At 37.7% G+C, this 60,948-nt stretch overlaps 3 protein-coding genes, 2 long non-coding RNA genes and 1 pseudogene across 15 annotated transcripts; 3 read left to right on the forward strand and 3 right to left on the reverse strand.

Moving 5' to 3' along the window:
- Nucleotides 1-10,995: 10,995 nt before the first annotated feature.
- Nucleotides 10,996-11,502, reverse strand: LOC113329846. The gene has a single exon (XM_026576669.1). The coding sequence runs from the start codon at nucleotides 11,500-11,502 to the stop codon at nucleotides 10,996-10,998; it is 507 nt and encodes a 168-aa protein (XP_026432454.1).
- Nucleotides 11,503-12,408: 906 nt separating this feature from the next.
- On the forward strand, nucleotides 12,409-19,217 carry LOC113330016. 11 transcript variants are annotated; one of them, XR_003350072.1, is made up of 8 exons: nucleotides 12,409-13,357; nucleotides 13,432-13,545; nucleotides 14,085-14,356; nucleotides 14,780-17,291; nucleotides 17,390-17,467; nucleotides 18,018-18,129; nucleotides 18,220-18,278; nucleotides 18,663-19,217. It is a non-coding gene; the product is annotated as an uncharacterized LOC113330016 (long non-coding RNA). The 11 variants fall into 11 exon arrangements; XR_003350067.1 differs by having other exon boundaries at nucleotides 18,676-19,217; XR_003350071.1 differs by having other exon boundaries at nucleotides 18,227-18,278.
- Nucleotides 19,218-20,978: 1,761 nt separating this feature from the next.
- LOC113329847 (L10-interacting MYB domain-containing protein-like) lies at nucleotides 20,979-22,210 on the reverse strand. Its single transcript, XM_026576671.1, has 2 exons — nucleotides 21,878-22,210; nucleotides 20,979-21,524 (listed from the first exon to the last, which is right to left on the reverse strand). The coding sequence occupies exons 1-2, from the start codon at nucleotides 22,208-22,210 to the stop codon at nucleotides 20,979-20,981; spliced, it is 879 nt and encodes a 292-aa protein (XP_026432456.1).
- Nucleotides 22,211-36,506: 14,296 nt separating this feature from the next.
- LOC113329573 lies at nucleotides 36,507-39,460 on the forward strand. The gene is made up of 3 exons (XR_003349940.1): nucleotides 36,507-36,686; nucleotides 38,547-38,631; nucleotides 39,337-39,460. It is a non-coding gene; the product is annotated as an uncharacterized LOC113329573 (long non-coding RNA).
- A 7,616-nt stretch (nucleotides 39,461-47,076) lies between these two features.
- LOC113329953 lies at nucleotides 47,077-48,174 on the forward strand (annotated as a pseudogene).
- A 219-nt stretch (nucleotides 48,175-48,393) lies between these two features.
- On the reverse strand, nucleotides 48,394-54,319 carry LOC113329952 (acetolactate synthase small subunit 2, chloroplastic-like). Its single transcript, XM_026576804.1, has 12 exons — nucleotides 54,030-54,319; nucleotides 52,092-52,305; nucleotides 51,731-51,814; nucleotides 51,328-51,396; nucleotides 50,820-50,903; nucleotides 50,562-50,714; nucleotides 50,240-50,326; nucleotides 50,043-50,147; nucleotides 49,821-49,943; nucleotides 49,550-49,702; nucleotides 49,123-49,188; nucleotides 48,394-48,777 (listed from the first exon to the last, which is right to left on the reverse strand). Exons 1-12 carry the CDS (start codon nucleotides 54,251-54,253, stop codon nucleotides 48,682-48,684), a joined length of 1,458 nt encoding a protein of 485 aa, XP_026432589.1. The 5' UTR covers nucleotides 54,254-54,319; the 3' UTR covers nucleotides 48,394-48,681.
- Nucleotides 54,320-60,948: the final 6,629 nt, after the last annotated feature.

Here is a 60,948-nt window from a genome sequence, read left to right on the forward strand (position 1 = left end):
TGATCATAAAAAAAAAAAAAACTCATATATCCTTGAGGAAGGAATCCATGTCTTCAAACTCATTTCCATCATTCTTGAAATTAGAAATATCAAGATGGGCAATATCCATTTGTATGTCATATTGGAAAAAATCGGTTTCATACTTCTTTTCCTTTTCTTTAATAGATGCCTGATAAAGATCAACAAGGTGCCTTGCAGTACGGAAAACATTTACCCAGTGCGCTGGTGAACCATAACGGTGACAGGAAGATTCATGGTGCTTTGAACGACCTTGCGAGCTTTTGCTTTTGTGTCTTGGGAACACATTCTTCTTCCCCTTATGATGATGGGGATTATTACCATCCTTCTTCTTGTTGTTGGGATTTTTAGGACCCAACCAATGTCCATGTCCTCACCCACGGATTTCGTTAGCATTGCCTCGACTTTCTGTAGCGTTCATCTCTAGAGCATCTATTGAACTTGTTGGGTAACTTTGATGGTTCTTGAGTAATAACTCATTATTCTGCTCAGCTACTGGAAGGCAAGAGATAAGCTCGGAGCATTTCTTAAACTGCCTTTCACGATATCCTAATTGAATCACATGTTGTGAGTCATCCTAAGACTTCTGATCCCAGTGTTTTTAAACTTTGGCATGACCATTCGGGTCATCCGATATCAACTATGATGCATCGAGTTATTGAAAACTCATATGACATCCTCTAAATAGACTAAAAATCTTATCATTTAATGATTGTCCATGCATCGCTTGTTAACAAGGAGCTTTTCTTATTCCTAAGCATCTTGGTAAATTTTGGTGGAGTGAAACTTTAGACCCAAAAGACAGGAAATTACACCTGCTTGGTTGGGATATTTTATGTTCCCCCAAGGCTGAAGGTGGCTTAGGTGTTAGAAAGGCTGAGTTAAATAATTTGGCAATGCTGGTCAGGAATGCCTGGAGGATTTTAGAAAATCCTGACTGCTTGCTAGCTACTGTTATTAAGGCTAAATACTTTCCTAGAACTGATTTCTTGAATGCTAAGTGTACTAGTAAGTGCTCTTGGATTTGGAAGTGTTTGCATGCCATAAAAGAACTAATTAAGCCTTTCATTTCTTGGATATAGTAGGGGATGGTCAATTTATTGACCCATGGTGTGATAAAGGATACCCACTCTGGGATATGCTACACCCAACCCTCTAGTCCCCCCTGATCCTAGTATTAAAGTGTCTTATTTTATTGATTCACAAACCAGAAGTTGGGATGTGTCTAGACTTAACACCCACTTTGATAATGCTTCTGTTCAGAAGATTATCACCATTCCCTAAATCTGCCTACTTCAGGCTCAAAGGCCTTAGGCCCTCCCCTTGTAAAAACCTTTGGAAGCGTATATTTGGAAAGTCAGAGTTCCTTACAGAATCCAAGTTTTTGTCTAGAGAGCAGCTAGAAATGCTCTGCCTGCCAGAACTATTCTTCATAATAGAATGCCCATGCATAGTGTGGACTGTCCTAGGTGTACTAATCCTTATGAATATATAATGAATTCTTTGGCCCTTTGCCCCTTTGCTAGCAGAATCTGGTTTATCTCTAATTTCAATATAAATACCCAGTTTTTTCAAAACAAGACTTTCATTGACTGGCTTCTTTTTTGGTTAACTGACCTCTTACTAAACTTTGTGATGAAGATCAAAGCCTATTTGTTGTTATCCTATGGTCTATTTGGACTAGTAGAAATAATTTTATTTTCCAAAACATTACTGAAAATCATACCATTGTCCTAGATAGAGCTAGAGCTATGCTCCTTACTAGGAAAACTAGTTTTACAGTTTCTACTACCATCTCTGTCAGTATTTGTGATAAATGGATGCCCCTCTCTTTTGGTTGGATTAAATGCAATACTAATGGTGCCTTTGATGTTACTTCTGGAGCAAATGGAGCAGGGTATGTGATGCGTGATTTCTCAAGAAAAGCAACCTTTTATGCCTCCTTAGTCTTTGAAGTTCATTCTGCTGAGGAAGCTGAATCCAGAGCCATCTGGGCAGTCTTGAAGAAATCTCTGGAGAAGCAGTTTACTAATATCATTGTTGAAAGTGATGCGGAAGCCCTCATTGACCAATTTTCAGCTGGCAATTTCGAAGAAAACTCGCGTACGGATGCTATATTTAAGGATATTCAACTTTTTTCTTCTAAGTTAGTTGCTTGTATTTTTAGTTTTCAATCTCGGATTTGTAACTCTGTAGCTCATGAGCTAGCTTTATGGGCTAAGAAAAACAATTCTTCTATGTACTGGTCTGCCCCTCCTGTTTGGCTCTTTCCAACAGTTGAGGAGGATCATTAGCCTTGTTGAAGTCCTCTGATTATAAACAAAAGAAAAAAAACAAGGAAAATTAATTATTGCCATCATTGATGAAAGTTGGCATCGAATCACCTAATTTTCTGCAACGACTTCAAGGTGATATATGTGGACCAATTCACCCTTCGTGCGGACCATTTCGTTATTTTATGGTTCTTATTAATGCTTCAACACGATGGTCACATGTTTGATTACTTTTGACTCGTACTGTTGTATTTGCAAGAATTATTAAGCTACGAGCTCAGTTTCCAGATTTTCCTATTAAAACTATTTGTCTTGATGATGCTGGTGAATTTACCTCTAAAATATTTAATGAATATTGCATGTCAATTGGTAGGCGTTTAGTTTCTTCTTCTAATCCGTCAACGGAAAAACAAGAAGAAGTTGAGGTGTTGAAAATGAAATTCAAATCCTAAATTCAACAAAGTGAAGAATCGACTCTTGAAATGAATAATAATAGATATTTTCTGTAACATGTTTCTTATTTTATTGTTTTTGATTGATAGAATAGGTTTAACCATAAAAAAAAACCTTTTTTTTTTGTGACTACGAAGTGAAATTAGGATTAAGTTGGTACGAATTAGCAGTACTCACGAACAGTTCGAATTATATGTTTATTTCAATTATCACCCGAACCTTGTTTAATATATTTAGAGAACTGCAAGTTCGGCTGATTAGATAATATGAAAATAGGGTCGAACCATACAGTAAGGTAAAAGATATTTATGGATATTTAAGTTTTTTATCCGATACGAAAATTGGATTTACTAGTCGAAACTTATGACTAATTTCTCAGGGTGTTTATGTATGTAAGGTTCGGCCGATAATTAAGTTTATAAGCCGAACTCATTATTTTAAAATGGTTCGGATGATTCTTTATTTAGTTTATATGTTTCACTTGTATTTTTTTCTCATGATAGAAGTTCGACCAATAAGTATTACTTTTCGAATCAGCCGAACTATTTAGTTTTGCTATCTCAAGTTTGTTGTCAATATTAGGTGACCAAAACTATGTCTTGATTTCTAATTTACTAATTCAAGTTTCGGATAACTTAGAATAGTAGTTGAGTATCAGAGATCACCTTTGAAGATTGAAGATTGATGAAGACATTTGAAGAACTTCTACGTCAGGTATCTGAAGACTAAACCATTCTATTTTACTTACCGTACCATTTTTCTATCTATTTATAATATTTCGTATGACTTATATATAATACATTAACAAAGAAGATGTTTTGATTCAAGCTTGTCTTGTAAAAATATTGAAATATGATTTAGTGATTGGATGTTCAAAGGTCCTTAACAATATTAGTTCTATAAATTAGTTTGTGGATCAATTGAAAATTTCCCATGAAAATGATTATATCACTTCGGAATGTTTCAAACATCGAAAGAGAGCAATATATGGACTTACTGAATTTCTACTCAGGGTAGATTGGCGAACTTAGTTTGCAAACCACGGATATATGAGATTCACAAATACATAAAAGTTCTTGAACCTGTTCGCAAACCACAAGTTCAGTTTGGAACAGCTCACGAACCCGGTTGGCAAACCGTGGTGAACTGAATTTTATAGGTTGGATTAATTAGCTAGCAATTGACCAAACCGATTCAAGAACCGAGGTCAACTGAGTTCGGTAGTATATTAGGGTTGGCTATCCTGGTTGGAGAAACATATCACCCTGACTCGTGAGCAATCCTTACGGTTGGCGAAACGTTGTACCAACTGTCTCGACAATGTTTAACAGATGCTCGAAGACTTATTATTTTAATATGCTTAGCATTTCTAGAACTCTCTTAAAAACTTCTAAGACTTCGTTGATTTATTAAACACATATGTGTTTGAATCATGATTAATTTATTAGGTGTTTAAATGAACATCAAGTAGCTTTTAGTGCATTTAGTTCTTTCTTTAAATTTCTCTTCATTTTAGACTTTGTGATTCATCAAGATAGATATCTAAAGACTGATCTTAGTTGAACTTTCGACGATTTTTCTTGAGAGGTGGTTAAAAATCTAGAATGCTCTCTGGGAGTTGTAAGTTTCGTATTTGTGAGGTTTGCTAGCTTGTTATTGCAAACATATTTTTACACCTTGATCTTTGATCTAAATGGAAATCAAATAAGATTATCAGTTAGAGGAAGATTGGTATACCAAAAGTCTTCACTTCGGCTGAAGTAACTTTTAGGATGTAAAGGACGTTAGATGAAGGAGTCAAGTGCGTAGAAACTTTGCGAGGTTCAAGAGACCTAAGGAGCTCAACTGTAACTGAATCGATTGGATGGTGGATTCGGTCTCAACTACATTCTATTTTGAAGTCTGATAGTAGGCTAGTGACTGTAACAGCTTAATACAGTGTGGTTTTCAACATGGACGAGGTCCCATGGTTTTTCTGTTATTGCGGTTTCCTCGTTAGCAAAATTTTTGGTGTCTTGTATTTTTCCTTTTTAACATTATATTGTTTATCTTTATAATTGGATTTACACAGGGTAGATACATCCTCTTAATTGTAATCGATTACGAGATTAGTTTCTTTTAGAATTTGTATCTTGAAAGATCGGTGATAAGTTTAATCACATGGAAATTCCTATTAAATTATTTGGATACGACTAGATTGATCTTGGATATTGACTTTTGGGATCATCCAAGTACTCTGCTTAACAATCAGGTTCACGAACCTTGTGTCTATATATATACTAATTGAGTAGATGTTGAGATATTAAGTCTATACATATTTTCAAGAATTATTAAGTTGGTATATTTGCAATTGTGTTAGGTTTTACATATACAGGTTGTCGAACGAAAAATTTGATGTATTTGGTATCCCCTGCGTTTTCAGTTTTGATTATAATTTTAATAAAATTATGTTCCTATTTTCATTTTATTCTACATCCTGAATAAAAAATACTCGGAATGATTTAACCATAGTTCATTTAATTTCAAAATTCCAAACCCGAAATGAATCAGTTATTATAAAACTTTATAGTACAAAAAGGTCGTATCGGACATGTTTTTAGGGCAGCTGAATTAGTCGAGGATGCCTCCAGTCCAAGCTGTCCGACATTGACCCAGTTTACACCTCATATGGGACTATTCTTGAATCTTATCCAAAGGGTATGATTTGTTTGATGTCTATGATGTTTATACTTTACGCCATTATTAGGATGAACGAAAGGAATCCCTGCTATACTTACATTAGGGGAGCCAAAATGTAGTTCTTTGTGACGGTTTATTTTGACTTTTCATTGATAAAATTGAAAGAAAATTGATGTTTTTTCTCGGAAATTGGGTCGAAAATTGGAAAGTCATCATTCTCGACAACGGTTTGGCGCAATCAAAAGGATCGAAAGTCGAACCGATTGCCGGTAATCACGGCATGAAATGCAAAAAACAAACGTCACCTATACTTTCAATTTTAGTCTTGACCGTTGATTACCAACATAATTCAGCCATCCAATCTGATTCTGTTACCAAAAAGTGTTATAAAAATGTTACAAAATTGTTCCAAACAGGTGTGCCTGCCCGCAAAGAGGTTGCCTTGGGTTTTTTTTCCCGACGATGACAGGGACTTACGCCCTACAAATATCCTTGTTCTTAATTGGGTGAATGGCCAAGATATTTGTATGGATGTCACAAACGTCTCACCCTTCAACGGTGAAGGTACTCGTGCTTTTATCCCAGGAAAAGCCATTCCCAATGTTGTTTCGAGTAAACATACCAAGTATTTTGACAAATGTGTATCTCATGGCTATGGTTTGGGCGTTCTAGCTTTTTCTATTTTTGGAGAGCTTGGTGAGGATACTTTGTGTTTTTTTAAGCGTTTGAAAAATTGTCTGGGTAGTAATGATGCTAGTATTGGTTAAGGTAGTTTTATTTTCCATAGATTAGACATTGCTATCAAAAAAAAAGGAGTTAGGGTCCAGCTTGTTGCTAGGTTACCAACCAAAGCTATGTATGAATCATAACTTTTACCAAAATTGGATGTGACAATATCAATTCAGTCACTCTTGTTACAAATTAAATATTACAGAAATGTTACGCTTACAAATGTTATTGAATTGGTGTTACATAAAAATTGCAAAAACTATTACAAATTGCGTCACAAAAGAAAACCACATACAGTTCCCTAATGTGCACCCAAACTTGGGTCGTCCGTACACTACTGAAGCAGTAGCATGATGTTAACTTTGTAAGTTGTATTTTTTTGTTCCAAGAGAAGACAGGCCTCGTACATTACAATTCATTGATACATGAACGGAAGCGATTATAGGACTGATTCGAAAGTTTCCGATAGTTATGAAGATTTAATATATAGATAACATTCGTAATCAAAGTACTTAACAACATTGAAATCGATAGCGATTACAATTCACTGATTCACTCATCTTAAACATGTGCATGTACATTTTTTTAACAAATTTCACATTTTGATGACATTTTTAAAATTAGGATGCAGATTTGAAGTTACCATAAATTATAGACTACCACAAAATAAATATGTCACCTAACAAAAGTTTGGAACACGATGGTGCATACCTCGAGTCCAGAGAGTACATTTTAGGTTATTGGGAGAAAATTCACGGTGGCACAGGCTGATGCTGCGCGTAGAACCCATGTGGGGGCTAATTCCGTGCCTTTGTCTCGTCTCATGGGCCATTTAGCGCTTGTATAAGGCTTAGGGTTCCGTGAGATTTCCTTACTCATAAAAAAACTCTCCTTACACATATTATTCAATGAGAATATTCTGGGTCCTATAAATATCGCAAAATATAATCTATTACACCCCCCTTAGTCTTAGCGGGAGAGGAACAAACGCTTAGACTAGTACGAAAACGAATAAATAATTGTCTAGGAAGACCTTTTGTAAAAATATCAGCATACTGATTTTCAGATGGAATGTGCAACACTCGAATATCTCCAATACGTACGCGTTCACGAACAAAATGAATGTCGATTTCCACATGTTTTGTGCGTTGATGTTGAACAGGATCACCAGACATGTAAACAACACTCACGTTGTCACAATACACGATAGTAGCGCGTCGTAGTGGTATATGTAGCTCAAGAAGTAAATTCCGGAGCCAAGTTGTCTCGGCCACAACATTGGCCACGCCCCGATATTCAGCTTCAGCACTAGAGCGAGAAACAGTTGCCTGACGTTTGGAAGACCAAGAAACAAGGTTGTCACCCAGAAAGATGCAAAAACCAGAGGTTGATCGCCGTGAATCAGGACTGCCCGCCCAATCAGCATCGGAGTGTGCATGGATGCCAGAAATGGTGGATACAGATAAAAACAATCCATGATTGATAGTGCCCTGGAGGTACCGAAGTATACGCCGAAGCGCCTGCATGTGAGGTTCTCTAGGGTCGTGCATGAATAAACATACCTGTTGAACCGCGTAAGATATATCTGGTCGAGTAAAAGTAAGATACTGTAATTCCCCGACCAAACTTCAGTATAAGGTAAGCTTGGAGTTGGAGTTGGTGTCGACCGGAGTGGCTACTGGGTTGCAGGCAGTCATGGATGCACGAGAGATGATGTCCTTCGTATAGAGTGACTGAGATAAAAACATCCCGGAAGATGACCGAGTAGCAGTAATGCCCAAAAAATGATTTAATGAGCCAAGATCAGTCATACAGAACTCTCGTTTCATCATGTCAATAAAACGGGTGAGAAGAACATCAGTTTTGGCAGTGAGTATGATATCATCAACATAAAGTAATAAGTATGCGGTGTCGTGTCCTGACCGATAAATAAATAGAGATGGATCACATACACTACCCTGGAAACCACAGCTAATGATGAAAGTCGCAAACCGCTGAAACCACGCCCGAGGCGCCTGTTTTAGACCATAAAGAGATCTACGAAGGCGTCAAACATGATCCGGGCGAGTAGGATCAACAAATCCCGGAGGTTGATGCATATAAACTGTCTCAGCTAGATCCCCATGGAGAAAAGCATTCTTGACGTCCAATTGGTGAATGTGCCAATATTTGGAGGTAGCAATGGTGAGGACTGTGCGGATAGTTGCGGCATTGACGACCGGACTAAACGTCTCAAAGCAATCAACTGCAACTTGTTGTGATTTACCGTTGGCGACAAGACGGGCTTTGTGACGTTCCAAGGTACCATTTGCATGAAACTTGTGATAAAATAGCCACATGGAGCGAATGACTTGAGCACCAAGAGGTCTCGGCACTAGATCCCAAGTGTGAGTTTTCAACATTGCAATGTATTCATCTATCATGGCTTTCTTCCAGTTTGGGTCCCTAAGGGCATATAGGTGAGACTTTGGGAGCTTGGAAATTTGTTTTTGGATTTGAACATGGATATTTAGCTTGTGAGAGGGACGGAAAATCCCATGGGACGCCCGAGTGGCAGGGAGAGAAGGAGCAACAGGATTGTTGCTCGGACTGGAACTGTTGGAAGACATAGAAGGTACAGTGGGACCTGGAGTGGAGTTGTGTGATGGGGGGATCTGTTGTGCTGGAGTGGATGAAGACGTGGGTGGAGTTGGTTGAGAAGGACCTGGAGTGGTATTTGGGGTGTAGGAAAACTCGGTGTGTTGTGCTTTACGGGACCGGGAAAGAGAATTGGAGGAGCTGGAGGGAATGTCTGTGTCCATGAGCGACGGACAGGGAGAGGGAACATGAGAGTGGAAGTGGGGAGACAGCGGAAGGAGGTGGCCGTTGACGACGATGAGGTGGGGTATAGAGTTGGTGAGAGATAGGAGAGGACGGCTGTGTAGTAGGAGGATATGGGTATACCAGTGGAAGTTGGAACATAGGAGAAATGGATTGGGGAGAGAGATCGATATTTTGAGAGTGATTGTTGGAAGGAGTGCGGAAGGGGAAAACGTTTTCATCAAACGTTACATGTCGAGATAAAATAATTTTGTTAGTGGCTAGGTCGAGACAACGATAGCCACGATGATGGGAAGAAAAACCAAGGAAAACACATCTAGAGGACCGAGGGGAAAGTTTGTGTGGGGTGGTGGCGGAAAGATTAGGATAACAAAGGCAACCAAACGTACATAGGTGATCATACGTCGGTTGGCGTTGGTAAAGAATTGACACAGGTGAGGCGAAGTGAAGAACGGTTGAGGGGAGGATGTTATGGTGATAGACGGCCATATGGAGTGAATCGGCCCAATATTTGTATGGGATAGAAGCATGGGACATGAGAGTGCGGGTGATGTCGTTAACACGACGAATCATACGCTCCGCTTTCCCATTTTGAGATGAAGTGTGAGGACAGGAGAAACGAAAGACTAAACCAGCGGTTTGAGAGAAATTGTGAAAAGAAGAGTTATCGAATTCACGTCCCATGTCGGACTGAAAGCATTTAAAATCACGCTCAAATAGAGTTTTGACAAAAGACCGAAACTCCAAGAATTTGGAGTAGACTTGAGATTTGAGTTTCAAGGGATATACCCATAGATAATTAGTATAGTCATCCAACAATATAATATAATAGCGAAAACCAGTATCAATATGTGAAGGACAAGTCCATATCACTATGAATAATATCAAAAGGAGAAAAAGTGAAAGAATTTGAGTCATAGAAAGGTAGACGAACATGTTTACTAACTTGACAATAATGACAAAGTTTGGTAGAATGTTTCTTATTACATTGAATTAAAGAGTGGGAACGTAAATTATCTAAAATAGCTTGTCCAGGATGGCCAAGACGGCTGTGCCAGACATCAAATGAGCAGGCGGTAAGAGACAGGGGAGGAGACTGGGATGGTTTTGAAGTGGGCACGGCAGAAGCTGTGAGAGGATAAAGTTCCCCAGAGCTATCACAACGAAGAAGGATCATCCTCGAATTTAAATCCTTCACAGAAAAACCATATGGATCAAATTCAACAGACACATGATTATCAGTAGTGAGTTTACGAACGGAAATAAGGTTTTTGATAATATCAGGAACAACGAGAGTATCTTTGAGGTGAAGAGTTCGGGAAGATAGATTTATAGAGTGGGTACCACTGGTCGTAACTGGGATAGAGTTGTCGTTGCCAACTAAGATGGATTTAACATTGCGAGTGTTGAAAAAAGTGTGTAATGTACCTGGATCCGCAGTAATATATGAGGTTGCACCAGTGTCCATATAGAACGTGTCGTCCGGTGACTGCAGACTCATGGAGCTGTAAGCTTCCGCAATGTCCGAAGGATGCAACATCTCTGTGGAAGGAATGTCATATGCTTGGTCCTGGCCATAGGCAGCAGCTCGTGGACGCTGTTGGGTCTGGCGGGAGCGAGGTGGAGAAGGCCCGCGGAGAGGAGCAGTGGGCTGCCAGTGGGGGACGGTAGGGTATGGGCTTGGAGGTGCAGCCCAGTAAGGCATATAGGGTGTTGGGTATGCTGGGTTTGGGTAGACTGCAGCTCGTGGGTTATTGGGCTGACGGAACTGGGCCGGGGTTGGAAGAAGTGGGGGTTCTGTTGAAAGCTGTTGGGTTTGAGGGCGTTGATGGTGTTGATTCCGCTTGCTGTAGCCGGAGCGCTGAGGACGCTGTCCTGTGGAGGAACCGGTGGCTGCTAGGGATGATGAAGACGCCATGGAGGTTTTTTGCGTACGACGAATTTCTTCGGTGCGCAGTTGTGAACGGGCAGCATCAAACGTTGGCATAGACTGTTGAATGAAGGACGCAATAGTGTTGTATTCCTACGGAAGACCATCGACAAGTTGGATAACCAACCGTTTGTCATTCATGGGGAAGTCAAGATCAGTCAATCGATCCGACAATGACTTAAGCTTGTCACAGTAGTCATCAATGCTAGCACAATCAACAAACTTTAGATTGACAAATTTACTTTCAAGGGTTGCAGCACGATTACCTTTGTTATCTTGAAAAAGCTTTTGAAGATGATCCCAAAGTTCTCTAGCGGTTTTTCCGGATTTCAAAACCGTGAGCATCAAGTCCTTGGCCATGATGGAGAACATCCATTGACGGCACAAAGCGTCGAGTTGAGTCAAGATATTTTTTTCAATCTCCGTTGGTGGTGCGGATCCATCAATGAGGAATAGAAGACCGTGAGCTTGAAGATGTAGTTCAAAGAGAAAAACCCATGAAGAATATTCATCCTGTTTGATATCAAGGAGAATAGGGATTAGGGTTTTTATGTTTGTCACAGGAAAGGCTGGATGCAGGGATTTTTTATCACCTGCCATTGATTTTCTAGGGTCCTAGGGAAGAAGAAGAAGGAGAAGAAGGATCGGTTTTAGGATCGTGATACCATCTTGGATTATGGTAAAACTCTCGCCCCCTTCCTTGAGGGAGAAGGGGCAATGTATTATTATTATTATTATTATTCAATGAGAATATTCTGGGTCCTATAAATATGACAAAATATAATCTATTATTAACTATACTTTGGCCTTTGCAGAGAAAACAAAGTTCTGTTGTTGTATAAAGGAAACAAACCTTTGGATGACCATGCTGCTAGTTTCCAAGATTTTCAAGCAATTCCATATGCGAAAAACAATGATTATTTGAAGGCTTTAGGGAGACGATAGCTAGGTATGGTTTGAAGTCGTTGAAATAGTTTATTCCTTTGGGGGTTTGCATGTAAGATGTTATAATGGAGCATTACTAGCACATAACTTGCCTTGCACAACATTTTGTGAGTTTTCTTTACTTGGCAATGGTAAAAGTTAACCTACTGTTTTGTTTCGAGTTTGATGAGATTGTTTATTGGTCTCTATGCATGAAATGAAGTTCTTATGGTCTATGGTTTTATGTAGAAAACTTCTAGCTTAGGGAAGCAAACTGGTGTGAAGGGGTAACTTACATTGTGGATTTGCAGTTAATTTGAAACAATGAGAAGCTCAGTTGTGGTTGGGCAGGTCCTAGTCAAACGAGCTAAGTTGTGGGTGAGGAAGCTGGGGCCATTATGGGGAATCTTATCAAGATGATGGAGATTCGAGCAAAGCTTTTATCTGCCACAAACGAGAAATTGCAAATGCAAGTGGAAAATTTCATAAGGTCCACCATCTTTGTTGCTTTTGATGAAAGTTGGATAAAACATCTCAAAACAGCTTTGGTAATCTCAACCATATATCATTCATCATGTCAGAAAGTCGTCAAGTGAACTAGAAATAGTCATATATAATAACTCAGGTATACCTATGTTCATACCAGGTAGCTTTTCTTTACGGGCATACTTACTCATGACTCAACCTCTAGTCTGCCAATAAGTCTCATTCAGGCCTGGTGAGAAAGTGCATCATGTTTACTTGAGTCGACAATAATGTGGAAGATCAGAACAGGCACGCACTCATGATAGCTGAATTTTCTTATACTGTACTTCGGCTTATATGGTACCTTAAAACGTCATATCTATCTGATCAGGGAATTTTTCGCTTGACCATAGTCATTGTCTTTCTGCTTTTGTGAACATATGGTATTCCGATTGAGGGGTAACCTACAATTGTGCAAAGCACTGACTACATCACTTACTTCGCAATACTTCATTGTTAGTCCTCTCCTCTTCAGATTCTTCATACTGACTTCTCTAACAAAGCATGTCTACATCTTGCAGAAAAGCTGGCCTTCTTTGTTCTCTTCTCGATCGCCAATGAACGACTGTGGGCACGGGTGATGCTGCCTGCGCCTAAAGCCCATGTGGGGCTAATTCCGTGCTTCATCTCGTTTCATGGGCCATTTATTGCTCTAATAAGGCTTTTAGGGTTCAGACGTTCAGTAAGATTTCATAAAAACAACTCTCAAATCTGAGCTACGGCGGCGCATAGCTTCCAGTTCTCCTGCCTGTCTTCCTCCATCGACCATCTTCTTCATCACAACCACCACCACCACCACTACTATTATCTTCGGTACCACCACCACCACCATCACAACTTAATGTATGGGTTATAAATGGAAAATGGGTTTTGTTTCTCATATCCCCTGGAAAGAGGGAGGAGAAATGGTTGATTTTGATTATCAGTACGAGCGTATTCGGAAAATGGGACTTTGAATAATTTCAGAAAAATGTCTTGTTGTACTTACCATCGGCATAAATCCAGAGTAAGTATCAAAGAACTCTTAACATCAGTTTGAATTTAATTTTTAATGACTAATTTTCATTAATTCCTGGTCAGACATATGATGGGAGCCATTCAAGCCGTTCACATCAACAAGGAACACAAGTATAGGAAAAGGGAATTATTTTTACAAGTATCAAAATATTCACTTCCTTTAGTGTTGTGCACCTGGTGAGTACTGTGCCAATGTCCTGCAACCACCAAATGAATTAAGTTATTTGTGATTTGGGTTTCAAGTATTTGAATTTAGACATCTAGGTAAAAATACAAACATGAAAACATGTCCTGTAGGTGTCCTTAGTATGAAACTAGCCGATTCCGAAACTTCATATTTTCAATTGTGAAGGGATATGTCCTGACTAAAGTCTTGAACTGTTACATTAAGGATTTCTTAAAAAATTTGATGTTGTTGTGTATGCACAAATGTTTATAATGTGGTGTTCTAGCAATGGATGATTAAGAATTTCAGCTAGAGAACAGTCTGAATTTTTGCAACCAAAATGTTCTTTACTCAGTTGAACCATGTTGAAATAATGTTACATCCGAGTTGTGTAGTATTGTGGATGCGACTGGATTTCTGACTAAATTTGTTGGCTTTGATTGCCACACTTAGCACACCTTTTTTGTTCAATTATATCCTGGAAACTATCTGTATCTGCTTGAAAATGTTCCGTTAACCTACATTATATCATGACTTTTATTTGGTGCAGCAGAGATGCAATAAAACATGGAATGCAATAGCTACAAAAATACCTACTGATAACTCTTCCTAACACTGCGGTGCTGAGAAGCAGAAAGTGCACATAAGGAGAGCAAATTCAGCGGAAAAGGCTCTGTTCTTGTGATGCTGTTGACATAATGGGTGAATTTTGTGAAACTTACCGTATCCGCACTGATATAGACGGGTTGAAGTATTTTTGATTCCGGATAAATTGTCAGTGGTACAGTTAACTGATTGCAATAATGACTTCTCCTCTCATTAGTAAGTCTTGTTTTTCTCATTTGCATTGATTTTGTCTTAATTTTTGCTTTTTAAATGATTCTTATGAATATATTTTCAGCGAGTCTTTTTTTACTTATTACAGAGTCTGCGTATACTAATGTAATTGGGTAAAATTTAATGGCCTCCACGTACATTAGGAACTTCTTGATAATGTGGAACATTGTTGGGAAAAAGAATCTAGAACATAGAACAAAGGCATGTTGTATTCCCTCCTTCCTGCTACATAAAACATAGACATTCTCGCTTCATCTTATTTGCTGCTGAAATTATTAGTTTCTTTTATGCTTGATTACAAGAGAATAACATTAAATTTCTTTGCTTCTGAGATTATTAGCTGCCCTTTGTAACGAATTATATTATTGATTTAGAAAGCTTCTGACTACGATCAGTTTTCCCATGCAGAAGAAAACAAAGTTCCGTTGTGTTATAAAGGAAACAACCTTCCAAGATTGTGGATGATCATGCTGCAAGCTTCCAAGATTTTCAAGCTACTCCATGTGTAGCGATGTTTCTTTGAAGGCATCAGGAGATGATTGCTAGCTGTGGTTTGAAGGTGTTGAACTGCTTCCGCTACTACTGCTACAATTTTTAATGCTCCTCTTCTTCTTCTTTACCCACCAGGAGCACCACTACCAGGGCTGCTGCTGCCACCATCTGTCCCTCCTCAAACTCTTCCTAAGCCAAATATCGACGGCAGTTGCCTAGACTCGCATGAATCAAATGATATCGTATGCAAGGCAAGAAAGGTAACACAATGTCATATTATTGGATTTTGCTATTGAGCAGTGTGGTATGATTATGTATCATCTAGGAAGAGGATTTGAGATCCAAGAAGATAGTCAAGACTTCGATGGAAATTGGGAGCACACACCAGTTTCTGATACTATAAAAAAGAAATTGAAGGTGAAGAAAATTAAGCTTGAGAAGAATAAAAAGAAAAGACGTGGCCGGGGCGAAGACTGCGAAGAGGCAGAAAGGTTGAGATGATTAGCTGAGTAGTAATAGATCAGAGCAACCAAGGAGGATGGAAACTATGAAAGTAGAGCTAAGAAAGGTGAAATGGATTTTAAAAGAACTGAAATCATGGCAAATACACAGTTGCAAATTGCAAGTAATGGTAAAGATGTTTTCTTCATTGAGATTCGGAAGAAGTTAATGAGACTACCAAGAGGCAAATTCCACACTCTACAGTATTAGGAATACATATTTGCTTGAGAAAATAATGTTGGCAGCTGACTGGAACACACTCATAATAACTGAATTTGCTTACTATATTTCGGCTTTTGTGGTAGTTATATATTTATGGATGTGCTTGCTGAATTTGTGCACCTTAAATTTATCTCATTATCAGGTTGCTTAAATTACAGGAAGGTAAGTATCATTTTGTCCTTGACCGTGGTCGATTGGGGTTGACAATGATAAATCTTTTCTTTGATTCTCAAATGGACTTGGTGAAGCTAATCTCACACCATAGGCTGTTGCCAATCCAGGCCTAAAAATGATAAGACATGGTAGAGTGTTAACGTCGTCAGTCAGTAATAATTTGGAAACAGCCTACATCACCAACTACCGAGTGATCTTTACCAGTTGTTAAATCGATAACTGTGGCACGGGCTGATGCTGCGCCTAGAACCCATGTGGGGTTAATACCGTGCCTTTATGTCGTCTCATGGGCCATTTACTGCTCTAGTAAGGCTTTAGGGTTCAATAAGATTACCTTGTTCATAAAAAGCTAACTCTCCAATCAGTCCTACCAGTTGCGGCTGCTCATAGCTTCCAATCCTCCATCGACCACCACCACCACCACCACTATCATCTTCAATACCACCACCATGACCACTCAACGAATGGGTTATAAATGGAAAATGGGTTTTGTGTCTCATATCCCCTGGAAGGAGGGATCGGAAACCGGTTGATTTGGATAATCGGGGAATCCGAAATGGGGGTTTCATACTAATGAAATAACAGGGGTGTTATATGTGTGCTTCATGAGGTTGTATAAGGGAGGGTAAGTATTACGGAATTACTAAGATCAGTTTCAAATCTAATTTTGGATGGAAACTGAAGTGCAGAAGTATGAGAAAAGGGAATTCCTGTAAGTACCCAAAAATTCACTTTCTGTACGGTAAAAATTAGTTTGTGCCCATGTCCTGCAACCACTATTGTTTGAGATTTTGGTTTTATTTTTGACATCTTGGTTTAGAAACAAGCATGTGTGAAACTAGCCGATTCTAATATCTATCTTCAATTTTGAAGGAATGTCTCCGCCTAAAGTCTTGAATTGCTACACTAAGAGTTACTTAAAGGTTGACGTTTACAAATTGGTGTTCTAGTGATGGATGATTAAGAATTTCAGCTAGAGAATACACCAAATTGTTGCAACCAAGATGTTACTTTACTCTATTCAGGAGAATCATATGAATGCAATGTTGCATCCATGTTGTGTAGTAGTTTTATGGAAGCAACTGGATTTCTAATTAAATTTGTTTGCTTTGATTGCCACTCTTAGCCAAAAAAATTTGGTTCAATTACATCCTGTAAACTATTTGTATCTTCTTGAAAATATACGGTGAACATATACTACAACTTTTAATTTGGTGCAGGGATGCATGAAACTTGGATGGAATAGCTTCAAAATACCTTACAGATAACTCTTCCTAACATTACGATGCTGAGAAGAAACAAGTGACATAAGGAGATCAAATTCTAGCAAAAAAAAAAAAAGCTTAAGGACAGTGCTTGTGATGCTGATGGCATAATGGATGGATTTTCTTATGAAACTTACCGTGTCTGCACCGATATAGACAATTTGAAGTGTTTTTGGTCTCTCCTCATCCTTCCATTTCGTTGCAAGCTGGCTAAATTGTCAGTGATACAGTTAACTGATTGCAATAATGACTTTCTCCTCTCAAGAGTAAGTCTTGTTTTTTCTCATTTTCATTCATTTTGTCTTAATTTTTACTCTTTACTTGATATTATGATGGGAGTCATTCAAACCTTTCACTTCAACAGAGAGCAATGCTACCGGCTAACCAAAGAAGCTAGCAAAAGACGGCAACTTGGAAAATGGTTCCAGAAGAGAAGACGAGTGTAAGTATCAAAATTTCAATCTCCTTTCAGAAAGAATTAGTCGTATTAGTATTTGTGTACCTAGTCACGAGTACTATGTTAATGTCCTGCAACCACCAAATGAGAAAGTTATTTGAGATTCGGGCTTCAAATATTTGATTTTTGAAATCTTGGTTTAGAAACAAACATGAAAACATGTCCTTCGGGGTGAGATTAGCCGATTCCGAAACTATGTTTTTTAGTTTTGAAGGAATGTGCCCGACTAAGAGTCATTTAAAAGTTAATGTTGTGTGTACGAAGAACGTTTACAATGTGGTGTTCTAGTGATGGATGATTAGCAACTTCAGCTAGAGAATAGACCAAAGTGTTACTCTAATCAGGAGAGTCATATTAAAACAATGTTGCAACTGAGTTGTGTGGTATTATGGATGCAACTGGATTATTAACTGAATTTGTTACTTTTGCCACCCTTAGCGTACTTTTTCTGTTCAATTGTATCCTGAAAACTAACTTTATCTTCTTGAAAATGTTCCGTGAACATAAATTATATCACGACTTTCATTTGGTGCAGAGATGCATAAAACATGGAATGCAATAGCTTCAAAATACCTTAGAGAACTCTTCCTAACACTGCAGTGCTGAGGAGAAGCAAGTGCACACAAGGAGATCAAATTTAACATAATGTATGAATTCTCGTGTGAAACTTGTTGTGTCTGCACTGATATAAGACAGTTTGAATTGTTTTTGATTTCGCCTCATCCTTTTGTTTCAAGCTGGCAGAATTGTCTGTGATACAGTTAACTGATTGCAATAGTTGCTTCTCCTCTCATTTGTAAGTTTGTTTTTTTTTTCATTTTCATTGATTCTGTCTTAATTGTTGCTGTTTACTCGATTTTTATGTATGTGAGTCTTGTTTGACTTATGACAGAGAGTCTGCATATATACTGATGTAACTAGGTGGAATATTTTGGCCACCATGTACACTAGGAACTTCTTGGTAATGTGGAACATTGTCGTAAAAATCATAAAAATTAATCTGGAACATAGAACACAGGGATGTTGCATTCCTTTTCGCGACATAAAATTGGATTAGAAGACGCTGAAATTAATAGTTTTCCTTATGCTTTGATTACAAGATATTAACATTGCATTTCTTCGCTGCTCTTCGTAACGATTTTACTCTACTTTTTGGAGGCTTCTGACTATATGTGATCAGTTTCCCCTTGCAGGAGAAGACAAGGTTCTGTTGTGGTTGAAGGAAACCACCTTTGTCATTATGGCCCCCTAACTTCAGAGAACATTGTGGATGATCATGCTGCGAGCTTCCAAGTTTTTCAAGCAATTCCATATGCCAAGGGCGTTGTTTCTTTGAAGGCTTCAGGAGACGATCGCTAGGGTGGTTTGAAGTCGTTAATGCTCCTCTTCTTCTTTACCCACCAGCTGCGCCACAATCACCGCGCTACTGGCACCATCTGTCCCTTTTCAAATAATGGTAAAGATATTGATTCTTCTTTGAGAATCGGAAGCAGTTAATCTGAAAACTACCACTGATGCATGTTTATTTGAGTCCACAATAATGTGGCAGATCAGAGAACACACTCATAATAGCTAATTTGCTTACTATGTTTCGGCTTAGGTAGTTAAATTTATGTATGTGCTTCTGAAATTTGTGCACCTTAAATTAAGATTGTCATATTCTTCTTGTAATGGAGTTGCTTAAACTACGTTAAGGTATGCTAAGTAGAATAACAATCATATATTCTTTGGTTTATATGGAAGTAGAAGTGCTCGGTTGTGTTTGAAAAAACTACCCAAAATCCGATGGGCCTCATAAGTCAAATTAAGAATTTTTTAAAACCATACCACCTAATGAAAAAAATTCCATTTCCTAGCAGGGCCTGAAAATTCCAAGTAGTTCATCATGGTCATCGATAAAATCGGATAGAATAATATTCATAGATGCTTCATTCAAAGAAGAAGAATTTTCCGTGGGTTATACTTCCATCCTTTTTGGGGGGTGGACCAAGAATCTTTCATGCACATAACGGCAGGTTCGGACAGGGTTGGCATATGCGCTTCATGCAGAAACAAAAACCTTATCTAAGTAGGTAATAACCGATAATATTTTGTCTAATGTGTCCATAGCTATAGATAGGGGTGTAAATTCGGGCAGGCCAGGTTTAATATTTGTGAGCCCATAAACAAATTCAGGCCGGGCAGGCCGGGTAAAAGTGGATAATTTGCTACCCAAAGATCGTCCAAAACCCGCTTTTTATACGGGCAGACTAGATCGGGCCGGACATGTCACTATTTTGGTTTTTTTTTCTTTTTTATTTTAAGTTTAAATTTTCAAATTAATGGTCTTTCCTTTCTAACATTGTATATCGTAAGTGATAGTATTATTTTATATTTAAATTATAGTTACAAACTTTTAATTTTAGCCTATCATAAATAATTAATTAGAGTACAATAAACTTTCTAATAAGAAAATATATTACCATTAATGTTTTGAAAAGGTTAATTATAAATAAAAACAACTATATATTTTATTTTTCTTGAAACAAAATTGACAATTATAAAATGGTAACTTTTAAGTCTTTTTAAGAGGATATTAAATGATTAATGGCACATAAAAGGTTTTCAGGCCGGGCACCAGACCGGGTATCAGGCCAGACATCATAATTAATTGCAAAACTCGAGACAGCCCAATAAATTAATCCAGGCCAGGTCGGATGGCCCATGACGAGTCATAACAGACTTTGAACTACTTCGGGTACAGGCGGGCTCGGGCAGGTATAGGCAGACTGAGTATTTTTGGGTATTATCTACACCCCTAACCGTAGATTGCAAACAACCAGTGGATATAATCAACAATGGAATTTGGAAACCCCGTGAAAGACGGAGAACACAATTAAAGGGCACCGACTTCCACAAACTCGAGTACAATATATCAACATGAAAGATAATACGACAACGGACTTAATGGCAAAAGGCGCAAGAATCCAAAATATGCAACATATATCGACACATTTAAATCAAAAATTCCAAAATCATATATGGAATAATTCTAATAAGCAAGAAACTGCTTACTTGACCATTGCATCAAAGAAAAAGTTCTTTCTTTTTTGAGCTCAAAGAGTATATTTTAGGTCGGTCCGACTAACACCTTGTTTGTTTGCAGCTGAGTCATCTGAGTCATCTGGATCTGTGTCGTCTGGATCTGAGTCAAATCACCTGACTCATCTGGATCTGACTCACTAAGGTCTGAGTCAGTAAATATGTTTGTTTTGTGAGTCAGACCTGACTCAACTGACTGGATTTTTTTGGACATAAATTTCCCTTATGCACATTTCAAACCATAATATCTATCACTAATGAAACATCACAAATTGTTCCATTCCATTCTAAACAACTTCTTTCTTTTGATGGAATTAAACATTACAAAACAATAAAATCTAAAGATTTCATTCCTACAAACATAAAAGAAGCAACAAATCTAAAGGAGACTAGCTATCTCATCACGTAAGATTTCTCAACGTTCTTTTAAAAGCTTGTGTACAAAGGCAACACGAAGCTCATTGCTTTTCAAACTGACAAACAATTTCTGCCAACCAGGCATCTCTGAAGCTTTTAAACTTATGCTCAAATACTCATCCATTGTGATACAATCAGTCTCAAGTAAATTATCCAAAGCTTTCATGAATTCGGCCGCGTTATCCTTTTCTAGAGCAAGTTTCTTATGTTGAAGATGAGTCTCCATCGATGTTACAATAGAACAAACTTTCTCAGTTAATAGATCACTTGATGCTTCCTCCATTTCCTTCTTCCTTTTCCTGCCACTCCCCTTTGCATTGAGACTAGAATCAACCTCGTTGTCATCCTCATGATTTTGTTCTTTTCCATGAGTTGTACGAGATTCAGATCCATTAGTTGTAGAAGTTCCAGCTGAACAAGGTGGTTCCGTTCTTCCAGGCGTATCCCTATTAACTCCAGTAGAGAACTTCCCATCGAATAAATTCTGCAACTTCTCTGCATCTTCCAGTCCCTTGTTCTTGAATTGACTGGCGTTTTTGATTGTCTGCATCAATTAGAAAGTAAAATCAATAAATATGTTCAGCTGATTGATGTAACATCAGAAGAAAAAAACACCGAATCTGACTGTATCTAGAGCTGTATTACAACCTAGAAAAATAAGATTACAAAAAATTCAAAACTGAAAAGTTCAAGGATAGGTGATGCCAAAGATAAAATAGATGTTGTTGCTTCTTTAAGTTAAAACAAATTGAGAGTAACTAAAAAAACTATGGCTGTGTGCAGTGAGACACTAAAAAAAAATAGAGAAGTGGCATGCACTGGAAACTAGACACCTTTGTTGTCACTCAAACCTCATGGATTAGAACATCAACAAAGAAAGCCAAGACAATCTCTTACCTTGTCTAATTCAATCCACTGCTCTTCGCTCCAATCAAAAGTGTTCGTCTCCGCGTTGTACCCATGCCCGGTTCTTGCTAAGAGACGGGACCAAGTGACATATTGGGTGCGCAAGTAATCCCAGTGGTTTCTCAATTTCTTTTGGGTGATAGTGCAGTCATACTTCTCAGAAAAGTATTTGCACAAATTTCCCCACGAAGTTTGCTTCAAAGAAGTTCCATAAAACCCATGCTCAGTAGCTTGTGCCAAACATTGGTCAATAAATAATCCTCTAAATGCTGGGATGCTCCTAAAAGTTATCTTATTTGCATTTTCATCTTCTTTTTTCTCCATAGAGAACTAGCATAAAGTAAAACAATACAAGACGTGGGTAATTTGAAACATAAGAGAGTGTGCTAACTACTGAGAAAGTAAACAGAGTATCTTTCTTTTTTTTGCAATCAGCATTGTTGTCCTCATTATGGATGAAAGATTAACTTGACTTCAAAAAATCTACATTGTTATTTTATATGTAACGGGAGAAAGGCCGAGAAAAAAATACCTGCTTTAGGATCCAGTGATGGAAACAAATGTCTGCCTACTGAGATAATGTATAAGGTTATATGCGAACTAGCCCTACAATGCAACCAAACAGCATTTGTATAAGCAAATGTTTTCCAAAAAGAGAAGAGTACAATAAGAGAAAACACATAGCAGGTAAAAGGCTTAGATGGCGCTAGCACATCATCATTTTTTCAAACTAATGTCGAGGTCTCTGCATCAAAAGCCGCGTTGCACATTAGATGGTGCTATCACATACGTTCATAAATACTCTAGTACACAGTACATAAACCTCTTTAAACCAACACAAACCAATTAAAACAGTTAAAGCAACACAAGTCTGATTTCACAAATTGCAAATCTGATTGGACAAATGAGAAAAGCATAGTAAGGTCAACCACAATGCTACAGAGACCAATATACCTAATGCTACAGAGACCAATATTCAAAATCTTTCATAAACCTCTTTAAACCAACACAAACCAATTAAAACAGTTCCATTTTCATTATTTTCAATAAAATGCATTCATAACAAACTTAGCTAAGTTATCCTAATAGGATGAACAAAAGCCAAAGGTTAGGCAACACACATGGGGATCAAAACCAATTCACTTCCGACATTTAACTGTGATACTATCATCATTGGCTGTAACCATTACCTTAGTCTCATTCACAAGGCCCATGTGAAAATAAATATATATTTATAGAAAATGTAAAGTAGCCGAATCTTCTGAACTGCGAGTCTACAGCCATTACAAAAGACAGTTAGCCTAATACTGGAATTCTTACAGACAATTTATCTCAAGGTCTCATTTCTTCCGTAGTGATATGAAGGACTAACAAAAAAAATTATAAGTATTACCACACATATCAACCCGTTGTCAATACTAACTAATAACTGTGGACTATAAGTATTACTAGCATTTCCATCAAGCCATGCTTGTAAAACAGAAACATCTCCCGGCCAGATACTGCTTCATGGACTAATTAAGTGGAAAATAAGATATTTAAAAATAAATAAGAATTTTTATATACAATGATCAAATAAAACTATGGAAGATTATAAAAAACCAAAGAAATCACTCATTTATTAGTCATTTGTAGACCCGTGTCTAAATGATCAAATTAAATCTAAATCCAACCATAAATCGTTCATTCCATTACTGAAATGTGAAAACAATGCAATAAGATCTTTTACCCTTTTTTTTTCTTTTTTCAGTCATGTATTTTATCGAACACTTGGTGCGACGTTTTGTTTAGAGGTTTATATCCCCTGATTCATTTGAGCTCCTTCAAACTACGTAATTACAGAAACCATAAGAAACCCAGAAAAGATCTATCACTTCAGAGAGAAATCAGTAAACAAGAACCCAAGATTCAGTAGAAACGCCAGAAAAATTAATTGATAGAACCCAAGATCTATCACCAGAAGAACCTACAATTAACATACTCAATCCCTAATTCAATATAGCAGAACAAACCCTAATAAAAAAAATTAAAATGAAAACGAAGAACCCTAATCTGAGATAGCAGAAAAAGAAAAACAAAATTATTAGCAATTACAATAACAATGATGATGAAGAATTATACCTGATGATTTGGTAGCACTAACCAGGATATTATACCTGAAGATGATGATGATTCAAAAGGAAGCTTTTAGATGATATGAAACAGATCAAAAGATGAGATGAGGTGATGAAGGAGAATATCAGTTGAAGACGAAGGAGATATCAGATGAGGGCGATGATGGAGATCGGGTTTGGTTGCTTATCTCCCATCTCTCCTCTTGACGGAACAAACGAAGAAAATGAGAAAATAAGAAATGTAATTTTTTGATATAATATCGAGGGCATTTTTGTCAATTTCTATGACTCAGGGGTAATAGGCACCGACTCAGGAGCATTTCCATGCCTGACTCTACAGGGACCGAGTCAGGGGTTAGGCACGACTCAGATGCCGAGTCAGATGTTATAAAAAATGCAAACCAAACAGTCTAAGTGCTGACTCGGTGCGAGTCAGGGGTTGACTCAGATCCAGACACCGAGTCAGCTGCAAACAAACAAGGTCTAAATTCATTTCATTTTATATCGATCATTGTGGCACGGGCTGATGATGTTCCTAGAACCCATGTGCGGCTAAGAGCTTCTCCAATAAATGTCAAAATTCACCTAGGATGCACATCCAATTTCTCTAAAATCATTCTCCAATCCGGATGTCGTAAATCAATGTATGCATGATTTTAGGTAGAAAATATGGAGGGGAATGTCTAGTTTCCTACATTCCCCTTGACATTGTCTACCATCCTAGATTTTTTAAATTAAAAATGTATTTTATTTACTAAAATTAATTCTAATACAATAAATAATCATTTTTAGATCTAATAAAATCTTAAAATTACTAAACATAAAATTTACATTTAATAAAAAATGATCACAAACAATACCATTGGAGATGAACAACTTTTTTCACCTAAATTTAAGAAAATTTGGAATAAAAATATCTTGTTTGCGTTGCCACATTGGAAATACATACAACAACCACCGGAAAAGCTCTAATGTCGTGCCTTGTCGTCTCATGGGCCACTTAAGTGCTCGTATAAGGCTTTAGGGTTCAACAAGATTATCTCACTCATAAAAACAACTCTCCTATCGGTCTACCAGTTACGGCGGCGCACAGCTCAAAATCCTCCATCTTCTTCCTCTACTGACCATCTTCTTCTATCACACCACTATTATCTTTAGTGCCACCACCATCACAATGGGTTATAAATGGAACATGGATTTGTGTCTCATATACCCTATATACCCTGGAAGGAGAAGAGAAGATGGTTGGTTTAGAAAATCAGTATGAACGGATTCGGAAATAGGATTATCATGATTTAACGACTGATGAGTGCCAAATATTGTATATATTTATCCCTTTTTGTTGGCATTTTAACTCATCTTTTATGCATTAATTCTACATTTTATCCCATATTCTGTATTTTCATTGTTTTCAAGAATAAATATTTTTATTAATTAATTTTGCATTTTTAGGTAATAAATAAAGTTCGGATAAGTCGCGGAGCGAAAAGAGCAGAAAAGTAGTGAAAAGCCGGGAGAAATTACGCAAGGAAGCCGCGAAGAATGGTGCGCACAACCTCATTTTCTACACACAAAAGCGCCTCCGTTCTCAGCCATCAGATCAGTTCTCAGAAGCATCCGACGGTCGCTCCTTCATAGATCATCAAAATCTGATGTCTCTGCCGAGCACCACAGCGCTGAAATTCCAAGCCTTCAGATTAGATGGTAGTTGAATCCAACGGTCTCTCCCTTGCTGTTCATCGAATTTTGATATCTCCGCCTTACACTACAGTACCTAACTCCATCAAGTACCGTTCATTTTGTTGTATCATATAATCTGACGGTCGCTCCTCGCTTGCCTCCGAATCACCATCCGATCTACCTACCATCTTCGCATCTCGCAGCTCAGAGTCACAGAACATCAAAACTAGATACACCCGCCTCACACCCTAGTGACCGAGCACCATCCACCTAACCAAACACCCCTTCTCCCAACCATCGACCTTCTCCTCCACCCACCCTCTCAGAACCATCACCCTGCTGCAAACCATGTCCGCCACCGCACCACCATCATCACCACCACTCCACTGCACCACCACACCTCCACCATCATACACACTCGACCATCACCTATATCACGTTCTAATCTCTATCAACCTAATTTCGCCTATTCTCTCACCACACTGAACCCTAAGAGTGAGTTGGTGAAATTAGTTGATGATATAGATCAATTGGAGGTATGGGAAGCAAGAGAAGATGACAAGGAAGATTGGGTCGAAGCTATTGAGTGCTATCAGTGATTAGGTAAACCTAATTTCAATTTTCTCCAACCCTAATTTCACTGTTTTGGGGTTTTTTGTTTGTGAGCTCTAATAGACTATGGGTGTTTGTAATAGTTATGCTTGGAGTAGCCAACATCCAGGACTTTCATGTCCTGTTAACTGTTAATTTCGTTAAATGTTAATTTCAGTTCACAGTTCAGTTTCATGTTCATGTTAGATTTTCATATCTTGTTAAATGTATCCTGTTAATGTTTGTTATTACTGTTAGATGTTTGTGTTCATTGTTGATGTTTATGTTCACTGTTATGTTAAACTTGCTAAACTTGCTGTTAAACTTGCTGTTAGTTAAATGTTCATTGTTAATACTTGTGTCCTGTTAATGCTATTCTTTCCTGTTGATGTTTGTTACATGTTCACTATTGTGTTTAATTTACTGTCACATTTCCTGTTAATGCTAGGCTAGATATCTGTGAAGCATTGATGTAATTGTGCAATGGAAGAAATCAGTGCTCATAGCAAGCTGATTATCTTACCATTCTTGTTTGTATGCTTAGGTTGCACTGTTGATTGAGCATTGGGAGAAACTAGTGCTCTTAGCAAGCTAGTTTTCTTCCCATTCTTTTAGTATACCTCCTGTCTCTTGCCTTAGCTTAGCCTTGCTCATTTTAGTTTCACCACATCCCTGCCCTTGGCTTAGGCCTTGGTTCATCCTGTGTTGTTTTCTGTTGCTTTTGTTCATCTTTACTTGCACTGTTTTCTGTGGCTTAGGCCTTTGCTGCTATTTGTTTTCCCCTGCTGTGTGCTCCCTTGTGCTGCTGTGCACAGCTTGTGCAGCTGCAGCTGCTGCTGCTCTTCCTTCTGCTGTTGCTGTTGCACTTGCCCTGCACCTCTTTCTCCTGCACTGCTGCAGCTGTTGCTGCCACTTCTGCTGTTGCTGCCCTTCTGCTGTGCAGTCTTGCCAGGCTGCTGCTGCCCTGCCACTTCTTCTCCTGCTGCTTCCTCCCCAAAGGCCTAACTAAAGATCCAACCAACTGAGCCCAAAAGCTCAGTTCACTCCCAAAGCCTTTGAAGCCCAGTTAAACCCAAAGCCTAATTCATTACCAAGCCCAAGTCACACTTCAAACTGAAGCCCAATTCAGTCAACTGTGGGCTTAACCAAAGCCCAGTTGTTTAAGACCAAAGCCCAAATTCATTAAGGCCCAACCAATTCAGGCTTAATCAAAAGCCTAAGTTTAAGGCCAAAGCCCATTTGCATTTCAAAGACCAACTGAGCCCAAGCTCAGTTCCTTTTATTGTGAACAAACCCATTAGCACTCAAAGCCCAATTTAAGCCAAAAGGCTTCAAACCCAAACAATTTAGGAACCCAATTAGCTAAACACTTCCAAAACACACCCGATCTCTGTGGATCGACCCGTACTTGCACGAGCTACAACCGACGACCGTGCACTTGCGGTATTACTGTAGGCCCCCGTTTTTATTGCTTCATTTTATACACTCTTCCGGACCTGCCAAGTTTTTGGCGCCGTTGCCGGGGACTATCAAGTTTTTGGCGCCGTTGCCGGGGACTACCAAGTTTTTGGCGCCGTTGCCGGGGATTGGTGCTGTGTTTTATCTGTGTTTTTCTTAGCTATTTTGCATTTCACTGCATAGCATTTGCATCTGCATCTGCTTCATTTCATTTGTTGTTGGACCTGCTGATTCTGAACCTGTTTTTCCTCTGCTGGGACGCCACCAAGGAAAAGAACCAAAACCCAACTGGGTTTTTGCAACAATATCAGAGCAGCTGGGCTGTGCTTAAAAGGTAACCCATTTAAGAGAACCCGAATTGTGGGCTTCCAATTTTTAATTGTGGGCATGTAATATTAAAGCCAATTTTTGGGCTTCTCTTATTTTCTGTTGGGTTTGTAATAATTTATTTGTGGGCTTGTTTGTTTAATTTGTGGGCTTGTTTAAATTCTTCCATTGGACTTGTATTTTGGACTCTGGGTTTAAACCCAGCTGAGCTTATAACTGGTTGTGGACTTGTAAGTGGACCTCGAAACCAAAGTTTTAAAACAAACGTCGGGCCTTAACCAACTGGGCCAAATTAAACTTTCAAGAATTAAAACTTGGATTTTCGTAGGCCGCAGCCTTCCTTCCATTTCATTAGAGGCTTGCACAGTGGGCTTGCTCCCATTTCAAAAACCAAATTTTATTTTCTTATTTATTAAAAAAAAAAAAAAAAAAAAAAAAAATTTTTTTTGCTCCCATTTTAAACCAAACTTTTCTTTTACAGCCCATCAAAACCAAATTTTTCCCATAAACCAAATTTTTTAAATTTTCCCATTTAAAACCAAATAGTGGGCTTTGTGTCATTTCAAAATGGACCAACCTCGTGCCTCCATGAATACATGTATCCATCAATACAAATTCCATTATCATGTATTGTATTACCTCAAACCAATAACCCTTTTAAAATAAATGCAAACATGATACAAATACTTCCTATATTTCGAGGGTTCGATTCTGAGAACCCCTATACTCATGTAAGAGTTTGAACAAATTTGTCGGACTATGCAACCTGATCATTTGTCCGAAGACTCTCTGAAATTGCGTTTGTTTACATTTTCTTTAAAAGAAAGGGCCAAAACATGGTTTTACGGTTTGAGACCACAATCAATCACCACTTGGGAACAACTCACTAATCAATTTTTCCAAAAAATTTTCCACATCATAGGACCATCGCTATTCGTCAAAATATCAATTGTTTTGTCCAATTGGATGAGGAAACTGTTTTTCACTATTTTGAACGTTTTAATGATTTGTTGAGTGAATGTCCGCACCATGGAATTGAGAAGTGGAGACTTGTCGTCATCCTCTATGAGGGACTAGACTTTAAATCTCGAACCATGGTTGAGTCTATGTGTAATGGTGAGTTTATTGATAAATCTGTGGATGATGCATGGAATTTTTTAGCCGAGATTGCAGAGAAAACCCATCAATGGGAATCCGTTAGGGAAACAGGAACAACACCACATGATATGAATCATCCCCATGAATTAGAGTTTTATTCTTGTAATAGCTCCGACCTTAGGATTGAAAATTATCCTAGATTGCAAAATGCCTATCATGATGATGATGATGATTATGATGTTATGTTAGAAGAACATGTCTATACTGAAAATGTTATGGAACCTTTGGGTTCAATACATTAGGCTTCTCTGCCCCGACCTTAATGCATGATATTTCTTCTAGTATTCCATGTGATGTTTCCCCTGATGTGCCGATACACGAAATAATCTGTTGATGATGTTGATAATTCTGATTGTAATCTTGCCAATTTGATTGATGATTGAGCATGATGTGACATGTGTAGATGAGTTAGAAGATTTTGATTTGATTGATAATGATATGCCTATTCTTCTACCTAAGTCACAATTGTGGCCTTCCACCCAACCTAGATTTGGTTTGTACCATATTGTAAAACCAATTTTTCTGAAAATTCCTAATCTAGGATTGGAACTGTGTGCTCCCAAGTCCTCTTGGACTATTTTGCTTCAAAATATAACACTTTGAGCCACAGTTGGAAATTGCATGTTTGCCCATCCCGAAAACAGTCCATTATGAGTTAGACCTTTTGAATCCTGAACCCTTAAAATTAAAAGATTTTGTGCTTAAAAGTAAACCTGTTGAACAATTTAGGTTTAGGGGTGATTCATTCGGTTTTTCACTCTCATCCCATTTAAGTCCAATTTTAGTGTTTTAAAACTTTCTCTGTCTCTACACTTTTTCTTTTGGGTTGATCCTCAACTCTTTAGACTTTTAGTGTATGGTGAATTTTTTGTATATAATCCAGTAGATAAAATTTTAAAAAACCTTTTGTTCCTTTTGTATATATTTTGCTAATCCAATATGATCTCGGCTGAAATATGTTGGATTTTTGCCTTGAATAACGGAGTTTTAATTCTGCTTTCGCCGAATCGGGTATTCTCTCTCCTTTTACTCTACTCAGCATGTCCCTTTCCATATGTTGCATTTTAATTCTTTCCATATTTTGAAACATTGAGGACAATGTTTAGTTTAGGTTTGGGGGTATAGAGTATACCATGATAATTTGCTATAATTGAAAACGAACTCCTTCTTCTTTTTGAAAAAATTGAAAAATTCCAAAAAAAATTGAAAAACAAAATTCAAAAAAATTAAAAAATGAAAAACATAAAAATGGAGCTCATTTACCTTGAAATGTTGACTCTTGTGCAAATATGTATTTTTATTAGGAGTCTTAGTCTAGATATTTAGGCACCCTGATTCTAGCACAATTCACATAGTGATAAGAAATTTGCACGCGCACGATCTACCAATACATGTATGGCCTCGATCTTCAAGGTGTTGATAGGAAGTTACGATTGCCAATCACTTTAGAATACTGAACGAAACTTGACTAGCTTGTTCTTTGGTTGGTTGGGATAGAAGGTGGAGGTTACATTAAGAAAGACAACCATCGAATTTAACTGGGTGCATCAAAAAGGGCTACCTCTTGCAAAGTGTCATGTAATTTTGTTTCTTTTTGTTATGTATCAAAAGTGTTTCTTTTGCAAAAAAAAAAAAAAAAAAAAAAAAAAAAAAAAAAAACGATGTAATATTCAGAAAAAAAAAAAAAAATCAGAAAAATACAAAAAAAATCAAGTATTATCAATTCCATCATCTCTTGTTCCAAAATAAAAGAGAATAGTCAATGTAAATAAGAGTCATGTAAATAGTCATCTTTTGTTGTTTCGTTGTAATCAAGGAGGGTGTATGCCATTGATGTACAACGCGAGAATTGTGAAATACCTCCAACTCATTCACAATTCTCGTAAAGTCCGGACAGCTAGCTAGATTTCGACCTCAGTTCTTAGCCTGAGAAACTATCTCTTGGTGATTAGTAGTCATGACTTCAGATCTTTCTTTACACATGTGTAGATACACTTTACACTCTTATCACATGTCCTTATTTATCAGTGCTAGGATTGTGCCTTCGATAGCTAGATTGACATCTCCATTTTGCTGTGAGCTTAACTGTTTTGCACATGTCACGTTTGATGGAATTGAGCTTATATTTGTCCTTAGGTTTTGTAGGCACACCTCTGGTAAACCTTCACGAGACTTCAACTCGTCCACTAGGGACACTTAGTGGTTTAAAAGGCTTAGTGCATACGCTAAATGCATTCGAGAGACCAGCGACAGTGGTATAGTTAGGATTTCCTTAGTTTTGTTTTACTTGAGGACAAGTAAAATTCAGGTTTGGGGGTATTTGATGAGTGCCAAATATTGTATATATTTATCCCTTTTTGTTGGCATTTTAACTCATCTTTTATGCATTAATTCTACATTTTATCCCATATTCTGTATTTTCATTGTTTTCAAGAATAAATTTTTTATTAATTAATTTTGCATTTTTAGGTAATAAATAAAGTTCGGATGAGTCGCGGAGCGAAAAGAGCAGAAAAGTAGTGAAAAGCCGGGAGAAATTACGCAAGGAAGCCGCGAAGAATGGTGCGCACAACCTCATTTTCTACACACAAAAGCGCCTCCGTTCTCAGCCATCAGATCAGTTCTCAGAAGCATCCGACGGTCGCTCCTTCATAGAGCATCAAAATCTGAAGTCTATGCCGAGCACCACAGCGCTGAAATTCCAAGCCTTCAGATTAGATGGTAGTTGAATCCAACGGTCGCTCCCTTGCTGTGCATCAACGTTTGATATCTCCGCCTTACACTACAGTACCTAACCCCATCAAGTACCGTTCATTTTGTTGTATCATATAATCCAACGGTCGATCATCGCTTGCCTCCGCATCACCGTCCGATCTACCTACCATCTTCGCATCTCGCAGCTCAGAGTCACAGAACATCAAGACTCGATGAAGCCGCCTCACACCCTATCACCCGAACCCATCCACCTAACCAAACAACCTTCTCTCCCAAACCATCGAACCCTTTCTTCTCCACCAACCCCCTCTGCAGAGCCATCACCCTGCAACTGCCGCACCACCATCATCACCACCAACTCCACAACCACCACCATCTCCTCTCAAATCATCATACACACTCGACCCATCACCTATATCACGTTCTAATCTCTATCAAACAACTAATTTCGCCTATTCTCTCACCACTGAACCCTAAGAGTGAGTTGGTGAAATTAGTTGATGATATAGATCAATTGGAGGTATGGGAAGCAAGAGAAGATGACAAGGAAGATTGGGTCGAAGCTATTGAGTGCTATCAGTGATTAGGTAAAACCTAATTTCAATTTTCACCAAACCCTAATTTCACTGTTTTGGGGCTTTTGATTGTTTGTATAAATAGATGATATGGGTATATGTTAGAACTCATGCTTGGAGTAGCCAACATCCAGGACTTTCATGTCCTGTTAACTGTTAATTTCTGTTAAATGTTAATTTCAGTTCACAGTTCAGTTTCATGTTCATGTTAGATTTTCATATCTTGTTAAATGTATCCTGTTAATGTTTGTTATTACTGTTAGATGTTTGTGTTCATTGTTGATGTTTATGTTCACTGTTATGTTAAACTTGCTAAACTTGCTGTTAAACTTGCTGTTAGTTAAATGTTCATTGTTAATACTTGTGTCCTGTTAATGCTATTCTTTCCTGTTGATGTTTGTTACATGTTCACTATTGTGTTTAATTTACTGTCACATTTCCTGTTAATGCTAGGCTAGATATCTGTGAAGCATTGATGTAATTGTGCAATGGAAGAAATCAGTGCTCATAGCAAGCTGATTATCTTACCATTCTTGTTGTATGCTTAGGTTGCACTGTTGATTGAGCATTGGGAGAAACTAGTGCTCTTAGCAAGCTAGTTTTCTTCCCATTCTTTTAGTATACCTCCTGTAATCTTGCCTTAGCTTAGCCTTGCTCATTTTAGTTTCACCACATCCCTGCCCTTGGCTTAGGCCTTGGTTCATCCTGTGTTGTTTTCTGTTGCTTTTGTTCATCTTTACTTGCACTGTTTTCTGTGGCTTAGGCCTTTGCTGCTATTTGTTTTCCCCTGCTGTGTGCTCCCTTGTGCTGCTGTGCACAGCTTGTGCAGCTGCAGCTGCTGCTGCCTTCCCTTCTGCTGTTGCTGTTGCACTTGCCCTGCACCTCTTTCTCCTGCACTGCTGCAGCTGTTGCTGCCACTTCTGCTGCTGCTGCCCTTCTGCTGTGCAGTCTTGCCAGGCTGCTGCTGCCCTGCCACTTCTTCTCCTGCTGCTTCCTCCCCAAAGGCCTAACTAAAGATCCAACCAACTGAGCCCAAAAGCTCAGTTCACTCCCAAGAGCCTTTGAAGCCCAGTTAAGCCCAAAGCCTAATTCATTACCAAGCCCAAGTCACACTTCAAACTGAAGCCCAATTCAGTCAACTGTGGGCTTAACCAAAGCCCAGTTGTTTAAGACCAAAGCCCAAATTCATTAAGGCCCAAACCAATTCAGGCTTAATCAAAAGCCTAAGTTTAAGGCCAAAGCCCATTTGCATTTCAAAGACCAACTGAGCCCAAGCTCAGTTCCTTTTATTGTGAACAAACCCATTAGCACTCAAAGCCCAATTTAAGCCAAAAGGCTTCAAAACCCAACAACAATTTAGGAACCCAATTAGCTAAAACACTTCCAAAACACACCCGATCTCTGTGGATCGACCCGTACTTGCACGAGCTACAACCGACGACCGTGCACTTGCGGTATTACTGTAGGCCCCCGTTTTTATTGCTTCATTTTATACACTCTTCCGGACCTGCCAAGTTTTTGGCGCCGTTGTCGGGGACTATCAAGTTTTTGGCGCCGTTGCCGGGGACTACCAACGACATCTGCTTTGTCATGTGGGATAAGGCGGTAATACCTGGTTCTTGTTAACGACCACGCGCATATCCGGATGTAAATACCAAAGAACTAGTAAGATCAGTTTCAAATTTAATTTTTAATGAATAATTTCCATTGATTCTTACCTCTCATAATGTAGAGAATAAGCCCTTGGGAGTCAATTACGCAAATCCACCGATAGCAGAAGTATAAGAAAAGAGAATTCCAACAATGAATTGGTGCTAAAAAGTTGCTAATTGTAGGGACTTGAGTACATAGTGAGTCATTCAGCACAATGCTAATGTTATGCAAGTACCAAATTGTTAGTTAATTGAAGACTAATTATTTCCTAAGTTAGCCGTGATTGTTTTGGGAAAGGGTTTCCTAAAACGGTTAGAATTCTTGGTGGCCAAGTTTGTAACCTATATAAATAGGTAATTAGGCCTTGTAGAATTGTGTGAAGAAAATTGTTTTAGAGAGAAAATAGAGTTCTTTCTTGTATAGATTTTAGGGTAAAAAGCTAGGCTTTCGTTGTGAAAGCATATTGGTGAGGAACAAGAGACAAGGTTATCGTCTCGGGTAATTGTTGCGGTGTAACCAAGGGTTTGCTGGGATTTCACACGACATTGTAATCGTTTTCTTCATAGTGGATTTGAGTTGGTGCGGCTCAAAGTGGACGTAGACAATATATACAAGTTGTATGTATTTGTCGAACCACTATAAATCTTGTGTCATGTGAGTTGATTTATCTTTCTCGTATTATTATAGTTGCTTGTGCTTGGTTTATTTATTATTCATCATAATATCTCATGATCCATTATTCCGCGGTTGTCAGTGATTCCATAAGAAAATCCTGACAACTGGTATCAGAGCTCGGGTTAGAGCTTTAGGGTTAGTACGATTGGAGTGGGAGTTATGGGTGATAATAACGAAAGTACGGTATCTAGGGTTAAAGTTTTTAATGGGAAGAACTTTGCAGTTTGGAAGTCTCATATGGAAGATTACCTATATGAGAAAGACCTTGCTGATCCATTGGGTGGACTTGTGAAAAAGGGAGCATGCAAAGACGATGAATGGACAACTCTTGATCGTAAGTGTATAGCCATGATCCGTAGATGTCTAACGGAGGAAGTCTATAATAACGTACAAGAGGAAACTAGTACGAAGGATCTTATGGATAAACTTGAAAAGTTGTATCAAAAGTCATCATTGTGTGAACAATTATTTAATCTTAAGATGCAAGAAGGCGAAGCGATTTCAGCACATCTTGGGAAGTTTAAAAGTTAGAACTTGTTTGTTTGCAGCTGACTCGGCGTCTGAATCTGAGTCAACCCCTGACTCGGATCGAGTCAGCAGTCAGACCGTTTGTTTTCCATTTTGAGTCAGATCTGACTCGACCTCTGACTCAGACATAACCCCTGACTCGGACTCATTTGAGTCAGGTAACAAAATACCTCTGACTCATGGGACCAAACCACTGACTCACTTATTTCCGAGTCAGATGAGTCAGATCTGACTCAAAACAAACATATCGACTCAGATCCAGATGAGTCAGGTGATTTCACTCAGATCCAGATGATTCAGATCCAGACGACTCAGATGAGTCAGGAGTAAACAAACATGGTGTTAGTATTACTTTTGATGATGAAGTTCAAGCTTTAAGGTTGTTGTCGTCATTACCAAAGAGTTGGGAAACCGCAAGAAGAATTATTAGTAATTCTACAGGGAGTGACAATTTGAAGCTTGATGATGTGCAACAAAGGTTAATTGCTGAATAGGAAAGAAGAATAGAACAAGATTATTGTTCTAGTACTTCAATCTCGGCCTTTAGTTTGCAGGAAGAAGATAGAGGCAGGAGTTCAAATCGGAACAACAACAACAAATCTAGATGGAAGTATAGAGGAAAGTCTAGGGGGAGATCTCAATCCCGGATTAGAGGTGTTGTTGAGTGTTGGGCGTGTAAGAAAGTAGGACACTTCAAGCGCGATTGTCCGGAAAACAAAGGTGCTAATAATGGTGGAAACAAAGGTAATCAAGAAGAGGTCAACGTAGTTTTGCGGAACCGGTGAAGGTCCTTGTTGATAACAAGAAGGTGATTACAGAAGGTTTTTATAAGGACCCTCAAGCTCGTCAACGCTATTAGACCAGTTAAGAGACGATTAGGTCGCTAATGACTCGATTAAATAGAGATGAACCGTAATTAATAGAAATTAATCTAACATTAATTTAGATACGGAACTAGTATCACTAGATAGATCTCGAAAGGTTACGCGATATAGACTACTCAAACGTGTCAATCGGATAAAGATTTCATCAGATTACTGTCTGGGCAGCCCTTATCCTATTGTTGGGTGCCTTAATCTAGTCAACCTTATCTTCAATTCGAGTAGATAAACTCGATCCTTTCTTCCTCTTTCATTTTTTATTTTCTTCTTTTCTTCTCTTCTTGTTCTCTTTCCTGTTCCTCTTCTATGTCTCCCTGTCGATCTTAGTCTCGGAGATTTGAGTGTTATTTGTATCAGAATTCTTGTAGACTTTGTTATACAAGATGATTAGATGAAGAAGGTGATGTTTCAGAAGCTTATCTAGTTCTGCAAAGTACAGAGAATGGTAAGTTTAATTAGGGTTTCGTAAACGATTGATGTTTTGTTTGAAATGGATTTTAATTGATTAGTTGTCGATGGGTTTGTTGTTAATTGGTGTATGAATCGTTATTTGAAGTTTAATTTTGATTTCATAGAGAATTAGGGGTTCCCTTGTTCTTCCCCAAATTAGTAGATTAGGGTTCTTGAGTTTAATTAAGGTTGAATAAGGGAAATTGGAAGATGGTGGTTCGAAGAAGAGTTGGGTTTGATTAGATGTGAAATTTAGTCACAGAGTTGAAGGAGTTATAAATTCAAGGAATCGGGAATTTAAGGGTAGTCTGAGAAGATTTGGGTTACTGTTACTTTGGTGTTCTGAAATTGGAGGAAGAACAAGATGGTCAAGAGAACTGTTGCTGGTGAAGTTCAGGTGGCAGGTGAAGCTTTTAGTTAGTGGTTTTGAAATATGAGTTTGCTGGCTTGGGAAGTGGAGATATCATTAATAGTTAGATAGAGATGGGTTGTCTCTATGTTTTAAAACTGCAAGTGTTGGGGTTCGAATTACTGATGAATTGTAGCTAATGGGATTGTGTTTGTAACTGGAATTGTTGAAGTGATAAAGAAGACGATGCAGTTAGATGAATTTGTAGGATTAGTAGTTTAATTGTGTTGCACATGAAGCTATTGATTTGCCAGAGACTCAACTAGGTTGATTGTTGGAACTAAACTTAGTGGTTGGTTACAGGTGGGGGTTATGTAGTTAGAATTGATGGTAACTGTGGAAGGATAACTATGGATTCTCTATTGAGTCGAGTTTCCAGAAAGGTGTTGATGATGCTGTTATTGCTGACATGAAGATATGAAGTATGGCTGGATAATAAGTTGGATTCGTGTCTTCAGTTAAGAGCAAGGACTTGATTGTGTTAATGCATCTAGAAGTGTGGTTGAAGTTAGAGGAAATGTAATGAGATTAAGTCGGTGTATGGAATTGGAGCTGCATATGGTTGTGTTATTGAACTGGCAGAAGATTTGGAAGAATGTCTTATGAGCATGTGAAGACTGGGTTGTTGTCTCGAGTGTATTTGAAGTTGAGTTGGGTAGTGTATTGGAATTAAAGACAGAAATGATTAGGACAGTATGTGAACTGAAATTGGAATGAATGAAGATTGAACTGAATGTGTGACTGAAGTGATGTAATTGAAGTTAATCTGGTTGAAATAAATTAATGAAGTAGAGTTAGGTTGTTGGATGTAGTCTTGGCATATCTTGTGTTGCATATTGTTTGTGCATTAGTGATCTTAGCTTGAGCAAGAGCTCTGGCCTATGCATAGGTTTTGGCATGTTATTCATCCCAGTCAGTTGTCCGACTGACTCTGTTGTTAGATGACTCAGTTTATCTGACTGAGCTGAACCGTGTTGACCCACCGAGTTAACCTTTGATTAGACTTGACCATCGTGACCATTGACCATTGACTGGGCCTGACAGTTGACCAATGTTGACTGTTAATTGACCCCTCTGATGGTTATTGACTGTTAGTTGACTTAGGTAGACTAGGCCTTGTGTTAATGGTCCGAGATTAGTGAACTTGGGCTTAAACCTAGTTTTCCTATTTTGATGAATTGGACCACTTGTGGTCCGAGATGACCTTTAGTTCCTTCTACAAAGATGTAGACATTCTTAAGACCTTTCTAATGGACTATAGAACCAAACCAATTGAATTAGTAAACCTTAGATATGTAAAAGATAGATATTGAAAGGGGTGTAGAACCATAAACGGGTTTAGAAAAATTATGTAGTTCACTTAGCCTATAACTAGATACTTGTATGAGATTATGTTATGAGCCTTCTGTGAGCCTTTTGGCTAATCAGTGATTGTGTGATTAACAGTTAATCTTTATTAACAACGATCGATTCAAAGGATGAACCCGTAGATGGAGGAATTCAAGGTAGGAGTGGCTTGTCATCAAATCAGGTGGGAACTCTGTAACCTTTTTGTAATCATTAAGCTTTCTTTATCTGCGAGCATGATGAGTCCTTACTATCGGTGTGCATGATCGCGTGTTCTTTGATGTACTATTCATGTATCTTTGAGTATGATGTGTATGTTGTATATGTATGTACGATGTTTGGTTCGATGTATTGTTTATGATATGCATTGTGAGATTTCCCTTCGAGGAGTGTCTGTGTTTCCCCACGGCTCTTAGCTAAGTTAAGTAAGGCGGTAATTCATCCGTCGACAATATTATTTAGTAGGACGGTAATTCATCCGTTTAAATATTATTATAACTATTTCATTAGTAGGGCGGTAATTTATCTGTTATGATATTATACATATTATTCTATTTGAGGGAAATCACTCGTGTGCAGATTATGCTTGTTTGTCTAACTTTCTGATCTTGATGGTAGTATTCCGAATCATGGTTTGTATGGGAACTATGTGTGGACGATGTTATTATTATTGATTAGGGTTGCTCTCGCGTCGTTTTCTCCAATGAGTTTGGCGAGGTTAGATTGACACTTGCTTCATGATGCATAAATAGCTGAATGATTAGGTTATTCTTATTTCTTTCAATTTATATTCTTTTAGAACTGTGAAGCATGTTAGTGATTACTTGAGAGTTATATGTTTTCATTGAGCACCCTTTTGAGATGATGTGCTCACTCGTTCCCACTTCAGTTTCAGTTACCAGAAGAAATGGTGCACGTGAAGGTATCCGTTTTCTTAGTTTAAAGCGTTAGCAAACCGTGTTACATTTATGTTTCCTTTGTATATTTGTATTCTTTATTTATTGTAAAACAACATACTAATATATTAATATATCACTTGAGAGTTCTTCTCCTATAAATATCAGATTGTTGGGTTCAAGTTGGTTTTTAGTTCACATTATGTAATTATGATTCTTAAAATCATCAATCTGGAATTGATTCTTCAATTAGGTTTTAATCCTATTAGCTAAACAGGTGCAAGAGTTGGGGCGTCACAGTTTTCTACTACTCTCTGAGGACAAGCAAGATGAGTCTTGGATTATATACTCGGGAGCTTCTTTCCATGCAACGGGTAATAAGAGTATTATGATCTCTTATAAAGAAGGATACTATGGCCAAGTATTCTTAGGTGACGGTGAAGCATGCGATATCATTGGTTTGGGTGATGTAATTTGGAAAGTCAACGGTTCGACATGGAAATTGAAGGATGTACGACACGTTCCAAATTTGAAGAAGAACTTGGTGTATGTGGGCCAAGTTTGTGATGATGACTGTGAAGTTGTGCTTACGAAACACAATTGGAAAGTGAAGAAAGGAGCTATGGTATTAGCTCGTGGAGTTAGAGTCCGTACTCTATACCGGACTTCAGATGGAACTACTTTAGCAGTGGCTTGTAGTGGTGAAGACACTAACTTATAGCATAGAATATTAGGGAACATGAGTGAGACGAACATGAAGATTCTATGTTCGGGAGGATATATACCTAAGGTGAAGTCTGTTTATATGAGTTTTTGTGAAGACTGTGTTCTTGGGAAGCAAAAACGGGTTAGTTTCAGCAGAGGCGGCAGAGCCTTGAGAAGTGAGAAACTTGATTTGGTTCATACTGATGTATGGGGACCAATTGATGTTGCATCTCACAACGGGTTCCAATATTATGTCACCTTTATTGATGATCACTCAAGGAAGGTGTGGCTTTACTTCATGAAGAATAAGTTCGAGGTGTATGAAGTGTTTAAGAAGTGGAAAGCTTTGCTTGAAATAGAAACTGGTCTGAAGTTGAAGTGTCTAAGGTCAGACAACGGTGGTGAATATGACAAAATAGAATTCTTACAGTTATATGCTACAAATTGAATTCGTTTGGAGAGGACAGTTCCAAGGACGCCACAGGAGAATGGAGTAGCAGAGCGTATGAATTGGACGTTGAATGCACGTGCAAGGTGCTTGAGGTTGCAGTATGGTTCGCCCGAGACCTTCTGGGAACATGCAACAGAGACGGATGCTTATCTAATCAATAGGACACCTAGTAGTCCATTAGATATGAAGATACTAGAGGAGGTTTGGACCGGAAAAAAGGTAAATCTTTCATATTTGGAAGTTTTTGGTTGTGTTGGTTATGTTCATTTTAGTCCCGATGAGAGGTCTAAGATAGGTGCTCAAGCAAAGAAGTGTATATTTTTTGGTTACGGAAATGATGCTTTTGGGTATAAACTTTCGGACTACGAGGGTCACAAAGTTATTAGAAGTAGAGACGTCACTTTTAATGATAATGAGCTGCACAAGGAAAGGAATAAAACACAAGTTGAAGATGCCGGATAAAGCAACATCGATAAGGAGTTGTATATCGATATATATGATGTTTCTGGAAAAAGTGTGGTACAAGAAGAGCACGATGTTGTTGAGGGCGGTGAAGTACAAGAAGGGACTTCTGCTGCAGTGGGAGTTACTCCTACAGTTCCACAAGAAGTACGAATATCATCAAGAACTCCAAAACCAAACCCAAGGTATGCTCTGAATTATCTATTACTTACGGATGGAGGTGAACCGGAAGATACTAAAGAAGCACTAGCGGTTGATGATTCAGGCAAGTGGAAACTTGCTATGGAAGATGAGATGAATTCACTTGAGGAGAATGTCACTTGGGTGTTAGTAAAATTACCAAGAGGTAAGAAGGCGTTGCATAATAAGTGGATTTATCGGATGAAGTCTGAAGCAAATGGAGATATTCGCTACAAGGCGAGGTTGGTTGTGAAAGGTTTCCAGCAAAAACCTGGTGTTGATTACAACGAGATATTTTCTCCAGTTGTGAAGACGACTACTATTCGAGTAGTGTTAAGTCTAGTGGCTTCTGAATATCTCTACCTTGAACAGTTGGATTTAAAGACAACTTTTCTTCATGGTGACCTAGATGAAGAAATTTACATGAAGCAGCCAGAAGGATTCATAGTAAAAGGCAAGGAAGAGATGGTGTGCAAGCTAAAGAAGAGTTTGTATGGTTTAAAACAAGCCCCGAGACAGTGGTACAAGAAGTTTGATAAATTCATGCATAGAGGTGGTTACTCACGGTGTAATGCATATCATTGTTGTTACTTCAAAAGGTGCGGTTCTGACCACATCATATTATTACTGTACGTGGATGATATATTGGTTGCCGGAACATCTCTACAAGAAGTTGAGAATTTGAAGAAACAATTAGCAAGTGAGTTTTCTATGAAAGATCTTGGTGAAGAAAAACAGATTCTTGGTATGAGGATCACAAGAGACAGAGCTAAGGGTGTACTTATGCTTAGTCAGGTTGAATATATTGAACGAGTGTTGAAAAGATTCAATATGGAAAATGTTAAACCAGTTAGTTCTCCACTTGGAAGTCAAATTCGTCTTTCAAGTATGAAGTGTGCGAAGACAAATGAAGAAAAGGAATACATGGCTAACGTACCATATTCTTCGGTTATTGGGAGTCTAATGTATGCTATGGTGTGCACGAGACCGGATATTGCACATGCAGTGGGAGTAGTGAGTAGATATGCAAGCAACCCAGGGAAACAACATTGGGAAGGTGTGAAGTGGATTCTCAGGTATTTGAGAGGTAACACAAACATACCATTGTGTTACGGAAGAGGTGGTTCTATCTTGAAAGCTTATGTGGATGCAGACTTCGCAGGTGATGTAGATAAAAGGCGAAGTACGACCGGTTATGTTTATACTATGGGGTCAGCTGCAGTGAGTTGGAACTCACGTTTACAGAAGTTGGTGACATTGTGTACTACGGAAGCGGAGTACGTAGCAGTAACAGAAGCGATCAAGGAGATGATTTGGTTACGAGGTTTGTTAGATGAGTTGGGAAAGGAACAACGAGATAGTGTTCTGTTTAGCGACAGTCAAAGCACTATACATTTATCCAAGAACTCAGCATATCATGCTAGGACGAAGCATATAGATATTCGTTATCATTTCATTCGGGAGGGGCGCCGCACTAACAAGAAAGTTGTTTTAGCACCTCAAATCCAAAGTTGAAGAAAAGAAGAATTGAAGACAATAAATGAGTTCAAAGTGGGAGATTGTTAGTTAATTGAAGACTAATTATTCCTAAGTTAGCCGTGACTGTTTTGGGAAAAGGGTTTCCTAAAACGGCTACAATTCTTGGTGGACAAGTTTGTAACCTATATAAATAGGTAATTAGGCCTTGTAGAATTATGTGAAGAAAATTGTTTTAGAGAGAAAAGAGAGTTCTTTCTTGTGTAGCTTTTAGGGTAAAAAACTAGGGTTTCGTTGTGAGAGCATATTGGTGAGGAACAAGAGACAAGGTTATCGTCTCGTGTAATTGTTGCGGTGTAACCAAGGGTTTGCTAGGATTCACACAACGTTGTAATCGTTTTTCTTCATAGTGGATTTGAGTTGGTGCGGCTCAAAGTGGACGTAGACAATATATACAAGTTGTATGTATTGGTTGAACCACTATAAATCTTGTATCTTGTGAGTTGATTTATCTTTCTCGTATTATAGTTGCTTGTGCTTGGTTTACTTATTATTCATCATAATATCTCAAGATCCGTTATTCCGCGGTTGTCAATCCTGACACAAATGAGTAAATTAATTGAGATTTTGATTTCTAGTGTTTGATTTTTGACATCTAGGTTATAGAAACAAACATGTAAACATGTCCTTTAGGGTTCCTTAGCCGAGTTTTTAGTAATGACTCTTGCCAAGCCAATGTTTTCAATTGTAAAAAAATGTGTATGATTAAAGTCTTGATTTGTCACATTAAGGGTTACTTGATGTTAATGTGTATAATATGATCAAGAACTTTAGCTAGTGAACTGTCTGAATTGTGGCAACCAAAATGTTCTTTTATTCAGGAGAACCGTGTTAAAACAATGTTGCATCCATATGTGTGGTATTACGGATCCAACTGGATTTCTAACTAAATTTCCTTGCTTTGTTGCTATCCTTGGCACACTTTTTATGTTATAGATTGTTAATCTATATCTATCTCCCTATTTTGATCTCCTATAGCTTTGATAGTTTTTTCTAATAATTTTCTTTCCAATTGGCAGATTTGCAGAAAGTACTAAGGAATAAACTTTGGCACAAGAACAGCAAAACTTGTTGTTTTTGTAGAGATTGGATCACCATTCAGGAGCAGTATGCGATGATATAATGGATGAATATAGACTGTTTGAAGTATTTTTGATATCTCTTTATCCTTGGATTCCGTTTCAAGCTAGCTGAATTATCAGTGATATGGTTGCAGTAATGACTTCTCCTCTCATTAGTAAGTTCTGTTGCAGTATGTACATGTTTCAACTTCAAAGTCCTGTTTGAGTTATTACACAGACTCTGGATGTACACTAATATAACTAGGTCGAAATCAATGGCCGCCACGTACATTAGGAACTTCTTGATAATGTGGAACATTGAACAGAGGGATGCTGTGTTTCTCTCCTTACTGCTACGTAAAATTGGATTAGAAGATATCAATCAAATGGAGACTTCTCACCTGGACATTCTTGCTTTAACTCATTTGTTTCTCTTATATTAGTGTGAGACTAGAGTTTTCATAATAATGACTTTCCAGAGATAATATTTTCAATTGTGAAGGAATGTGTCTAATTGAAGTCTTGAATTGTTTTGTTATATTAAGGATTTCTTGATGTCATTGTACATATGCGCGAATGTTTACAGTGTGGTGTTCTAGTAAATGGACAATTGAAAACTTCAGCTAAAGAAGTGATGAAAACAATTTTTATTCAAGAGAACAATTTTTATGGATGCAACTTGATTTCTAACTACATTTAGCACACTTTTTTTTGTTCAATTATATCCTAACAACTATTTGTATCTTCTTGAAAATGTACCGTGGACATATACTACAACTTTTAATTTGGTGCAGGGATGCATGAAACTTGGATGGAATAGCTTCAAAATACCTTACAGATAACTCTTCCTAACATTACGATGATGCCAAGGAGATCAAATTTTAGCTGAAAAAGCTTAAGACTAAAAGGAGAGTGCTCATGATGCTGATGACATAATGGATAACATTGCGATGCCGAGGAGATCAAATTTTAGCTGAAAAGGCCTAAGGAGAGTGCTTGTGATGCTGATGACATGATGGATGAATTCCCGTATGAAACTTGTTGTGTCTGCAACGTTATAAGACAGTTTGAAGTGTTTTTGATTTCTCCTTATCCTTCGATAACGTTTCAAGCTGCCAGAATTGCCAGTGAGCAGAACTGATTGCAATAATTGCTTCTCCTCTCATATGTAAGTTGTTTTTTTCATTGATTCTGTCTTAATTGTTACTGTTTACTTGATTCTTATGTATATGTTTTGACTCTCGAGTCTTGTTCGACTTATCACACAGAGTCTGTGTATACTAATGTAACTAGGTAGAATTTAATGGCCACCATGTAGATTATGAACTTCTTGATTAAAAAAATCAGGAACATAGAACAGAGGGATGTTGTATTCCCTTCCTTTCTGCTACATAACATTGGATTAAAAATAATCAGGATCAAAAGAAGACTTCTCACGTAGACATTTTTACTTCAACTTATTTTCTGCTGAAATTATTAGTTTCCCTTATGCTCTGATTACAAGATAATAACATCGCGTTTCTTCGCCTCTTCATAACGAATTTAGTACACTTTTAAAAGACTTCTGACTATGATTAGTTTGCTCTTGCAGAACCAAACAAGGTTCTGTTGGTATCAAAGAAACAGCCTTTGTTATTATGACCCCTTAAACTTCTACTTCAGAAAGTATATTGTGGATGATCATGCTGCTAGCTTCCAAGATTTTCAAGCGATTCAATGTGTGAAGAGCGATGTTTCTTTCAAGGCATCAGGAGATGATTGCTAGCTGTGGTTTGAAGTCGTTTAACTGCTTCCACTACTACTGCTACAATTCTTAATGCTCCTCTTCTTCTTTACCAACCAGCAGCACCACAACCACCCCCGCTGCTGCCACCATCTGTCTCTCATTAAACTCTTCCTCACCCATATATCAGCAGAAGTTGCCTAGACTCACATGATTCAAATGATTCTCTGCACAAGAGGCAAACAAGGTAATACAATGCCAGAATATTGGATTTTGCTATAAGCAGTGTGCAAACCCATTTCATTTAGTAAGTATGGTAAAGATATTGATTCTTCATTGAGAATCGCAAGAAGTTGATGAGAGTAGTACGTAAAGGCAAAAACTGAAGAAATTTTCACAGTATCAAGGATGATATATATTTTTTATTATTTTTATTTGAGGTTATAATAAATGTTGGCATCCAAAATCAAGACGATCTTAGGGTGCTATCTTTCTTTTAGAGTGCAGCATAGGAGAGTTAAGGTGATGCAGCCAAAAGAGTGCTTTTGGAATCCTCCAAATCTTGATGAATTGATGCTTTGTTGTGATGGTGCCGCTAGGGGAAGTCCGGGAAGAGCAGGTGTTGGAGTGGTTGTTGGAGATGCAGGTGCTAATGTTTTGGGTGCTGTGAGTGTTAGTTTTGAACTAACTACTTAGCTTGAGCATTTTTGTGTTATCGTTTGTATTCGTACCGACTCAATGGGTGTTGTTTTGGCGTACTCTGAGTGATATTGGCGTAGTTTGTGGTTTCTAAGACACAGGTGGGCTGCTGTGAGAGCTATATATAACACAATTCGTTTTGTGCATACACATGGGTATTTTAGATTTGATTAGTTTGTAAGTTTTTGGGTTCTGGGACTCATCATTATCAAGCTCGATTGACCATAGTCAAATCTTTTCATTGCCTTCATCTTCTAGTTCGCTTTGCGTTACATGTCTTCTTTGATTCTTCGGTTTGACTTAACAAAGACGACTTTGCTTTCTACAGCATTGCAAAACAAAAAAAAATGCTGGCCTTGTAGTGAAATAAATCCTCTTTAAAAACCTCTGAAATATCCGTCAGAAAACCTTTCCAAACTCAGATTAATTTATATATCCTCTATAAGGGTATCAACCTTGTCACATTTACGGGCTTACTTACTCGTGACTCAACCTCAAGCCCGTGTAAAAATTGTTACAAGTTAAATGATAGCCCATTATGAGTTCATAGTACACTAAATTCGCAGTAGAGTCCCTAAATTGTTCCTGCAAATGATAAGTCCCTAAATTCAAGAAGAAGCAAATTCAGATATCTTCCTAGTCATTTTTGCACAAATAACTCCCATTCAAAAGACAATAACAAAGGACATACAGTAGTTTCTCATAATAGAGTTGTTTTTGATGGTTACGTTATACCGAAAGAAGTAGTGATGTAAACTTTCCATCAGAAAGGTTATAAATGGTCCAGCAGTTTACTTTTGGTCCACTGCACATTTTTCTCATTCATATGGTGACGAGAAAAACCTGTTACTAGAATGCGTAGATCTCTCTTGGCTCAGTCTAAATTCTTGGTCGTACTATATAATGAAGTGAAATCAATAACAACAAGTCTTTATACCATGTAATTAATCATGACATATCACCAACTCAAGAAGCAGTCCACGATGAAGAACATAATCATTCAAACTACAAAGAAGGTGACTATGTTCGGGGAATCACTGGCTGGGAACAATACAGCCTCCTTGAAAACCCTGAACCTTCAACTCTTGTGAAAATCAAATACACTGATCTACCTCTTTCATACTATACCGGAATCCTTGGTAAGTTTCGTCGCCGTTGTTTTATTGTTGCTGGAACTTGACAATTTATGCACTTTTGGGTTTATGAAACTCATTCTTGCATACATCTTGCTGTAGGTATGCCGGGCCTTACTGCATATGTTGGTTTACATGAGATTGCTTCCCCTAAGAAAGGAGAGTTTGTGTTTGTATCGGCTGCATCTGGTGCAGTCGGACAACTTGTGGAACAATTTGCTAAGCTGATGGGTTGTTACGTCGTAGGCTGTGCTGGAACCAAAGAAAAGGTGAACAATTTTCTTTATAAATCATCAGTTTTATGCTTTGCTACTAAAGTCCTTAATGATATGCATAATCGTTTCACTTTTCATGATGATACTCAGGTTGATTTGTTGAAGAACAAGCTTGGTTTTGATGATGCTTTCAACTATAAAGAAGAGCATGATTTGGTAGCAGCTTTGAAAAGGTTGGCGGTATCTACGAAACATTTACCTTGTGTTTGATTGCATCCATCTTTCAATGGAAATAACAGGTTTCTATTTGTTTACAGGCACTTTCCGGAAGGGATCGATATCTACTTCGAGAATGTTGGTGGAAAGATGCAGTCCTTGCAAACATGAGACTCCATGGTCGAATTGCCGCTTGTGGAATGATTTCCCAGTACAACCTCGAAGAATCGGAAGGATTGACGAATCCGGATGGAAGGATTTTTGGTTTTCGATCACATTCAACGCGTCTACCCGAAGTTCGTAGAAGTGATGAAGCAATACATGACAGAGGAAAAGATTGTGTATGTTGAAGATACTGTAGAAGGTCTTGAAAATGCACCAGCTGCACTGATAGGGCTGTTCACCGGGCGCAACCTTGGGAAACAAGTCGTCGTAGTTTCCCGCGAGTAATTACTGTGCATCTTACAGATACAGTTTCTCACTGCTGAAAACTTCAATCCTGACCGCTTTGCCATCCTCTCCATCCTTCCAGATGGTTTTCTGTTGCTTGTTTGTTTTGCATGCTATGAATATTATGTTCTGCGTTGATCAAGATAACCCGATCTACTGATTTTCAATTGCTCTTCGATCTGAAACTAAATCCCAACGGACATTTACAAGAGAGAAAGGAAAACCAACTAGAGCCGGTGAACCCAATAAATCACTTCATGATATCAAAGTCACCCAACTCATCTATAAACAAAGTTAAAACCAACTCCTTTACAAACTGCCTGATGAAAACCTTGACCTACAACAAACAATTAAACGTTCTTATCCTTTTTCCATTGCCAGTTCGGCAAGCCAACAATCCTTACTATTACAAGTGCAAAGCACATTATTCTCCTTTCAATTGACGATAACCCTTAACATTACAGATGCATGGCGTAGCCACACAGGTACTAGGAATCCACTTTAGACTCAAGAACAAGTGTCAATAGGCAAGGCATATCCACGCAGGTACTTGGAATCTACTTTAGACTCACGAACAAGTGCCAATCTTCCTGTTCTTGCCACCTTTATAGAAAAAAAAATACAGAATAGCATAAAAATTTCAGCAGTGGCTAGATTACCCCCAATAAACTGGGACTTCGGTTGGCAGTAAAAAGTAGTTCAAATGATAAACTAACAAATTTGGATATCTATGTTTAAATAGGTCTGAAATGATTTCCTGGTATTTGAAACCAATTTCTGTAGACTCGTATTATTTGGAAGCCATGTTTTAATAGGTCTTAAAAAACCGTTTCAATCCCCAAAAATGAATTGATGCAAAAAGTGAAATGCGACCCATACAACACACTCAGCAGAAACACAAGCCGAAGCCACTGTGATATCCTGAAATATTAAGTTACAGTAACATACCTCACAAATGCCATAAGGCTCTAGTAACCTTTGTAGCGCAACCATTTTGTCCAAATCTCCAGTGAGCTGACAAGGGGCAAAAGCATTAAGTTTCAATTATTAATAATGGAAAAAAAAGAAAAAACATTAATACGAAACCTTAGTTCATGACAAAAAACTGCCAGAAAAAATTTACAAGTATAAATGTGAATCACGAAGATGTCCAATTTTTTGAGATATTTCTTAGACTGTATTCAACCTGGCACATTCAGAACTCGTGCTACATAAAATCTTTCTGACCTAACAATGTAGTTCACAGCTAAGTGCTAACCCATAGCTGGAATCACCAACCGCACAGTAACATATAAAGAAAGGACAATAAAGATACCATATATCATGTAAGTTCGCATCGCGCAGTGACTATTATTGTCTAGGGAGAATTACAAACCTCTAGGGTGATTGTGTGGTCAGACACATCCACAGCTTTTGCTCGGAAAATGCTAGCAATGTCAAGGACATCCCTTCTTGCAACAGCATTTACAGCAATCTTTATCAACATCAATTCTCTTTCAGCGAATGGCATGTGTGTAACATCACGAACCTGAGGTTTTTTTTGTTTTTGTTTTCCGCAAGTGAGTAGCCATTTTGATAATTTCATAGACACTAGAATCTAAAATCATTAATGATGCGCAGCAATTGTCACATAGAATAAGACTCACCTCGTGAATATCAATAAGTTTATACAATTGTTGAACTAATTTTCCAATTGATTCATCAGTACCAGGAACAACAGTTGTAATGCGAGAAATGCCCTGTTTTTCTGCAGGTCCAACAGCAAGACTCTGGAGAATAATTGAAAAATCACGGTAAAGGACATGGGAACCCACAAGATCACCACAATTACACAAACTATAAACAAAAGGAATGACTAAATGGCATACCTGAATGTTGTAACCTCTACGAGAAAAAATACCAGTGACTATGTTCAGCACTCCAGGACAATCATTAACAAGCAATGATAAGGTGTGAGACCTAAGCCCAGCTGACTGAAAAAATAAAATAAAAAATTAGACACGGAGCATCAATTCATTTCGCTATCTGGATGGTAAAAGCAAGTGGTTACAAAAAGCTCTCTTACATCTTCGTTGTCGAGCACGCCCCAATGAGCATCAAGAATTTGATTCATCGAGAAACCATCATAAGGTTCAGTTGGATAAACATCACCCTTCAAGTGAAGAGAGAGAGAGATCATCAATTAAATATGATTAAAGAGGGACTACGTTCTAAACTTAAAACAATTGTACAACGATATGCATGATAACGGATCCCATTCATGAGCGAGACAGAAACTAGTCTTTTGCAATGCGGGCGAACCAGCTTATACACACTAAGATGAATCCCTAGATTATACTCCACAGAAAGCACTCGCTCATGATACAAATTCAGACAAAAAGATATACCCCTGTAGATAAGTTTGGTTGTGCTTCAAGTGCTTTGCTTGTAGTCTGTGGAAGAGAGTCGATAGGCATTGTGCCTTCAAGATCAGGATATGAAGCTGCAGAGAACCTCCAAAAAGGGGCAGACTCGCCCATCCTCTCCCGTCTCAAAGCAATCTATATAAGAGGCAAGAATTTGAAAATGGTGCTTACAAGACTTGTTCAAATGAACGCTTGTGAAATAACATAAAAACACATTATTGAAACTACATAAGCATTAACCTTTCCAGTTGTTGCGAGTTCTTTTATCCCAAACTTGCTGAAGTTTCTCTGAACAGCAACCATTTTACCTGGATCTCCAGTTACCTGAAATTGGCACTAAACCACTTTAGCTATTTGACTTAGAGGCCCAGTACAAACAAACAAAGAAATTGTTTTCTTTTCTTTTTACCAATATATAAATGAAGAAAAAAAAAATCTATCTAGAATCTGGAACACTATGCATAAGAACATTCCATTACTGGTGGCAGTACCATTACAACAAAATTGCAAGGAACTGCATCCAAACATATTATTCTCAATACAATTTGAACTTAGATTCTATTAATCTGTGAAAAACCAAAAATTTCTCTAACTACCAGCCCTGCATATTCGTTTTTTGAACTTTTTCTAACAATTTCTTTATGAACATATCCATCACCGAACCAAATTCTACTCTCTAAGATACATTGCCAACATGGCACATGCTAGAAACAAATAACCAATACAAGACATAAGCTTTCATAAGCACCTCTATAGTTAGCGAGTCCTCTGCAATGTCGACAATTTTTGCTCTGAATATGTCCACCAACCACATTATCTGAAGATTAAAACAAAAGATATTGAGTTAGCACCTCAAACAAAAACAGAGGTAACAGAACTGCATTTCCTAATCGACCACAATTCTTTTTTTTTACCCCTAGCGGTATCACTGAACCTCTTGGGTTTTAAATATGGTGAGATAAGGTTGAATTAGAAAGGGGAACCATGTCTGCTGGATTGCGTCGGAGAAGACCCCTAACACAAACACTACACGACTTGGTCCCACGACGGAGCATAATGCAGAAGGACAACTTAACAATTAGACTAGCCGATGGTTGATCCTCAAATTAGAACTTCCTACTAGAGAGATGACATATAGGGACAATAGATACCTCTGCACGATTGCTTTCATTAGCATTGAGTTTTACGAGCATCAATTCACGTTCTACCTGTGGTTCTGATGAGAGATCTTCCACCTGGTAAATTCGATCAAATAAATGTTAAAAGGTACAGAAGCAAAAAGGCAACTAAATTCGAGGCCACCCAACATAGTAGTAATGGCAACTAGCCAGAGGTCTTTAATCATACGCCGTGTTTAAAAGAGAGCTACGGAAAGATACCATTTCGACATAATTTAGGAGCCAAGTATCAGGTTATGTTACGAAAGAAAAAAAAAAGTGAATATAAGTATGTTGGACTGCAAACGTAACTCATAGAATTTCGCAACTGAAAGCTCAGGGATGAGATTAGTACCTTCAAGACATTCACAAGCTTGTTAAGCTGCTCTACCACTTGCTGCAACACTCTATCAGTTCCAGAAACAACGATTGTGAAGAGTGCTTTGTCCTTATTCAAACCGACAGCAAGAGACTCAATATTATAACCCCTTCTAGCAAATACTCCTGCAATTCTGTTTATCATTCCACTTTCATCGCCAACAAATACAGAAATTGTATGGCGTCTTACCCTGCATTTTTAATGAATCTCTGTCTTAGCTACAGCATTGACACTAGTGCTGGTACAGCATAAACAGGGCTGGTCCTGCGTTTTTCGTGGCCTAATGCATTTTTTGTTTTTGTGGCCCTTATTATAGGTACGCTTAATAGCGGTGAGCAACCTAGACATTCGAAACTCATGGCAAGAGAAAAAAATCAAAGATCACTTGCTCTTAGAAATGTAACTTCATTAACATGTCAATCAAGAGTTGGTGTCTAACAACTAAGAGTTGTGTATCATTTATACACCAAGGAAATAGTTGGCAACACATGACATATACTAACTGAAGCACATATCACCTAGTAAACCACAAACTATCCAAAATGTTGTTTTCAGGTTCTATAACATATTGCAGCCGTCAACATTTCCTTTCTTCTCATTTCAACTTTATCAAAACAATGCAATCATTGAGGTAATACATGAATTGTAGAGAATTAGTACATTACATAAAGACCACACGCAAATGCAAGTGTGGCAAAAGAAGTTATGTCGTTACAATTACATCTAATAACGATGCAATTTTTGGCTGAACATAAAACATAAATCCATAAACTATGATCTCAAGAATCCAAAATTCTGAAGACAAATTTAGTTTCTAGAAACACCATTGTTAGTTTTTATAAGAGGACACCTTAAACAACACAGAATCAATGATCAAAACTTAAACGGAGACAACATAAAAAACATATTACATATACAGATGGAATAATCGAAACAAAAAAGAAATGCGATTAAAGAAGAAACAAAAGTAACAATTTGAATCATTTGGTCTAAAAAGAATAATATCTTATATCCATTGGTTTTTGAACCCTAGAACATTTCCATTTTCTGTTTTGAAAACTTGCCTTGCTTTGTCAACTGGAGCTGGAATTATTAAAGGAGAAAGATTAATAATTAGAGGTAAAAAAATAATTGTGGCCCCCTCTAACTTGTGGCCTCAAGCAAGGCTTTCCTTGCTTTAAGGGGAGGGCCGGCTCTGAGCATAAACTTTTGTACGAAACAAAGTGTCAAATTGGAGACAATCAAAAATAGTAGGAAACCTGGACTGCCCCAAACCGAAACAATTTAGGAAGCAGTAACCTTTAAATCTAACTTCTTTTGGTGGTATGCACGAACATGGACATCCATTAAGAGAAAAACTGAACCGCATCTTATCTTACAAAATCCATAAAATCATCGTTGCAAGAGTATATACGTTCTTTCTAATTAGGGTCGAAGTAAAATATCCAATTATCATGTCACGGTAAAGCATTTTCGCTAAATTTCTGCTCTTATCCACTAGTTTGCAAGTCCCAACCAATCAAAAGGATAACACAACTAACGTTAACCTTAACATTCTTATAATAGAACTATCCCTGTGTGAAATTGCACTTCTAAAACTTCAGTAATTACATTTTACGGGCTCTTACTCAGCATCAGTGTACTAATCTAGTTCTTAACATAATCACTTTTTCCCTTCATTCTCCAATGTCAACTCTTAACACATCACTCTCAAATCCACCCAAGATTATTTTCCCTTTCGTACAACTTTCTTGATATTTCGAATTCTATAAACCCAAACACCATCATTAACCTAACACTAGGTCAAAAAAATGACAACCCAGAAGAATTCAAGCATAAAAGAGCAATCTTTATCAAGAATACCTACAATTGCAACTCACTGAAACAAAACTGAAATTGATTAGATTGATTTACCTAGACCGGCCCATAGAAGGTGAAGATTCAGTCGTTGAAACCGCATTGTTGTTATCTTTGATAGCTGAAATGACCAATTTTTGCTGAGGTACAGAAACCCTGGATTTTGATAGCTCATTCTTTCTCAAATCAAAGAACCCAGAACCACCTAAAAACCCTTTGTTGGAAATTGAAGATTGTGCAGGTTTAATGGGAAGAATAGTGTGAGTTGAAATTGCCGCCATCGCTGAGATGAGATTTTGGGTGAGAAAAACAGAGAGTTAGGGTTTTTGGTTTCCTAGTGGGAGGGAGGTAGGTAAAGATAGGTAAAAGACAAGAGAGCATGTATGTTGTAATGTAGCTAGGATGGGCTGGGTTAGCAATTGGGCTGGACGGCCCATCGAGCTAGGCTATTAGGTACGCTACACGATCCCGACAGACTGATCTTAGCTAGGTTGGGTACTATTTTGCTGAATTGAGTTGGAGACAGTTTTTTCATCTTTCTAATATCAATTCAATTTCATATATATGTAATCATATTTTACATGTTCGAAATCCAACAATTCCTCAATGACCAACTACTTTCGCATTCTTAACTACTAGTTACTTTTACATTTCTTACGCTGAGTATAGTGGAGGAGGCTCAGATCTAGTACATTTTGGGCTGGATCTGAGCAGGTTGCTTTACTAATTCTTGTTTTCTTAGTATTTATAGCTTAATTTTTATTATGTTTTCTTCTTATCTACACCATTATCGTGGTTTTATCTACTCTTTTGAGGTTTATCTTCGCTTTAATGGCGGTTCTTGGTTATTGGATTGGGTTTCAAGATCGATAGTGATGCTCTCCAACGACGAAATCTTCATCTTCATCGGTGATTTCTTTGACGACGGAAGCTTCATCACTAGTTTCAAGAGATTTGAGCAAATAACTCCTAGTTTGGGAGCATATCTTTCTAAAGAAGAAAAACAAACTAAATGGTTGGATTCTACTTCCGCGAAAAACCATTCTTCTTCCGATTTAATCGAATCTTATTCATACTTGTATTTGTCTTACTCCGGTAATCCCTATCTTTCTCTTATCGGATTTCTCGGTATTGTACTTGTACGGTATGTTCTTGTTGCTTTGTATTCTCTTATTTTCGATCTTAAACTCACTGTAACCTTGAATTTCCACTAATGAAAAGGTTCCTTGTTTATCAAAAAAAAAAAAAAAAAAAACATAGGGAGGCATACCAAACAAATTATTTTTTTGGTAATTCAAAGTATGTAAAAGATAATGGACATGTATGTCTTCCTTAATCATTCAAATGAGCAACAAGTCGTATATAACAAAAGTTTAAACATGCCAAGAGGCTTTAAAAATGCTCGACAAGTTGGAAATAATTTGGATTTAAGAAGAAAGTGTCCATAGTATTGAGATCTTACGCATGCATCTGCAAACCAAAGAATGCCATAACAATCCAAAATTTTACATCATTTTCTCAAACAACTATAAATTAGATTGATATTAAATTTCGATGTACAAGATCTAAGTTTCCAGTAATGAGGATTATATTAATATATGGAGGTAAATTTCTTATGGCGGGACTAGAAAAATCTATTAATATTAAAATATGGAGGTTATTACTATTTGTAACGGGTCCAAGTTAGGACTATGATTTTTATTAATATATTGAGTTTATTAATAAATGGAGTATCAATATATGGAGTTTTTACTGTATAGGCGATGAAAAAGCATACTCGCCTGTCAGAAACCTTGAAAGCGAGTAATGAATCATCGCTTGACTGGTCAAGGTGCGTTGAAGCGATGGGAAAATCCTTGCTCAAATATTACAGAGAAACCAAATTTCGGTTTCTCCTCCGTTCGACTTCTGTTTCTTTTTCTCTTTTTTCTCTTCTTCCTCCTAGTTTTTTTTTTCCATTAAAGGATTGATTCAGTGAGAGTGATTACTGGAATATTAGACGAATTCATTGAAGGGGTTTGATCTTGATGGTATGGTCATCATATGCTTTCAATTAATTTGATTTTAAACACCAATCAAAAGTGAGGTATGAAATTGAACCAAATTCTATTAATTGTAGTAGTTTTATCGATTTTTATTCATTTTGTATTCGGTAATATTTAGATGGTTAACTGATATGTGTTTTCGTAGTATTAATTTCATTTGATTTAGTATTGTTTTTGGTATCTTAGGGTTTTAGGGTTATATCGAGTATGAGAGTAATATATATAATTCGTTTTTTTTTTCAATTTAGATTCGGATGAATGAATTGTTACTGATTTGTAATGTTTAGGTAATTTCTAAAATTTTCAATTTAGATGAAAACCTTATAATCAAATAAATGCGACGATTGGTTACAATTCCGAATTCGTTATTATATGTTTGCTTTGGTTTTTGTTGTTTTTGATGTTGAAACGGTTTTTATTTACCCATGGGCGATGAGTTTTGATGTATCCGTTTTTATAGAAGATTTAATTTTCGTGTTGATCCTAATTGTTGGCGTATGCAAGTAATATATGTTTTGCTTGTTTTTATTGTAGTTTATGGAAGTGGCCGCAAGTTAGATTTTTTCTAGGAATGGTAATGTAAATCATAAAAGTAGTGACCCATTATCACTTGATAAGAAGGTGCAATTTAAAACAAGTTGATCTCAAGTAAAGAAATTTTATGACATAGTGGTTAAAAATAATCCTCAGGTCATTGATGTGTTACAAAACTGTGGTTTTTCTTCGGTGTTTGAGTTTGAATTCTCTTGTGCCGACTGTAAGTTAACCGAAGGACTTACGGAGAGATGGTGATGTCGTACAACATATATAGGACCTTACAGTTCAAGCTTAGTTTCTCTTTATTACCTAATATTGTTTTCTAGAGTTCTATTATTAGTTAAACTCTTGTTTCCTAAGTTAGCTAAACTCTTTTCCTTCCTAGTTTAGTTGTCGAGTCGGCTATGTAAAGCCTATTTAAGTCGTAGTCTTGTTTCAAGTTGAAATACTGAATTATTATTATTATCATTAAACTTTGAAGAACTTCTTCCTGCAATATTGTTTTCATCATCTTTCAAACTTCAATCTCTGTTTTCGTATCCCTTTTCAAACCCTTCGTATCTCCTACAATCTCCGCATTGCATTCACCCTCTTAGTTCTACACCAGTTGGTATCCAGACCTCTTTTCTTAGATTTTTTATATAGGATTCGATCCTTTCAAACACTTCCGCACTTTAACCTTGTATCAAAAAAAAACAACATCAAACCCTAATTTTTCAGAATTCTTATTTCTTTTCGTGTTCCAATGGCTGATCTTTAGAAACAAGAGTGGATAAACTCTCTACTGCTGTTGAGACTATTAGTGGAAAATTAAATACTCTCGAGGAGCTTCCTACTCTAATAACTGGATTGATGGATTTCCTGGGCATTCAAACAAGACAAGCAACTGAGTCTTCTACACAAACAACATAATCTTCTAAGACTTTTGGTTTTGTTTACATAGAGGATATACCAGAGAAAGGAACCGAAAATTCACACAGAACCAAAGGAAAAAACACTAATATTCCTGAACCAAAAAAACTACTTCTGTGTTACAACATAACAGTGATGGTGATGATTCTGCTGAGGAAAAAGAATATCAGAGATGGATGGTGTGAATTCTAAGATGCACACAATATGCTTGCAAGTATACAAGGTCAATATTTGTAGTAAAAGAGTGAATAGGGGTTTGTCCACAGGGAGAGGAGCATATGAGAAGTTTTCCTAGGCTAAAAAGAGTAGCAATGCACTATGGCAGTGAGCTAAAGGCAAACAAAATTTCAGGCATATAACTAAGAACACAATATAAAGCAATAGAGAAACAGGCTAAGAACCATAGCAGGGAAAGATAAGCAAAGAACCAAAAATGCAGGGTAAGACAATAAAGAAGCAGTTAAGAAAAAGCAACAAACTACCAAGGCTTGGCAGCCAAGGGCAAGAGGCAGGATTGTGCACTGACTTCAGTGCACAGTAGCTACAAGATGGAGGAACATAAAAGGCATGAAAATATAGCTGAAATGCAAAAACACAGAACTTGAAAAAGTGACTGAAATTCAGATTGATTAAAAGAGAAGTGGTGGGCAAGCCAAAGCAGATGATCCACCTTGTATCCTAATCAAGTGAAATGGTCTAAGTTAAGCTCATTCCTAAGCATACACTAGAAATGAAAGAACACCAACTTGCTCACTAGTCTACCCCTAGCATTGGCTGTCTTTTGACAGTACAGCCAATCACAGGCTCTATGAGCATTGGCTTCTCTCAAATACACATTCACAACACAGCAACAGGAAGTAACTCTCTAGTTCATTCACACTTGACAGTGCACAAGGCTTCACTGAGCCTTGGCCTGAAAATGATTAGCTCATGCTAATCATGAAGTGACAACATGCATACACTAAATGAGATAAGTTAAACATAAATTGCAGCAAAACAAATGACTACAGCACATAAGAAAATTGCAACATACAAACATTCAGGCAATGAAATTTTCAGTTCATAAAATTTTGTTCAATTCTCTACTGGCTAGTCCAGAGAGGTAAAATAGTGTCTCCCTAATGCTTCCCAAAGCATCAATTTATACTCATTACACCAAATTAGCTTTTCCCCCAAATTTTTCCAAAGTCAGTCAAATTAGGTTTTGCCAATTACCTAATTTTATGGCATAATTCCTCCCATGTGTGACGACCCATTCTTCCTCTGATTCTTCTCATGCCCTCCATGCCTTCAATTTCAACTCTATTCCACCTAATTTGTCAATTTCACCTCTAGGGTTCCTGACATGGGAGAGGCGTGAAATTGAGTGATTAGGAGGACATAGAATTGATGAGAGTGGAAATAATGATGGGGGTAAGGGTTGTTGTGGAGAGCTGGTGGTGTTTGGTGGCGTCAGGGAGTGGTGGTGATGATGGTGGTGCGGCAGTTGCAGGAGGTGGCTCTGCAGAGGGGGGTGGTGTAGGTGATGGCTCGATGTTTGGGAGAAGGGGGTTGTTTGGGTAGGTGGTAGGTCGGTCACTAGGGTGTGAGGCGGTGTATCGTTTGATGTTCTGTGACGCTGAGTCATTGGATGCGAAGATGGTAGGTAGATCGGACGGTGATGTGGAGTGAAGCTTGGAGCGACCGTCAGATTATATGATACAACAAAATGAACGGTACTTGATGGAGTTAGGTACTGTAGTGTAAGGCGGAGATATCAAACTTCGATGCACAGCAAGGGAGCGACCGTTGGATTCAACTACCATCTAATCTGAAGGCTTGGAATTTCAGCGCTGTGGTGCTTGGCAGAGACTTCAGATTTTGATGCTCTATGAAGGAGCGACCATCGGATGCTTCTGGGAACTGATCTGACGGCTGAGAACGGAGGCGCTTTTGTGTGTAGAAAATGAGGTTGTGCGCACCATTCTTCGCGGCTTCCTTGCGTAATTTCTCCCGGCTTTTCACTACTTTTCTGCTCTTTTCGCTCCGCGACTCATCCGAACTTTATTTATTACCTAAAAATGCAAAATTAATTAATAAAAATATTTATTCTTGAAAACAATGAAAATACAGAATATGGGATAAAATGTAGAATTAATGCATAAAAGATGAGTTAAATGCCAACAAAAAGGGATAAATATATACAATATTTGGCACTCATCAAATACCCCCAAACCTGAATTTTACTTGTCCTCAAGTAAAACAAAACTAAGGAAATCCTAACTATACCACTGTCGCTGGTCTCTCGAATGCATTTAGCGTATGCACTAAGCCTTTTAAACCACTAAGTGTCCCTAGTGGACGAGTTGAAGTCTCGTGAAGGTTTGCTTAGAACGTACCTACAAAGTTCTAGGTCAAAATATAAGCTCAGATTCCATCAAACGTGACATGTGCAAAACAGTTTAAGCTCACAGCAAAATGGAGATGTCAATCTAGCTATCGAAGGCACAATCCTAGCACTGATAACAAAAAGGACATGTGATAAGAGTGTAAAGTGTATCTACACATGTGTAAAGAAAGATCTGAAGTCATGACTACTAATCACCAAGAGATAGTTTCTCAGGCTAAGAACTGAGGTCGAAATCTAGCTAGCTGTCCGGACTTTACGAGAATTGTGAATGAGTTGGAGGTATTTCACAATTCTCGCGTTGTACATCAATGGCATACACCCTCCTTGCTTACAAAAACAACAAAAATGACTTTACATGACTTATTTACATTGACATCTCTTTTTATTTTTGGAACAAGAGATGATGGAATTGATAAATACTTGATTTTTTTGTTTTTTCTGAATATACATCGTTTTTTTTTTTTTTTTTTTTTTTTTTTTTTTTTTTTTTTAAGGAAACACTTTTGATACATACAAAAGGAAACAAAAATTACATGACACTTTGCAAGAGGTAGCCCTTTTTGATGCACCCAGTTAAATTCGATGGTTGTTTTCTTAATGTAACCTCCATCTTCTATCCCAACCAACCAAAGAACAAGCTAGTCAGTTTCGTTCAGTATTCTAAAGTGATTGGCAATCGTAACTTCCTATCCAACACCTTGAAGATCGAGGCCATACATGTATTGGTAGATCGTGCGCGTGCAAATTTCTTATCACTATGTGAATTGTGCTAGAATCAGGGTGCCTAAATATCTAGACTAAGACTCCTAATAAAATACATATTTGCACAAGAGTCAACATTTCAAGGTAAATGAGCTCCATTTTTATGATTTTTTCATTTTTTTAATTTTTTTTAATTTTTTTTTTTTTTTCAAAAAGAAGAAGGAGTTCGTTTTCAATTATAGCATTATCATGGTATCTACTCTATACCCCCAAACCTAAACTAAACATTGTCCTCAATGTTTCAAAATATGGAAAGAATTATAAAACAATATATGAAGAGGAACATGCTGAGTAGAGTAAAAGGAGAGAGAATACCCGATTGTACGGTGTA

Source organism: Papaver somniferum, unplaced genomic scaffold, assembly GCF_003573695.1.
Source record: "Papaver somniferum cultivar HN1 unplaced genomic scaffold, ASM357369v1 unplaced-scaffold_117, whole genome shotgun sequence".
In the NCBI taxonomy this organism is placed as follows: domain Eukaryota; kingdom Viridiplantae; phylum Streptophyta; class Magnoliopsida; order Ranunculales; family Papaveraceae; genus Papaver; species Papaver somniferum.

Bases quoted from the DNA above. Each gene is read 5' to 3' on its own strand.
- LOC113329846 (XM_026576669.1), bottom strand. From the start codon at position 11,502: ATGGCAGGTGATAAAAAATCCCTGCATCCAGCCTTTCCTGTGACAAAC.
- LOC113329847 (XM_026576671.1), bottom strand. From the start codon at position 22,210: ATGGAGAAAAAAGAAGATGAAAATGCAAATAAGATAACTTTTAGGAGC. The intron at 21,525-21,877 runs GTAAGAGATTGT...TAATTGATGCAG, and splicing joins AGTGGATTGAATTAGACAAG to ACAATCAAAAACGCCAGTCA.
- LOC113329952 (XM_026576804.1), bottom strand. From the start codon at position 54,253: ATGGCGGCAATTTCAACTCACACTATTCTTCCCATTAAACCTGCACAA. The intron at 52,306-54,029 runs GTAAATCAATCT...TTAAAAATGCAG, and splicing joins CCTTCTATGGGCCGGTCTAG to GGTAAGACGCCATACAATTT. The intron at 50,327-50,561 runs GTATATCTTTTT...CTTCACTTGAAG, and splicing joins AACCAAACTTATCTACAGGG to GGTGATGTTTATCCAACTGA.